The sequence below is a fragment of the Aethina tumida genome, chromosome 1 (assembly GCF_024364675.1).
Source record: "Aethina tumida isolate Nest 87 chromosome 1, icAetTumi1.1, whole genome shotgun sequence".
NCBI lineage: Eukaryota > Metazoa > Arthropoda > Insecta > Coleoptera > Nitidulidae > Aethina > Aethina tumida.
In genome coordinates this window covers 61,886,180-61,958,268 of record NC_065435.1, presented here as the reverse complement: position 1 = coordinate 61,958,268, position 72,089 = coordinate 61,886,180, and the positions used below count along the sequence as shown (strand labels likewise).

The window sequence follows — 72,089 nt, the reverse complement described above, 5'->3', positions numbered from 1 at the left end:
GATGACACTATTATTCTATGCAAATTTGTTTTTACACTTACATTGTCGTTCAGCCATCATTAATAACATTTCATTTAAGTATCAAAAATTATTTATTTAAGCAAGGTTATCTTTTAAGGATGTTTTTATTTTTACATTCATTGTTTTAATTACCATACCATAGGCATAAACAAATAAATGCCATTAAAAATATTGTCTGGAGAATAATTAATTAATAAATGAAAATTATATTTTCATATAAACGAATAAATTGATCAAATTTTGTTACTATCTCTAGTCCTTATATCCACTATGACAATGATACATTTTTAAAGGATTTCCTGCAGCGCAATATGAATACTTCGCCGTTCTGAAAGGACAAATTAAAATTGTAGAGTTATTGTGTGTGATTTATCTTTGTACTAATATCCATTTATAAAGTAAAATAAAATACAATTGTGAGGTCTGTAACTGACTTAAATGCAATGTACATAATGATATACCATAATAAACTAATCGTCTTTCAAGCCAACGTTTCGAAGTGGCTATTAAATTCACAGCACAAATGCACAAATACAGCGAAGGATATTGGATTAAATTTATTCAACAATGGCACAGACCTTTATTAGGATTTCAGATATGTCTGAAGAGGTTTTGTTAGAATAAAATGTCTGCAAGTGAGACGCGATACTGTTTCACTCTATCTATTTTATCTTGTAATATTTTATACAAAATTACGCTCACATTCATGTTCAAAGTTTTCTTTGTCCTAAAGATTACTCTTATTCTTGAAAGAGGCGATATGGGATTCTTGAAGCATTTTGTAGAATATTTGTGAAAGAAAGTGAAAGTGAAACTTCTAATAATTCAATAATATTCGATGAATTTGAATGAAAGTAATGTAACAAATTTTTTTAATACCTTTTTTGCATACCTTTTAATTACGTAAATACGCGGTTTGCGAAACATTTCAAATTTTGAAAAATGGCTCGGACTATCAAGGAGCTTGGCCACCCCTGGTATATTGTAATTTAAAAATGGTGGATGCGCGTTCTTAACCTTCTGGCTGATGTTTTTAATTAGATGAGCATCCACCATTTTTTAATGTAATTTTAATAATTCTTAAAATCAATTAATATTGACCGAATCAAAAATGAAAAATTAAATAGAATAGTAAATGACACCAAAAATGTAAACTTTATTAAATGTCAAATGTAAATTTTCATATACAGAGTATATACCGCAAGATGGTCACTTTAATAAACATCTGGGCATATCAGAATTGACTTTCATTGTATATAAATATTTAGAAACTTTATAATTAATTTTTCTTCTACTATATTTAGTACCAAAATCTATACAAAGTGTAGAAATTTATCAATCCTGAATACATTTTTTTCAATAATCCTTTTTCTTCTTATAATATCGTTTAAATGGTCTATAAATTTACTTTGCCTTTGTAGAAACAAACAGTTGAGATGGCCCACGGATATAATACTTTAACAAATATTAAAGTTCGTACGACTCAGCTTTATAAAATTGGTGTAAAACAAATTGATATCGATGGCAAGTCATCTGTTTCAAAATCTGTTCTGTCAAGAACCATTCAGGTGTTTTCAATTCGTGGCACAGTTGTAAATGTCAAATAAGGTAAGCCGTATAGAAAAACGTCAGACACAATCGATAAAAAATAATTTCCACCTGTAAATCTAATCCATTTTTAGTTCTTCTCCGATTCAACTTGAAATTCTCGAGGCGAATGTTTCAACAATGACCCTTCGTCGACGGGACTGAAGCAGGTTTACCTTCACGTTACCAAACATTAACATTCATAAAAAATTGTACGTAAGTATTTTTGCCTACAAACACCTTTATTGGGCACCCAAAAATTTAAATATTTATATATTATAGTATAGTCAACTAATAGACCTTGATTAATAAATAATTACAATAATTCATAAAATATATTTATTTCGAAATGAAATCTGAAACAAAAATTTATTGGGTTTCAAAATGTTGACTTCAAGCTCTTGTACGTATATTGAAAATAAAATACTGGAGTAAAACAAATACTCGATATACTACACTGATAAAAATAATCAAACTACTGACACCATGCGTCTAGATTTCAATCACTGTTTGATATAAGTTAACTGTGTGAAAACATTAACAGTAAAAAGTATTATTTTATTTTGAAGATACAATACAACAAGCAAATATCAAGAAATTTTTAACACTATTAACGATCCTTGCAAAGTGCGCATTCACCATTTTTGTTGCACCTTTAAGAACACGCACATATATAAAAATAAGATCAACACTCGCATTCCCCTTTTTCAAATTATTTGTTCACTAAATATCTCTTTGATACTATTGATTTATTAAATATAGAGACTACAGATTATTAGAATTAAATAGCAAACAAATTTGACACCAATTAAAAAAGTTAATATTATAATTAATATTATACAAAAAAAAAATAATAGAAATTCATTTACGTATTCATGTTATATCAATTTTATTTATATTTTAAACGTATCTAATTTTAGATTGTTGTTCAATTTCTCTTAAAGGACGACGATTTAATTAGTTACACAGAACAAACTACGTAATACTTAATACCCTACCAAATGCAAAACACGAGAATTTATAATTTACTTTTGATAAGAATGAATACTTTCTCGATCTGAACACATTACTCACGATTAAGTAGATAGCTTAACAAAAGTTTGAAAGAAACACCCCAGTAGTCCACATCTGACAAAGTTTGCAGTAGTTGATTATGAAAGTCCATGTCAAAGGCCTTTACTAAATTCAGAAAGACACAAAGCGGTCTGTGTATCTCTGATGTCATCATCTTCTCCGAATCTGTATTGATTGTCTAGCAGTCGAACACCAGGTTTTAACGAAAATTTGCGAGTCACTCACAAATATAGTCGAAAATTAAGCAGCACCCAAAAGTTATAATAATATTATTACATCAGTTAATTGTAATCTTAAATTTATGTACGCATACATCAAACCTTATCCCGCAAAAATAATATTTGCGTTGACGTGTTCCATTACTCTTCCAACCGAATACCTTATGCTAATTTTAATTAACGTCCTGTGGTCTTTGTATTAAACCCTGTTTTCCCAACACAGATTCCAATCCCTTTACAAGCACACAGATAAACCAAAAGTGAGATGTCAGATAGTTTATACAAAAAAATAAATCCCGCAAATGAGTTAAATTTAGAAAAGTAAAAATGTTTTTTACATAAAAAAATTGCCTCGCATAGTGTTGTTCACACAGTTTCCGTACGGAGTTGAATAATCGATAAAGTATTTATATCACTTTCTTAAAACATTTTGGCAGTTTTTAAGAAAGAAACAGCAGTTCCTTTGAACAATTTATTAGACAAAATATAAATATAGTTCAATAATAATATTAATCAATATTTAATTTACTAGATTTTAACGCAACGTTTCTATAATATATAGATATATTTTTCAAATATCCAAATTATATTCATACAAAATATAATAGTTGTTTAAATACTTAAACAAACATAACCTAGTATATAAATTTGTAAATTCCTGATTCCGCTGTCGAAATAAACCATGTAACCTGCAATAAACTAACATTAAATCTATGCGATTAATTTTCAATGGACTAATAACTGAATTAAAACAGGCTGTTTGTGTCGCAATATAGTTTGAGTAAATATGGGCTCGGTTGTAGCTCTATTATATAGCACGTTCATTAATTTTCCTGTGTTTCAATTAATCATCCATCCTGTTATTAATCTACAAAAATTAATTACGCTCTTCTCTTTTTAAGAATGGAAATATTCATTGAAAATGTGATAAATGAAAATGAAGGATATTAATGTTGCAGGTTAAAACGGACTGATTTAAAATTTTAATGTTACACCGGAATTATTCCATTGTAAACGATGTATTGAGATGCCCATCATTATTTTATGTGTTTTCTAGAGGATCACTTCAGCGAGATAATTCACTAATAATAGCTATGACAAAATATTTTAACAAATAAAGGATATTAGGGTGTAATAGATTATAATCATTATATTATAATTATAATATTACGTATTGATATACATATTTGATGTGACAAAAACTTTTTCTTGTAATATAGTTTAACATCATTAAAAATTTATTTTTCTTTATAAAACCAAACTGTTAAGATATCGCTCACAGGTTATGTTTTTCAAAATTTGATGTGTCAAGAACCATTCCACTGTTTCCAATTTGTGGCAGAGATGTGAATCTCAATTAAGTGAATCTAATCCATTTTTGAGTGTTTTTATGATTCTATTATACATTTTTTAATGTATACCTACAGAAAATGCGAGAAAAAAACAATTTTAAAACAGTTTTCAGTCATTAGAATAATAAATAAGAAATAAAAAATAAGTCATATATCCATCTTAAATGGGCCACACCGTATTCAGTACAGTTAAAATTTATTTAGGTACGTAAATGTTCAGTCACAATAGTAACTTTCGTTTTACTGAACTGATATGATCACTTCAGTACGCCTCTTGCTTTTACAACTGCTGCAATATTAAACTGAATTATTTCACTTCAAGTTATGTGACTCGACAACATCAGTTGAATTTCAAAAATCGCTTCGTTGGAAGCGTAATTTTCATGAGGTAAAATTTCGACGGCAAAATTACAGTTCATTACGTAATTGAACCAATTAAATAAAGATTAGTACTCAAACATGTTAATTTGGAATTTTGGTTTGTCACAACGTTATTTGTTTTATTCGGAGTTCGCTTTATCAGTTCAAAATCAGTTCAGAAGTAAAGTAATTTCGGAACGAAAACGGCTAATATTCTTACACAAGAAAATTTGTTAAATATTAACTAAAATTTACAAAAAATACACCAATTAATTTCTCGATCCAATATGTTCTTTTAATTCGAGTATTAATTGGGACTGATGAAAAAAATATAATGGTACCATAAACTTGGTGAGAGACAAAAACATTTCATCATAATATTTTGAGATTTTATAAATAATTAAATATAATATAATATAATATAATATAATATAATATAATATAATATAATATAATATAATATAATATAATAAATTTTCTCTTTTCTTTATTTATAATGTTTAAATATTATGTATAAAATAGACTTATTAATTTACATCTGGAACAAGTTTAATTAAATATTGGCCCGCTTTGTGATGCATATTATGTTTGATTTTAAATGTTATTTCGAAATTTAATTATGCCTGAATATTTCATGAATATTAGAGTGGTATTGTGAAAGAACATATAAATATGTATTTACCTAAATTTGTTTTATTGCATAATTTAAATATGGAACTCCGCATATGTATGCGAATACATTAAATGTTGTTACAGTTAATTTAAACAATTATAATAATTTAATTAAATATATAAAATTAATGGAACAATTCTAATAATTTCTTAAAAAATATTGATATCAATGTTATGTTTATGACAATACCATTAATATTTTTTGCTTTCTTACAATTAATTTTATTATTTGATTGAAATTTTTCATACATTTGTAAATAAAAGTCAAGTCGAAATGAATTTAAATTTTAATACCTTTTATATAAACAATTATTCCTCTCTAATATTATATTTGTTTAATTATTTTTTTTTTTTTTAATTTAATTTGCTTTGCAATATTAAAAGAAAGTGCAATTAATTATTTTTTTTATTTTACAAATAATCAAATATTGTTCAAAGACAATTATTAAATATTTATTTATTTATTGTGGAAATAACTGGCCGTTTCCAATAAATTCATTAAAAAATATTGATCTCTATGATTATTATCACTTACCATTACTATGAAACGTTTTTGTTATTGTTCTTATCATTCCTTTTAATTATTTTATTGACATATTCATTTAAAAGAGAAATCATTGGATTATTAAAATATTTATTTTAAAAAAATTTGCAAATTTTTACATTCGTGTGTAAATAAAAATTAAATAAAATTGAAATTAAACATTTGGAATATTTGGATATGGATTTAATATCTAAATATATTAAATAAATACCATTTTCTAATATAATGTTTATTTAATTATTTTAAATTTTGTTCTATTAAACTTATTTTACCTTACAGAATATAATTTTATTTAAGAACTAGTCAAATATTTTACAAAAGCACAATTATTAAATTTTTATTTATGCCAGTAAAATTAATCAGTGCTTCTTAAATAATTACTAGTCATTTTTATAAGCAGATACGTCAGTGAATTAAGTGGCCATTTATAATAAATTCATAAAATAATACTGTTGTGTTAAAGTTTATTATGATATTATGATTAATATCAAATACTTTCGTTAGTCATTAATTTTAATTATTTCATAGATTTACCCAATTAAGAAAGAAATTATTACATTATTAACATTTTTATTGTAAAAAATTTGGACATTTTTACATTAAAAATCATTTGTAAAAAAAATTGAAATTTATCATTTGAAATATGTATTTAATATATATTAAATAAACACCATTTACTTATGTTTATTTAATTATTTTAAATTTTGTTCTGTTATAATTATTTTAACTTAGAAAATATTATTTTATTTAAGATATAGTGAAATATATTTCGACGACACATTTATTAAATATTTATTAATGCCAAATAAAATTAATTATTGCATCTTAAATAAGAGCCATTCTTGTAAGCAGATTCGTTCGTGAATTAAGTGATCATAATAATATATGATATTATGAATAAAATCGAATATTTTCGTTACTATTTTTATTATTAATTTTAATTATTTTATTTATATACCCAATTAAAAAGGAAATTATTACTTTTTTAAAATATTTGCTGAAAAAAATTTGGAAATCTTTGAAAATAAAATTGAAATAAAAAATTTGAAATATGTATTTAATATCCAAATATATTAAATAAACACCATTCTCTAACATTATGTTTATTTAATTATTTTAAATGTTGTTAAAATTATTTAAATTTAAATTAAAAAATAATAGAATATTTTTCAAAGGCACAATTATTGAATATTTATTTATGTCCGTAAAACTATTTATTACTTCTTAAATTAAAATTTATATTTGTAAGCAAATACGTTCGTTAATTAAATGACCATTTATAAAAAATTTACAAAAATATACTGATATCAATTTTTGTTGTTATTATTAATATCAAATATTTTCGTTACGATTTTTGTCATTAATTTTGATTATTTTATTGATATATCCAATTAAGAAAGAAATTATTGCATTATTAAAATGTTTATTGTAAAAATTTGAAAATTTAAATAAAATTGAAATTTGGAATATATATTTAATATCTGAATCTATTGAATAAACATTGAATATTCTCTAATGTTATATTTATTTAATTATTTTATATTTTATTAAGTTTAATTTACTTTACAACATTTAAATAAAGCGCAACTACTTTGTCTAAAGTTATTTTATTCAAAAAATAGTGAAATACTTTTCAAAGGCTATTAAATATTTATGCACACCGACAAAATTAAATATTGCCTCTTAAATAAATACAAGTCACATTTGTAAACAGATACGTTCGCAACACAAATACTAATTTATTTATTAAATTAACAGAAAATAAAAATATTTTTTTTTTCGACGCATACGAAAAGCCGTTGATAAAACTTACCCGCAGACCTGAAATTGGGCGGCCAAAAAAATTGTTTTCACAGACAAACCATTCAGGATCTCATGGAACTCGGGTCACATGCACAATGTGGCTCCGGTCGCGTTGCGCTCGTGAACGCCGGCAACGCACTAACGGTCGTTCTTCAGTCGACGACGATCCATCGGGAAACTCGACGCAGTGCGAACCGCGAAAACGCCAACGTTTCCGACGAAAATTCGGACGAAAGACTGAGATGGAGCGCGTGTACGGTGTTCGTGATGCATTCGGGCCCAGGGGTGCCCGGGAAATTGCATTTTCGTCGTCGCGCGAAAACCGAAAATCTCGACGGAACGAGGCCACGAACGTACAAACGACAATCTGTTGCGTCCGTTTGTAAAACGCGTACTTACGCCGTCCGACGCTGCTGCTGGATCGTCGCAATTATTTTGTATGTCGTGTTTACATGCCGAAATAATGAAATGAACTTTTGATGACCATGTGACCAGTGGAAATTCTTCTCTTCTCCGTTGTCAGTAAGATTAACATTACCATGTTAACTTCCAAGATTAGACTACAGTAAAAGTAGAAGTCTATCAAATATGTTTTATAGTAAGTAATATCCATTTAATGAGTACTGAAAATTTTACAGAATTTAAAACAAAAATATGTATAATACGTTTCGACATATAAAATTCATCATGATATGACTTAACCGGTACAAGTGTATCACTAATTTAATTAGGTTAATTTTGGCCGTTTCGAGTATTTCCAGACCAGACGAAAAAAAACTCTATTAAGTTACAGACCTCAATTTTTTAATATTCAAAACATTCTATAGGCACTTTTTTACATACTCCCTCGAGATGATATATGCAATATTTTTAAATCAAATGGAAACAACAATTGAATTTGTTTTTAAAATATGGGAAAAATCAAACTTTCAAAAAATATTTATATAATTTTTGATATATTAAATTAAATATTATAAATATGATATAACGGCATTTCTGAAACATTTCAGGACATGGATAACGAATATAAAATTTGATTTTTAAAAACATAATTACAGTTAATTATCAGTTACTCCAACATTGTTTTATAGACAACAATATTAATTATCTATATGTAAGATATATTGTAATAATATATACATGGTGATCCGTTTAAATTCAGTTATGTTAAAAGCAGTAAATTTTCAGAATAAAAAATCAAATAAAAATTACTGCACGTTGTGGGTGAAAATAACAGTAACATTTTTTTTACTTTCAAGTCTTTTAATTAGGTTAATTTTATTTCAAGGTTATCTTTGATTTTTTATAAACAAAAATATATTTTTATTTCAAATTCTCATTCTTTGGTAAAAAGCAAATAATTTTTATGCGATTGCAATTTAGATAAGAAATAAAATAATTATTCTTTTTCCAAATTTTGTAATAACTAAAAGCACAAGCAAGCAACAAATTGTTCTCCTTAGAAAATAGTCAGTGGTAATCAAATCGAATTAAACTAAAATTCTTTTCTCTAATATGTTGTTTACCGACGAATTTGATTTTACAAACTACGAGCAGGTGATCTTCAGAATTCATAATATTTACCAGTTGTACTTGAAGATATAACACTATAAAAAAGAGATATATGATTGACACAATGATTGTCTTCTTATTATATCAGAATATTCGGTGAAGTACTAACACATCGATCAATAAGTCCCGAGACTAAAAACGAAAACAACATTTTTTTTTCAAAAATCATTTTTATTCATCAACATCAACGTTTTTATACCATGTTTATAAAAGGATTTATCCTATGCTTCAAAATAGGATTCAGTTTCGGCAATGACCTCCTCATTCGAGCCAAATTTTTTTCCCTGGAGAATTTTTTTGAGATCAGCAAATAGCCAGTAGTCGCTGGGGGCTAAATCTGGCCAATACGGGGGGTGGGGATGCAAATCAAAGCCCAACTCGTTCAATTTTGCCTTAGTTTTCATGGACTTGTGGCTTGCTGTTTTGTTTCACTGAAAGCAGTCGCGGCACCCACTTGGAAAAAACCTTTTTCATGCTCAATTTTTCATGAAGGATTGTAAATACGCTTCCAGATGATATCTGTGTCATTTCTGCAGTCTCACGGACCTTCATTTTGCGATTTTTCATTAAGATTTTTAACATTTCACTCACATTTTCCGTTGTAACAGCTTCCAATGGCCTACCCGAACGTTCCGCATTGTTTGTGTCCGTACGACCACGTTTAAACTCAGCATACCACCGACAAATCGTTGGTTTGGATGGAAAGTAGTCCGGGTAATGTTTTTCAAGCCATTGCTGGGATTCTACGGTGTTTTTACCCATTAAAAAACAATGTTTTATCAACGCGCAAAACTCACTTTTCTCCATTTTTCAAACAAATTACAAAGTGACTTTACTCTAATCTCGATAATTCTGCTGTTTGTGGTCCGATCGACGTGAAGTTTTTACACGTTTCATGTAAAGGTTCGTACTTTAGGGAAATGTGATCAGTTTGGTACTACTAGTACCACTTCTGGGTTAGTCTCGGGACATATTGATCGATGTGTTAGATCAGAAACACAGTAACGTTGAATCAAAAAAAGTGGTTTCGTTGCTTGATCTCCTAGGGCACCTGATTTAACACCTCTCGATTTCTTTTTATGGGGTAATATTAATTACATTAGAAAATAAGACGGAACGCATGAGAAATGCTTATATAGAGCTATCAAGAGAGAAACTCTTAGTCAGTGTCACGAAAACTTAAATAAATAAAGCAAATTGAAAGGTGTTGGATGTAAACATTTTGAATATTTACTTTGATAATCTTTTTGTAATAACAAAAACTTGTTAAACCTTTTAGTTATTGAAAAATTTAGAAAAATAATTAATATTTTTTTTATCTAAAAAGTATTTTATTACTTTTTTTTCACGACAGATTCATAAATAAAATAAAATAAAATAAATACATTACTATTTAAAAACGAAAATGAATCCTGGAAATCCTTAGAATGGGTTCAAAATCAAAATGAATGTCACTAGTTTCTTTCTTTCACAGCATCCGGCCGTCTTAAGCTAAATGGACCACCTTTTTTATTTCTAATATTTATAAGAAATATTGACGTATCATAATTACAATGACATTTAAAGGCATATTAGATTACATATAAGTTTTTTATATGTAGTCTAAACATAGTCCAAATAGCCAAAATCAACCAATTTGGATCATACTGTATATGTCATATAGTCTTATATCTTTACAACATTTTATTTTATCAATGCACGTTAATATTAATTAATTATATGAATGTGATAAGAACCATTAGTCATTATACACACAGTATTTATCTATTTATATCGACTACTTATCCACAGTGAGTACGTGGTAAAAATTTCACGAATAAGTTGCGAAACACCCTGTATAAAAGGTTAAAAAGAATGGGAACAACTTCGAACAGCTTTCTTAGATTTAATGGACTTTATGTCACAGTGAGTATGTGGTTAACATTTTTCGGATATGTTGTGAAACACATTGTATATATAAATAATATAAATATATATATAAAAAATTCGTGTTTCAAAATACCATACTAGTCTATAAAAGAATTATAAGTCACTTTTTGTATAATTTATTTATATCTTCTGACCAACATATCATAGTATAACACATGGGTTGAAATGTCCCGGGCCTAACAAAGAAAACATGGGTTTTTTTGTTCAAAATTAGCTTTATCCATCAACGTAATTTCCATCAAGTGCATCGCAATCACACAACTTCACTTTTCGATCATTCAAAACGAATTTGTGCATTTTTTTATGTTTTTTGGTGTTACCGCCTCAATTGGACGTTCATCAGTGTCTCTACGACCACGTTTGAAGACAGCAAACCAATTTTTTATTGTTGTTTCTGATGGAGCAGAGTTCCCATAACACATTTAAAGTCTTTGCTTCGCTTGAACGGTATTTTTCCCCCCTGTTCCTTGATTGTTCTAAAAGTTATATTTGTCAAAAAATATATAAAAAATGAATATAGCGCAATTTGAAAAATTAATTTTATCATATCAATAAATAACAAAAATTGTAATTTGTATTTTTTGTAAAGTAAATAAATAATATCCTGTCAATCAATTACTGAAAAATTTTTATATAACTTAAATGTTATTATTAAGAAAAAATGGTTAAAAGACTCATTTCAAAAGATATATTTGATAAAATACAACAAAAGTTAAAAGTGACGTTATTTAAAAAATATAAAATATTTTTTTTTTCAAAAATCACAAAAATTATTTTTTATCTTTTTTTGTAAATAAATAAGTTTTTAATAACCTGTACTCAACTACTGAAAAAAGTTTATATAACGTAAATATTATGTAAATATTATTAAAACATAATACATTTTTATCTGATATAGCATAATTACAAACATATCATCTAAAATACTCACTAACAATAACAAAAAAAAGAAACATTTTCATTCTCTGCGTGATATATTTCGAATATTCAAATAGTTTCTAGTAGACAAGTTATTCTCACTGCCATTAATTAAATAGTTTAATTATGTACTTACATACATCCCACCCACCCAGCCATTTTCCGATTCCAGTGAATTATCCGTTCTCCTCCGGCTTTTTGCACCGGTAATTCAAACTGATTAATATAAAATAATAATTGCGTCGGCGTGTCAGAATGAGCGATGATAACAGAAAATTTAATTAAAGCAGAAGCGTCGGGAGCCAGTGTAATTGATCGGGGCCAAAACAATAACGGTGTGCTTATCTTCCGTTTGATAGGGCAAATAAACATAATCAAACCCAGTATTGCGGACAGATTATTAATGGGAATTTAAAAACATCATATCAATAATTCTAACCATTCTATGGCTCAAATTTATTGTTGTCAGTGTGTTACAATTACAATAAACATAATTATCGATTTCGTCATTATCATTTTTGACATACAGAAATATTTAGTTGTTTCGAAGTAATAACTCGTCAATATGCAACTGCCATAAAAATAATCCGTTTAATAAGAGTTTTTCATTGCATTAATTATAAAAAATATGCAAGGATTTTGACGAATAACAAATAAGAAAAAGAATGTTCATTTCAATATATTTATGATAAATAAGGAACATCATGTCACACTTTTTATGTTTTTTCTGTATAAACTGTCAAGGTTCGAATATGAAATGGTAATTTATATAGGATTATAGGGGATACGTTCCTAGGTGACAAAATAAACAACAAATATATAATTTAATTGAGGTTTTTAACCATACTGATTAATTATTATCTTCAGGCTTAGGCAATGGCTTAAAGAATTTTGTAATTTTTTCTTGCTTGGTAGTTTTTAGAAGCTCTTTCAATTCAGACTGATATTCGGATCAATTTTCATTTCATTTTTTGGTTGCAGTCTTCTATCCATAATGATAACGCCACTTCCATTTTTTCTATTGCTAGATTACGAACAATTTTAGCTGAGAGTGAAGTTGAATCTACAGACAACCTTATTTTATCTTTGGATTTTTTTATTGATCAATTACTCGATCACAATTTTTGTAACGAATGGAAAGATGAAACTATAACTGCACATGCAATGCGGCTCTTACCAAAGGATGGAACTGTTTGTTTGAATTCTCATAAACAACCGAACGTGGCGAAGGCGGCTTATATCAAAGGCCGAAAAAGTACAGCATCGATATTATTTAAAAACATACTTTTGGCATAGTTGTAATAAGGTATATTTTACTTTTTTATTAGTCCTTTTGACGGCGTCTTTACAAAGGATATTGTACCGATGTTCAAATTTAGATCGGCGAATAAAGAAATCTTTAGTCGCGAATACAGAAATTGGGTCACATTTTTTTAATCCGCGAATAGTGAAACCGTAAGTGTAGGAAGCGCAAATAAGGAGCTTTTACTGTACAGAAGTCTTATTTAGAAACAGAGAACCGTGCATTTTCTCAAAAAGTATTAGATAATAAAAATTAAAATATATTTGTAACAGGAGTAGCTCGTTTTTTCAAATCCATCTTTTATATGTCAGTGTCATTAAGTTTTACTTAGTTAAAATTATAAAGCAGTACCAATGGATAAATCGCCTCTGGCAACATCTTACATTTACAATAATTGTAATTTTATAAATTACATACGTATGAAACGTGAAAAATGAATTACAGAATCAGGTTTTATTCGTTTTCCGACTCTGTCAGTAGAGCAATCGTCCGGGACTACTGCGATGTGAACGGAAATATCCGGAAAGTTTCGATTTGGCCGTGGTCTAAATATCGCGAGAAAACCTGCGTAGCTCAGTCTGGCAACAGGTAGTAGTAACCAAGTAAACCCTCAAAGCATAACAGGTGGCCCCAACACCATTTACTTAGTCCCTTAACGCAGGATTCCTACTCCATTCATATATGATAATATATACAATATATACTATACATGCGCCACTGTCTCTTTTTAAAATTACCTTCTTCAATTTATTAAATGGAGTTTCCATACTAAAAAATCCAGATTTATCCGCAAGTAAATTTGCAATACTAAATACGTGAAAATAGTTTTTTTTTTATATTAACGTAACCGTATCTGCTTAAAACGACTCAATGTACCCCCATATATTACATGTTTAAATCAAAAATTATGTAGCGAACTGAAGTTCTCCTCAGTGTTTCGAATAAAAGCTGACTGTCGCATATTCAGTGAGTGAATCGGATGGATAGCACACTCTGACAATTATATTTCAACTAGAATTTACTTAAGCCACCCCGGTTGTACATTGAAATTAACTCTCTGCACTGGGGATTTTACCCAAAAGCAATCAGAACTGTTCCCCGTCTGGGATACTAGGCATGTATTAAATTAAACTTCATCTCCTTCCAAATAATCAATGTTTTTGAACGTTTCTTTTATCGTTTTATGACAAGAAAATGTGAAACAGAAACATTTTGTGAGCAATAGAATTTATTCTGTTTACAGTACCGTACACAATTAAAGAAAAAATACAAAATATTTCAAATATTATCTCCTTTATAGTTTTTAACTGTTTAGTAATTTTATTATTATTATTTTTAGACGCAATACGCTTTAATATAAAATTTATGTTATTTTAAGAAACACTCCATATTTAAGAAAAAACATCTAACAAGCAAAATTCGACGAGCAAAAATAGAGCAACATAAAAGTTTTCTCAATATACGTTATTTTTATTCACATATATTTGATCTGAATCCCTGGTGGTGTTCATTTAAGGGTACAGTAAGCAGTTTAAAACATCAAAGTATAAAGCTGTTCGTCGTCTAAGGGAAAATAACTTGCATGCTCGAAAAGCTGCGTAGAAACCTATGATTTCCACACGTAAACTGAGCCATTTTCAAGTGGAATACAGTATTGTTTTCTAATGAAAGCAATTTTAACTTGCGCAATTCACATGGTTTTTAGTTAGTTGAAACGTTCAGAGAACAAGGGGTTGAATATAAAGTAGAGAGTGGGTACAATTAAATATGCTACTGGAACTGTGATGGTTTGGATGTGATTTTCTGATATTAAAGTGTGTCCTTTCAGAAAAATTAATAAAATAATAGATAGGTATCAGTATATGGCCATCCTAGGCAATACAATGCTACGGTATGTAGAAGAAAATTTGCCAATTATAGAGCTCTTTCATCATAATAATAGTTCAAAGCCAATAATGTGACAGTTAAGTCCAGAGCTTAATCCCATTGAGAATTTGTGGGAGGCGGTGGATGAGGAAATTCGATCAACCCATATAGAAAAATTTAAAAATTTTGAAGGATTGTATGTAAAGCCGAATAAATCCATTCAAAAAGTTACAGCTATAGAAACAGGCTAATACTGGTGTAATAGAAAGAACAAGGAGATGGTATATAAATATATTGCTAAATATAAATTTATTGCTAAATCTCGATATTTTTCGTCTATATAAAGTGCGTAAACCAATGCAATATGGTTAATTGAAATTCCCTGTAATTTCAGCTATATAGGCAATATGTTTAAACAGTATCTGCTTCCTGGAAAACATATTTCTATTACCAAAAAGTTCAATTGAAGTGGATATTTCAAAATAATTTTCAATTAACTATATTTTACAACGACAATATATTTAATGAATGAATAAAATAATAGGTACAATCCAGAGAGATGTTAACAAGTTTTTGGAACCACACAAATTCTCCAATTACTTCAAAAATTCAATGCATTGATACAAAAGAAGAAAGTATGTACGAGTAGCAATGTTTCAATTAATACTCGTTTATTCATATCAAAATACTCATTTTTCGATATTCAATAAATAAGACAATTAAGATTCATGTTTTCTTCAGTCAATCAGTTTTCTTTCCAGAAAATTTAAGTGGTCAAAGCGATTAACAAGGTAGAAGTTTCCACCAACATATGACTGAAATAGGAAGAAATACTATGGTTTCAATCTAAGCTCTTTACACAGTCCAAATGATTAAAAGATACTTAATTTTGTTTTTCATCTGATTTTGGTCTTCCAGGGCTTGACTAAGGATTAAACATGCGAAACTTAGGATAGAATTATATGTTGTTTCAAATGACGAACGTGATTGTAAATAGTTTCTATAGCTGAATTTCAATTATTTTTCCTTTGATCGAAATGAATTAAGTGCCATTGAATGTATAATTTACTCAGTTTTCTAACGAAATATTATTTATTCATCCCGAACGTGATATCCGTTTATTCACGACGGCGTTAAATAAAATGATAACCTGAAAAACACAATTTTGCCATTATCCAGGTGAGTATCCCAAAGTATAGGTGGTTTATTAACACTATTTTACTGAACAAAAAACTGCCTATACACAAATTAAAACCATAATAATAAGTGAGTCTAATTACAGTATTTCTTTGACTGAGTTGGACAGTTCTTAAATTATTTTGTGCAATTAAAATAATATAACCGAACTATGATTTGCCAGAAAAAAATCACTTATCAAGACTTGGAGTTATCAAGTAAAAATTACACATAATTTTCAATTTGCTTTGATTTATTTTACATTTCAAAATATTATTTTATTTACGAAATAGTTAAAGGCACAGTTATTAAATAGTTATTTATGCAAGTAAAAGTAATTATTGCTTCTTAAATAATTACAAGACATATTTTTAAGCAATTAAGTTCATGAATTATAATAAATTCATAAAATAATACTGATGTCAATGTTTATTATGATTAATATCAGATATTTTCATTACTATTTTTGTTATTAATTTTAATTATTTTATTGATACACTCAATTTAAAAAATATTTCATTGTTAAAATTTTTGTTGAAAAAAATTTAGAAATTTTTACATTCATTTGTAAATAAAATTCAATACCTTCTGATGTTTCTAAAAGAGGTGGGAGATCATGGGAACATGTAGAACACTTGGAATAATGAAAAAAATAGAATTAAGTGTTTCTTAAAGAAAATACAGACCCTCAAACTTAAATTTCAAAAATTGTTCTCTTTTCGTCATACTGCCTACGCCACTGAACATTTTTCAAAACTGTTAAGCTTTTCATATTCTTTGCACAATTTAGAAAAAAGGATACTTTTGATTATTATTGATTACAACTGCCGTTTTTGAGATATTTCAACATAAATTTCATTGTTCTTTGAAAATCAAAATTAATCAATTCTAAATTGTGCAAATAATATGAAAAACATAACAATTTAAAAAAATATTCATTGACGTAGACAATAGTGAAAAAAATAGGACACCCCCCAGATTTTACTACTCTGCTCATTATGGAAAAAATTTATTAAATTGGGTATGTACTTTTGGATAACTGATACCAAACTTAAACACAATTAAACCAAAAGCTATTTTTTATTAGAAATTAAAAAAAAAAATTATTTAAATTTTCTTTATTTTCACACGTGCTCTATCTACTCCTGAATATTAACCACCTATTTTAGAAATATGTTGTAGATTTAACACATCGTCTGAATTTACAATTGTAAGTAACATCCGTCTAAAAATATTCAATAATACATGATCTCTAGAAGTAGTACAAAAGAAATAATTAACGGTAAATTCCAACAACTAACTACGGAGAAGGAAGCAAATGATAGGCTGATATAAAGAATCTCAACTCGTACACATTCGAAGTATACATGTTCCAAGTTAAACAGGTTGCCTTCAGTAGTTTAATGGACAAAAAAAGTGACTGATGTTATTGGCATTCAGAGCCCATGCTGGTGCTTATCAGGACCTTCTAATGAGCCGGTTTTCTCGCAATTTTGCCAAACCTCAACCACCGAGTGGTTGGTAAGTTTGCTAAACTATTATCTTAAGAATAATGTTTTTTAATAAAGTATATTAATATTTCATAACAATATCAGAACACATCTGATTGATTAAATGTTTGCCGTTATATTCGATGAATTCGAATTGCACGTATAGGGTAAAAAAATTTGTTAAATTACTGATTAGATATTTTATAGGGCACATTAAGTTTCGGTTTTAGGTTGTCGTAAAACAAGTTATTAAAGCCATTAAGTTGTATATGGCTATAACTTATTAAACTGTCCGTCGAATTTCAGTACTAATACTTTAGGGATTGTAATTAAAACAAAATTGATGTCACAATTTATTAATTAATCTTATTAATACTATTATTAGAAATTCTTTAATTTCCAAACCATTTTTAACAAAATTAAATATTAAAGCAATTTATATTTTATTTATTAAAATGTTTTCGCTTAGGTTCTCGTAAAATAAGTTATTAAAGCCAGTAAGTTGTATTTTTTATAGCATATGAAACTGCCCGTAGAATTTCAGTGCTAATATTTGAGGGATTGAAATTAAAACAAAGTTAATATCACAATTTATTAGTAATACTTTTAAATGTTAAAAAACAATATTTATATAAAATCAGTCGTAGGTGAAATATTTTGATAATAGAAAGAAAAAACAGAGTTTAAGTAACAATTCATATTTTATTAAGTTATTTTTCTTATAAAAGGAGTTCTTAGAGAACTAAACAAAAATCACACAATTAATGTAACAATATTTAGATCTTAGATTACTTATATTTAATGTCATTCAAAAAATCTTAAACAATATTATTTATAGGTACGCTAAAGTCGACTAACGATTTCATCTAAGAATAGCTGAAATTTCATGAAACAATAGTTTTTATAACTATATGACTATTTAATAACAATCTATAAATATTTCTATATAGAAATTTTCAATTACTATGCTTTATAGTCATTTTGACTAATCAATCATCACTAATATAAATTATAGAACTATCAGAACTTAAATTATTGCACTTTACCTAAGAATTTTGAGCTTAAAATTGTAACTACTAAAAAATAAGAGTTGCGCAATTCAACTTTAACGCTAAACGTGACTATTCGTTGTAAAGGAATTATAAAAAATTGCAACACGAATATATCGCGCTTTACTAAATTAAATCACATAATAATAAGCTACTAAGCGAGGTTATCGCATACAGAGTGTTCCAAAATGTTAAAATAACTTTTTGAAAATTTCCATTGCGAATTTCGTATTTATAATAAAAAATCCTTTAATAAAAAATTAAAGGGATGCATGTAAAACTAATAAGTCTAATAAATTTATGAGTATTAAACTCGAAATATCATAATGGAACACCATGTATAGTTATAATCACATATGATGCGACTGTTTTACTGGAAGACAAGTCTAATTTTGTTGTTTTCGAATGAACACACTTTCAGTGCGTTGGTGAAGAGCATGTCTTTTTCAACTAAAATTATAAAATTAATCGATTAAAACGTACAATAAAATCGATAGTAAGTAAAAAAATTGCACTTTCTGTAGAGGAAATTTGAAAAGCAGTCTACTATTTAAAACATACCTACTTAGTTTAAACAATATAGGTAATTAAATTAATCTGATCTTGATTTAACAATTAAAATCATAATAATTTATGTTAACAAAAAAATATATTATAATCTGCAATATATTAATTTAAATAGTAACTATATATTCATCTATACACTATAGACAACTGATATGTGCGGTTTTTAGTTAGTAATTGCGTAAAGAATCTCAGATACATCATACAAATGATAACTGGTCTTTTTTAAGTTAGCTGTTACGTTTCCTTAACATCTTTCGATAATTACAAAAATCAACTAATAAAATATCTATTCGCTTTATATTTGAATGAAAATTACGTGTTTTGCACCTAATTATGAACGACCATCGCATTGTCTCATCTAATTTAGATGATGATTTCGACGTACTGATTCGGGGCAAAATTCTGCCTCGCCTTGTCGTCTTGCCTTGGAATTCCATCACCCATCAACCTAGCATCAATAGCGGGCATCGGCGCCAACGGCGGCAACGCAACACATTCTGGTGGTATCTGGAAATTAATAAAAAACATTAATCCATCAGTAAGGATCATCCATCATCGCATTACCATTTGTTGTTGTGGTTGTTGGGGCGGTAGGGCGCCGGGAGGCGGTGGCATCGTGGGGTAGTAGTTGGTGGGCGAGACGGGTGGACTCGGGTAGGGCCAGTAGAAGATCTGGGGTATGGGCGGCGGTAGAAACTGCCTGGGGCCCATTGGCGCCGCCGCTATTTGCACTGGTGCGTAACCGGGGAAATTGGGACCGGGATGAAATGGCGTTGGAATTATGTTGCCACCTAAACACAAACGCAACACTCGTATTTAATTGTGATTGTCGGATCATGCTGATGCGTCTAACAATAATATTGCTGTGTTTATTAACTGAATCAGAGAATTTGTAACGATCATTATAATAACCTTAAAAATCAACTAAATAAATTAATATTTATATAGGACATTTTAACTTTTTTGCTCAGTAAATGCTCTATCACGAGCACGCACAAAATAGAAATTGATGTTTATATTATTTTTAAAAAATAATTTTTTTTTTTAAATATATTATAATAAATAATATATAAATATAAATGTTTTAAAAAATTATTTTATAATGTAAATGTAAATGGAATATTACCATTTGTCCACAGCTTCATCAAATTATTGTATATTTGAAATACATATAATAGCAGCTTGGCTTGATTATTATAATCAGTCACTAGAAGCAGCAACAATAATTTGACAATCAATGAATGAAATCACACATTTGAATGAACATGAAAATAATTCGATTAACAGTGCAAATAATTTTAAAGTCACAAATTAATTATAAACAAACGTTGATGAATAATATTTACTAACAAGTAAAAAATGCTGATCCTCTGATATGTGGCCATTAATATTTAAAACACACTCCACTTAATCAAATATAAATTAAGCCCAATGAATCATAATCCATCAATTCGTTTAATTACTTCAGTTAATAACGTAAATACTTACCTTTATTAAAAAACTTATATTCAATACATACTATTGTTAGTTTGCCAAGCAATTGACATTAACAAAAAATTTCAAGTAACCGCACTCCTCTAAAATATTTACAAATTGTCTGATTCCGCTAACAGTGACAAACTTCTAATCACGTAACTAAATGATTCAATTACCATTGCACATGTTTTAAAGGGAAAGTAATATTAGAAATTTCAATGATAATTTTATCATTTAGCTTATATGGATATAAACAGGATTGATCCCAAATAAAATGTGTTTTTGGAAGTGTACCATGATGATTCTACCTCTATCATCCTTGAGACCAATAACTCGTTGCAGCTCTCCTTTGTAATACTATAATTATAATCGAAACAAATAACAACTTAACTTTATTCCCTCGTTTATCTTTATTTTAAAATGGTTAAAAATGATTTTAAAAAATGAGGATTTATTATGTAGAATAGTTTAAATGAAGTTTTCTTTAAAACCTTAGCAATATTTCATGTATATGCTTGTATATTATAATTCCCAATTCCCAATGTATTTAAAATACTTACCGGCCATTATGCAAAAACATCCTCCACCAAAGAAGTTATTGATCTCAAGAACAACATCTGTTAAAGTAATGGCTCATGCTGATGATGTGAAATGACACTTATTATTCCTTTCACCAATCTAGGGCACGTACAGGGCCCAAACCACAAATAGAAAAAAAGCTTCACTTTTATTACATTTGTTTTTAATTTCTTTGATGTAAAAAAATGTTACTACTGGTGTCGGACAAAGAAGTGTGTTATTCTAAAAGGGAGGTGTGGATCGGGGGCTCGTAAAATAAGTAAAATAGACTCACCACAGTGTAGCAGAATTTTTACCTTTCCACCGTACACGGCGGCAGCAGACACCACGTACGACTCCATTCCCGGGGATAAAAACCAATAAAACTAGCCCACATTTCTACATTGCTCATTTTTATCAAAAAACCAAAATCAGCGTTACCATTGTCACAAGAATTTTAACCGACGTGACATAGAATTTCACAATTAACATTTACATACAACCTAACCTGTCTGCAGATGATACAATAATTAATATAATAACAAAATCGGTTACCATACAAAATGCGCAATTTATGTTTGGTCTCTTGTGAATCCCCGACTGAGCCTTCAAACATTTTATACACGTGACTCCGAGTGGGTTTCTCAGGAGAATCAAAAACACCAATATGTTTATGCTGTTTGTGCAGTAATCGAAATTGTTATTAATTCTTTGACAACATCCACAGATTAGTAGAAGGGTTAGTTGCAAGCAAATGTTAATTGGGAACACAAAATAAGAAAATACCAACACCAAAATTGTATGTGATCATTAAAACATCAATATTGTTCTTAACACATCTGTTACCATAAAAATGAGCAATGCGTATTAGCAAAGGAAACTAACAACAAACCCAAAGCATTATTGTGACAAACATTTATTAATAAAGTGTAATTAGAACATATTGTAATGAAGTAAAAAGAGCTGCATACAGTACAAGAGAATATAAGTGATTCAAGAGCTATATTATTCACTTCCAATATAAAAATTAAATAAACTTTCGCTAGATAAATGAATAGCCCTGGGGTGAAAAGTAACAGCATGCTTATTGACTGAAAGTTATGTAGTTTTGTCGTTAGTAAATCTGAAAGCATGTCGTACACGGAAACAAGCGCGTCAAATCAAGATAAACATCAGATCGTGCAATTAAACGAAATATACAAAGGTGAAAAGAACAACGATCTGAAATTCCCTTTGACTCGCGCCGCCGATATTTTTTAGAAAAAATCACGTGATTAGCGATCCCACTCAGACATTCCTACAATTTGCTTTGACGGTCGTACATTTTATGCTTTGACCCACCTACAAATCTCATTAATGGTGATAATGAAATGAGAGTTCTAGGCAATGTCAGGGGATATATCAAAAAATCTAAAAAATTTCACCGCAGAAAATTTTATATTAAGTCACAATCGAATCCACAAAATCCATTTGAAATATGTGATTGTTGTACTCATTGCGACCCAGGTTCCACATCCCAAAATTCGTTTCATGTACACCATTCACCACCAATTTCATCCAAATTCTAAAGTGACGTGCAATATCTACAGACACTTAATGTTTAACATAAACGTTCACTGATATCAATGGATATGTGTTATAAAAATGTAAACAACAACTCATCAAATCAAAATTTGGATGCGTATCCTTCATTGTCTTCATCAGATATATAGAAGTCAAAGCAAATATGCATTCTTTAAGACACTCACTCATCTAGCGAAAGCTCAGAAAAAAATGCAGGAGGCTTAATCTAGAACCTACTCCTAGCTGCGGACCCTTCACTTTCTTTAAACAGAAAATCATACGAAATTGTACCACGTTGTTTTTAAAACAAAGTAGATAGGTCCACGCCAAGAAAACATATCTATTAAACTAAATAAACTAAAAAACCCATTAAATTAAAAAAGTAAATGATTATTTTGATGTGAATTTGTACAATGTTCTTATACAAGTACTACTCTTTCAAAAAAAAAAATGCCTAAATAAAAGTTTCACCCATCTCCCTCTATCAACAATGACGTACAAAAGAACCAAGGACAACATGGCAAAATGTTAATAACATTTAATTTGAGTTGTCGTTGGCCCGCCCTAACATAGTCCAGTACCATTTCAACAACAAATACCCACGTCCGAGTCTATATTAGTTGCAAACACTTTTTATTGTTACGACAAAAGCTTTAATAGAAATGGATAAAAATATCCATAAAAAATATCAACTGGATATGTCTCACAATCGTGGAATGTTTCGAATCACATGTTAATTCTATGCAGTACCCGTGACGCTTCGAGTACTTTTAATAAATGTATTCTGAACGTATGTTAATTCTGTGCAGTACTCACTCCGCCTCGAATACTTTCATTTGTTTTAAAGTATTAACGCCGCTCTCTCAAAATTAGGTCATTGCGATTTGGTCGGGGAGTTCAATCCTCTTTTTCAATTAATGTAAGTACATATATTACTATAAACTCTAAATTTATAAAAAATATTGTATATAACTATATATAAACTACATATTGTCATCAAAGGCACTAACCATAGTTGTAGGAATGTTACTTTTCATTAATACTACTATTTACAAAATAAAAAATTAAAGCCACGTAAAGTAGATGCCATAGTAGCAGAATTCAACAAAACAAATATATACAATAACATAAATTCTTAACGAAGTAAACAATATTAAAAAATAGAAATCGACCTGTAGGTTTTTCTAAAATTTGAGACAAATTAACTTTATCACAGATTATTAATTTTGTCTTTTGAAAGATTGGTTCAACAACAAGTCATACATTTTTATTGTCATGTTGAGTATAATATAAAACGAGTCAAGTATTATGATTGTCTCAGAGTATTGCGGAATGTTTAGAATTAGTCTTTTGGATTTAGAAAAACACAGAGATTATATAGTTCATCAAATTATAGAAATCAATAGGTTATCAACAAAAATATTCATAGAATATATCAGTGTCAATTCACACACATTTTTAAAAGAGAATGACAATTCTTGCATACCGTTTAAATTATTACTCATAAACACTTAATTTAAGTGTACTGTAAGCAGATTAAAGGTTTTACATTTAATGGCTGAATGAAATAAATAAATAAATAAATTTAAATTGCACTAACTATAAATGATTCCAAAGAAGAATTTATTGTGTTATTTTTAAATAATTTGTGTTAAATTAATAAGTACTTATGTGACAATTATTTTGATTTCTATTAAAAATTTATAAAATAGATTATTTTTATAAAATTTTTAATTTTTTCAAATTAATCACCAATTATACATAAGATTTAGTTATAAACACTTTCATTTTAATATTAAAAATTAATAAAATATTTTTTTATAAAATTTTTAATTTCTTCCAAAATATTCATGAATTTTTATACAGGTGTTCTGTTTGTATAAGTACAAAACTGCTTCCAATACATTTTGTGCCCATTTTAAAATATTTATGTTCAAAATTTACAAAAAACAAATCATGTTTTTGAAATTTGCCATTTATTCCACTTAGTGTTATTCGGGCATGAATTCGACTTCATTGCTCTGTTGTATAGGATAAAATAGGCTTTTCCAATTATCTTTCAATTGCTATTCAATAACCTATTGATTGTTGTTTCAAGCTAAGAAGCGGTCTTTTTACATGTTTGGGTAAAAAGACTGATGATATACAGGCACGGAACCTTGAGCATGGAACGCCCTCTTTGCCGGAGATGCTTGTTCATTAAAGGCATCTCCATAGCTGCGTTTTACGGCCACATGTGGCATAACAGGAATAACTCCTTGAGTAGTACCAGGCAACAAATGCGGCGGATAAGCCATGGACGGAGGCCTGGGCAATGTCATTGGCATTCTAGGCGGCAAAACGAACAGAGGGTTCTGTATTAAATGAGGCACCATAGGCATGCCCGGTGAGGGCTTTAACATTGAATTCTGCAACGAATTGTGGGAGTTATTCGGTGAGATCGGTCCCACGTTTTGATTCAACAATGCCAAATTGTGCTGGGCAATTTGATTCATTAAGATAATTTCGTTTTGGGCCTGCGCCGCCTGAGCCTGACTCTGTCTGGCCAGTAGGTTTTGCTGCGCGATTATTTGGGCCTGTTGCTGCGCGAACAATGGATTCTCCCACGAAATCGCCGACTGCGCTTGCACCAAATTCTGAGAGAGCTGCGTAACCGCCGAAGCGGTATGGGGTGGCGGTGGGGGCGGTATATTAGTGGGCGGTAGGTTCGCTAGCGGGGGTGGTAACATACCGGGGCTGAGAAGGGCGGGCGCCGCCTTCGCAGGCGACACTGAGGCCGGGATGCCGCCGGTCAGCACGAGATTCATGTCCTCGCCGGAACACTGGAATACCTCGATGTAGCGCTGCTTCTTTCCGAAGATCATGTAGCGGTGGTGCTTCTGTTGAGCAGTTACGTACGCCGACTGTTCGGAGTCCATTTGGATGAACGCCTCGCCGCTAGGCTGACCCTAAAATAACCGAAGTACTTCTTAGTCCATTCAATATTTTAATGAATTTTGATGAGGTAATAGAATTCTACGTGTATATGTAAGGAATTAACTTAATTAAATAAAGCTTACCTGTGCGTTGTAAACCATGTGAACACCTTGGAATACAATATTTTTGGCATAGTCCCCTAGGAAATCTAATATGTGTTCTACCTGAGCTTCGTACGGCAAACCCCTTAACCTAATACAGTCTTTTCTCGTACCAGAAGTAATGATATGCTGTGGCAATAAAGGCACCTGCGGCAATTGAGCTATTAACGGTGATGGTGTCTCGTAAGTTTTCGGGTCCATCGACCGATTCAGAACCTGAGAAATAATAGATAAATCAGTGATCAGTAAAAATGGAGTGATCATGAATAATTCCACATTTTATAAAGCAAATTATGTAAGTACCGAAAGAGTAAATAGAAATTACCTGCTGCACTTCGGCGGTAGTGGATCTGAACAATTCAATGTAACGGGACCCTATACATTCTCTGTGTTTGGAGAGAGCTTTAGGAGAGTCCAACTCACTGGCGAACAAAACGAAGGCGTCGCCAGTTGCTCTTCCGTCCGGTTTCCTTACGAACAATACTCCGTCTACTCCATCCACCACTGTACAGGAGTTTTCACCAGACGCAAAAAAGTCGAGCTAAAAATAACAAATTTACACCATTAGTCATCCAAATATTCAGATTTAATAAACGGAATATTAAAACTAAACCTTAGATAGTAATTTTAAAACTTACAACTTGTTTGGCGGTACAGTCGTAGGGCAATCCGCGCATGCGCACAATCACTGCCGCCCCGCGACTAAGGAAGGCTTGCGCCTCGCAGCTGGATCCACCAGCCACCGAGAGGAAATCATCGCCAGACGCCCTGTAGACCTCAATGTAGCGAGAGCCGATGTGATGCTTATGCCGTTTGAGGGCCATGTCTCTGTGCTCCTGACTGACGAATCTCACTAGTGCTTCGCCGTTTCGTCTGCCCTGCGCCGACAGGCACAATGCTACACCACCCCTAGAAAAATGAGCAATCACAATCAATTGTGCAAACTGTTTTGTTTGTGTGATAGCTGCGTTCATTCCATGAGTGCATGTCACCACTACTTCTATTACACTGACGTCACAACAAGTTGAAGAATTCTTATGTTTATTATTTATATTAATGTCAAATTGTCGAAAGCGAATCGTAAATAATATGAACAAATTACATTTTCGAGAATATAAACATGGATGTGTCAACATTTTCTTACCACTTATCAATAAAGAGAACTTGATATCCAAATAAACCTGTCAATATCACAAACTGATTTCTCTTCAGGAATCCAACACTGCTGCGATAACAACTTAACTTAACCCAGACCTTATCGATAAGAACATATTTCTAACAATTAACCAGCACCTGAGTTAGCAAGGTCAAACCATGGATTATGGAGTTTATTTAAAAATATTATTACACCGTTTGAGTAACCCAGTGAATTTGAGGTCATCGAGCAAACCACTGATATAATTAACCAAAACAAAGTCGCTATCGCATCTGTGTGTACATATGACACGCGAAGACAAAGTTCACAATTTGATCGGTTGTTAGTTGAATTTACCAGTGTCACCCCAAGTGGTTAAAAAGAAAAAAGAAACGTATGTACGTACTTTGCGACATTAAGTCCTCGGAAAAATTTCGCTATGTCTTGGTCGCTGCTCTGCCACGGAAGTCCTCTAGCTCTTACAACACAGTTGCTGTCAATTTCATCGTCTTTGGAACTGAAAAATAAATATGCATATAAGTTAAATGTTTGCTCGCAGTAAGCAAATAGTAACGTGATCCTCCAAAGATCAATTAAGTTTGTTAAATTTCAAAGAAAATCTTATGACCATGGGGAAAATACATTACTGATGTGACCTTTATATATCAATCTAAAATAAAATAACCCAAAGGAGTATTGAATAATATGATGTAAATGTTTATTATTTGATCACCAGTGCCATCTAACAAACTTTAGGAACGCGTATTTAATTTCTTTCAGTGTAAGGTAATTATTTGTTATGTAGGCTCACTAATCGCTTAAGAATCTGAGCAATTAGTCAGTGATAAACTTGTTTAACTGACAACTGGTAACGATAACCATATTAATCACATTCAAACAATGTTGAAAATGTTTGATCGGTTCTAAATACTAATGGTATTGAATTTCCAGTACATTGTATTGTTTAAAATAACAATAAAGAACCTAAGTTTGACTGTGTACTATGTGTCAGAGGAATGTGCACATTTAACTGTTTTTATTGTAATGGAGAAGACATTTTGTTGGTCCGCAAGATTTGGCGTCTTTTATATTTTTTAAACTATAAATTTTTGCTTTGTGTTTTTAAATGACACATCCGTGACAACTTCTCAAAAATAGCATCTAAGTTTTAAAATTTATATTCGCACTTATTATAATACTTTTCATACACATTTGAAATTAATATATTAAAACATTTCTGTGGGAGTTTTTTGTTTACAATAAATTGCACAGTAGAACAAATTATCGGTAAGCTTAAATTTAATTTAAATAAGGTAGTTTAGAAAATTATAATTATATAAATATAATTTTATGCCAATATGAAAAAATATTTTAAGAATTCACTAAATGAATTCTACTAAAGTAAACTAGCCTCATGAATAATATATTTCAACTCCAAAATGCAATAATGTTAAAATATATCAAAATTAACATCTATTTTTGATCCATTTAACTCTGTGTTACCTACGTAATTATATATTTTGAAACAGTTACAAATTTACCGTATATTTTTCAAATTAAAATTTCAAAAAATTAGTCATTTTAACTCTTAAAAGCCATTAATTAATGTAGAACAAACTGCATGATCGCTACAGGCGTCGTTTAATTATAAAAAGTAATTTGTAATTTACATAATGAGGTACTTTTAAAAATTAGTAATTTTAATTTATTCACTGTCGTTATTTACCCAGACACTTTTAAATACAAACTTATTCAAAAAAATGTAACAAAATATTTCACGAAAATCGTTCTTTTAGCAGACATAAAAAAAACCAAGAAGTTTTTGTAAAAATATAATTTTAATCATCCCAAGTGGATATATATTCAATAATAAAAAAACACCTAAAATATACATTTAAAACCACTTCTAAATAAACTCAGATAAATCTCCACATTACACAATCTCTCTAAAAACGACGATAAGAAAATTTGGTCACCAGAGGATCGCACCGACTAAAATAAAAATCACCAAATCGATACACATGACCGGATCACGATCGGAACGCACCATATTTCAGAAAATGGAAACGGAACACGTGTTACAAAACTCACCCAAAAATATGCTCAAAATAAAACCGAAAAACACCACCGCCGTATTTAACCTCCAACGAAACGCTATCGGGACCACGTTGCGCACGATATTTTCGATGAAAAAAATAAATAAATAATAATCTCCTGAGTGTGCCTGCCCCGTCCGCAACGAAATACACAAGATAAAAATGGTGCGAGTCGACATACACTATGCCCAGCACCGTTTTCTTTATCGGAAGAACCGGTCAAAGTGGGGTGAAGAAATGTAGAAACACTATTGGTTCAGTTCAATAACTGATACCGAGCGTCTATGCGATAAGGAAATCAATTGGTGTGTGTGTACATGAGCTCGTTCTACGTGCAATAGCCGATGTTTGTTTTGGTGTTTTGGTTGAAAGGGACACGAATTATGCCAACATCATGTTTTGGTGTTTAACTTGCTAATAGCTCGGAAAGCGCAGATGAATTGATTTACAAGTTAAAATAGGTAATTACCACCGTGTTCGCAATGGAACATAATGTGTGCGGAGTACATGATCATAAATAAAAAGTGAACTAGAAAATTTATAGGTAAACGGTCTAGAGTTAGATGAAAGACCGCATGAAATTGCGATTACACTCAAATGAATCAATGTATTTTAAAGGTAATTGATGCAAATGTATCTATGCAGAATGATGGCCAATGCGCCTGGTTTTAACTCGAGCTACGTGTCTCCTATTAGTTATGTCTATTTAATGCAGCAAAGATGAAAATCAATGTAACTACCCAATTCCAATGACAAGTTTGTTTTAAAAAAATGATTATTATTATACCATTGTCATGAATGAATGTTACATAAAGAAATTATATCAAATGTATCAGATAAAATAATATTCCATCAGCATAAATAACAAATAACATGTACTTACCAAATTCCGGGTTCTAGTGTCAGATTTACAGTTTCCGGTATGTCGAACCTGTGTCCTGCAAAACAAAACGCACCGACATTAAAAACTACATTCTCCTCTTTCTTCCCTGTATCATGGCATGGTATTTGTGTTTTTCTTTTTGCTACGTCTCTTGTAACAACGTCACGACTAGAACAATTGCAGCGAAACAAAAATAGTGTCTATGCAAGTACATCCAAGTTCATTAAACTTGCTGATTCGGAGATTTTGTACGTAAACCGGACGCGTCGATTTTATTTTTAATGTCTCCGAAAGAATCTGGTGACAATCAATGGACGTCAAGTTACTGAAAGTATTTATTTTCTTGTATTTGTTTGAAAAGATTTCTTAAACTGTTTCAAAATCTCAAAGGCTCTCTCCATAGACACGTTAAGATCTATTTGAGGATTAGATCAATTAGTTTACAGGGTCTGAGACTTAATAATGCAAAAATGTTAAACTTATTTTATTTATTACTGCCAATGGATATACATCATTAAGATTCACTTAGGACATCATTGAGACCTTTTATTTTGTTTATTTTTATGATAAAAATAAAAAAAATCAGTCAAATTAATTTGGTTACATCATTTTTTAACATTAAAATGGGTAAAACATCTTGATATAATTGTTAAAAATAAGTAAAAATTGTGTAATATATTTTTATTATATATTAATGGTAAAATTGGGAAAATATTTTAATTAATTGAAAACCTGCTTAATATCATTAAAATAATGACCCTATATAATTTAATATTATGAAGGTAATTACCTGAATAACTCATTTCAAATTCAATATAGATGAATTTCTTATTTCTTTGAAAACTTTTTTACTTTAGTAAATTAACAAAAAAGGATTTAGTTTATCGCAAAGGTAAAACTTATTTGTCCTTAATTCGAAAGTGACATCTTAATAGCAAAACAGTTGTTTTATGTTTTTTTAATAATCTGTAGTTTCATTCACAATCAGTTAAAAAAATAAACAAATATAAAAATGTTTATTTAATTAATATAAAATCGATAAGATCGAATTGCAATATATCACATTCAAAAAACCAAAACAATGACTAAAACATTGTTTGAAATATTGATTCCACATAATCACATGAGAAACATCATTCAAAGAGCAGACAACAGCCAACGCAGCATAAAAATGTTTATTAAGTTATTTAATGTATTTTGAATAATATTTTGAAACAAAAAACAATAGGATACGTTTTCTACAAATTAATTGTAACTATATATCCAACTAGGATATAATTAAAAAAATAAATAGTTATTTTAAAGAGTTGATAAAAAACTTACCGTCCATTATCAGCCTTTGCACTATATTTACCATGTCTTTTGCTTCTTTTTTATAAAATTCATTCTCCACCTCTGGTTTTAACTCTAAGCCTGTGGAATAGTTAAGAAAAAACAACGAACTTACCAATGTTGAGGTTAAGAAATGCCGGTTTCTATAAAATCGTCCTGCTTACACTGAATCACAACAAAAATTGTTCCCCGTTCGAAATTCCGACAGTGTCTAAACTGCTGTTCTTACTTGATTTTACAGAAAAAAAGTTAATACGTTTGATAAAAAACATGAACCTGCCGTTCCCCATTTATGGACGACGAAACGTTGATTGCAGTAAAATTTCTCGTGGAAAATCTTTTCGTACCTTAAGAATACAACGGAGACGTCATTTGTGTCTTTAAATGTTTATAAATGATTTTATTTTTTATTATAAAATTCGCACTAATAATTTCAAAACGTAAACAGGTGTCAGAGAAGGTGGTGTCATCTGTTAAAGTATTTGAACAACCGTATTCGCCACTCCTGCTTATTCTCGATTCCTGCTAAGATTGCGCATGACACAGTATTTGTCAACAAACTTTCGTTAGTTTGGAACAACAAGGACAGATGGAACCGCATGTTAACAAGCTTGATAGAAGTCTAATAATTACGAATGGTTATTTCATAATAATCATAAACTGTGATTATTGGTAAACATTAGACTTAAACTGTAGACAACAAATTAATCTAAAATCAAAATTTTCCATTTCATTTGAACATCAATATCTTGTATATAAAATAATTAATAGAACATGTAACCATAAAATTTAAACGAAACCTGACCATTCGATTAATAATATGCCCTTACACATAATTACCACATAAGAGAATTTACAATTACCGTAATTATTTAAGCACCATTGACAACATAACTTGCTTGATTATCATATAATGGACGCGCAGGAAATCAACATAGAATTTTTATTTGAGTGTTACAATAAAATGTTGGATTCAGAGAACAGTCCGATAATATCACCGACTAGTAAGATAATTTTCTTTTCAATAAATAAAGCAAAAAGGATACATTCAACCATTTCGGCTACACTTTGGGGCACGTCATCGGTTTTGCCGCAAAACCTAGCCACTTCTTTTCGCAGGTCATGGAACATACTATAATAGGGGGACAATTCTAGTTCCTTTCGGCACGCCTCTGGATGGAGACATTGTCGCAGGGGTAATTGACCGTCAGTAATTAATCTAAAAAATACAAAAATGGTCAATTTTGGTAACAATAAATGGGTATAATAAGTAACACATCACAAATTTGCCTTCCAAAAAAGCCAAAAGATATATAAATAATTTTGAATATTGTTGGAAGTTAGTTCCTAATTCTTGACAAAAAAGAATAACACCAATTTTACAGAATACCTAAATTATATGAAATAACAAATTCCATCTCGAAGTTATAACGTACACTTTTGGTTTATTTTACGTTACATACTTCAGAGCTGTGAAGTTTTAAAGTAATTTGAATAAATTAAGATGTTTCCTTACCTAAAACCAGCATTATGCGGATCTATGTGTAAACTATTGCAATAAGCATCGAATTCCGTCAGGGCGCTATCCAACTGCCTTCCAGCACTTTTGATCAGTTCATCGGTCAACACGGATTCGGACGTTAGCTGTTCGGACAAAATGTTTTCGTTGATGTCCGCAGTTTGTGGCCTAATTGGGTACTGTTGCACACCCACAATCTGAAACGACACAAAACAACAACGTTAATTTTGCAATTGCAGCAACATGTCAATGGTTACGAAGGGGCAATTAAAAAAAAAGGAAATTGGAAAGGCAGAAAAAATAATACAGAAATGTATTATAGATGTGCAAATATTGTCGATAAATTATATGATGGTTTTTAATTGCGAGAAACACGCACTTATAACTATACACCAAGTTTCTCGATAACTGCTACTGTAAAATTTGCAGTCGGGGTTTATTAAATCAATGAAGACGTGGATGTGTGTTATTAGCGGTGCGGATGACTGAGAATTGAAAGAGGTTTATGTTCAACGCTTGCAAATGAAATTCAGTATAATTTAATGTGTCGGTTTAATAAACCAGGTTTTATGCGTTTGATATCAGATGAATAAGAAGGTGTGAAAGAATTATGTCTGGATCTTTTAAATTTCAAATATACGAAGACTTTTAGCATTTCAAATCAATCATATATCTAATATTGACATATCGTCGTTATCAATTAGATTTTGGTCTATTTATACATCTACAGATGATAAATATCTTTTTTAATCTTCGAATTTATTATTAAATTAGTTGCCATACTTGGCGTAGTATAAATATAAATAGGAAAGATAATTTTTAAAACATCACTTAATTCAATGTTTATTGTTTTTGAACACTCTTTACATTCAGTGAAACTAAACAGCTCACAATCATTCTACTTATTAGTAAAAATCGAGGTTAGGTTATGTTAGGACAATAACTAACAAACGGTGAATACAGAAGAAGCAAAGGCCAAATAATTCAGGGAAAAAGTAAATGAACAATTTTGAAGATTGTAAAGTATTTTGGAAGAAAGAGGAAGTAGTCATCCCTACAATTTACTTAAAATAATGTATATTATTTTTGAACACCTCTAAAAATTATCAATTAAATTGGATTGCTTAAAATCTTCCAGTTTTTAGATTAAGCAAAGCGAAGCTCACAGTATAACTGAAACAATTTTAATTAAAAGATATTTTATGATTATCTAGATAAATTACTTAAATTTTCTTGTTGCATTATCTTTTTAACCTTTTTGATCTTCTTATTATGAAATTATTATGTATATAAACCCTGCCACATATATTAAACGTTTATTACATCAACATTGTGTTTAACGATGGAAGGACGTCATTTAATTTTGGAAGAAATAAATCAAGCAGAAAGACAGCTTCAAGGTAGCTTGAAGCAAATTAAGGTAACTGTGAAGTTTAGTATTTCCCAAAGTATCATTAGTCGATTAAGGAGGCGCTTTAGAGAAATTGGTAGTCCGGTTGTACAGCATCCATGTTGTGGACGCTGTACTACAGCAATTTAAGATCAATATTTATTATTAACAACTCGAAGACAATCCTTTCCTAGAGCAGCTGACGAAGTTACAGTAAGCACATAATGCAGTCGTTAGTAGAGATACTGTAAGAAACAGATTACATAAAGGCAATCTACATTCTTGAAGACTAATCAGATGTCCATCTCTTTCTAGAAGTAATTGCGGGGCAAGATTGGAATGGTGTAAAGATTTTCAAGACTGGGTTGAAAATAATTGGGCTGCAGTATTATGCACCTACGAGTCTATCTGATTTTTATCCAAATTCTCGTCCACCGAAAATTTAGAAAGATTTTAGGCACGTTCAAGAAGATTTTACATTTAGAGTTGACACAATAATGGTTTGAGGTGACGCGATTATTAACGGAATAAATGATCTCGTTCATCCAATTGGGGTTTTAAGGATACAGTAACGTTTAAACAACCTTTTGCAACCAATAGTTCTTCAATTTGCTGAGGCTATTGGTGAAAACTTCTACCTTATGCACGACAATGCTTGCCCACATGTGACACGTGTTATGATAAATGGGATAACCAACAAAGGAATTGAAATTTTCCATAACATGTACAATCATAGAAGAATTTCTCCAGAAATGAACAAAATGCTTTTAGATTTAAAGACCTCCTGCATACGCAATGAACTCAAAAACCTCAAAATGATATTAACCACCTTACTTTGTCTATACCAATAGATGTATAGCAATAGTGAAGGATGTTATGTTAAAAACGAATTAAAGGTTTACAAAAATATCCTTAGACTTGTCTTGTTTGTGTATTTTATTCCTCTTTTACCTCCTCATTTCTTATGTGCCTAAATTGTAATCCAAACATTAACGTATTCAAAACGCTTTGCTGTTGTTTTATTGAAAATAAAACTGAGAGAATTAACGTCAGTTCAAATTTTCAGACCCAAAATGGCAACATTGTTTTTATTAATATCCTGCGTTTGGTATCAAGGCCGGACAATTTCGTAGTCGTAATTAAAGCGTGAAAAAAATTCTACAATATAAAAAAGAAGAAGTCGAAAACAAGTCGTCATAGAAGAGCCTTGAACTAATGCAGAAAGCGTATTTAATATTTATTAATTACATTAATTGTGTGCTCGATAAAAAGTAATTAGCAGCACAACAACAAATTCAGTCGGCAACCAACCGACTTTTTAGCATAATATGCAGACGTACCGTGTGTGTGTGTACAAATTTAACGCATATAACGTATCGAAACGATATTACCGTTCAAGGCCTCGCATTCCAAAAACTGATTAATAATTAAAATCAACAATTTATCTGCATAAAATTGACACCGACTCAATGATCTGTAACCGAATCGAAAAATATCGAGTGCAATTCTGTTGCCGGACTGGAAACCGGGGCGACACATTGAATATTTAATGGTGAATAATAAATTATATTTTTAGAATAACACGAAATGGACATCCTTGGGCCACTGTATGTTAAACAGGTTCAAAAGTTCAGCATAAATGTTTTTTTAAATCGCCACGAACACGCTGTAATAATAACAATCATGTGTCCTGCCACAGAGTCGGACTGGGGCAAAAATTATTGGTCGGCTCGGGGAGAAAAAATACGATCCTATCGGATTTATTAAAAGTTGCAGGACCTTCGAGTCAGAGTAATTGCAGTTATTTCATGAGGACTTCTAAGAAATTGTTAATTTTATGAATTACGATGGTTAAGTGACGGATATCCTCACGGTAAATTTAGTAGTCGATCCTATTGACAGTAATACAACCAATAAGCGACAAATAATTGCATGCCTCACATGATTTATATCATAAAGGCTCACATTAGTTATCCTTGGCCATAAGATTGCATGTGGCAAAACCTTATATTATTGAAAATTGAAGATTATGAATTGTTGGTTCTGTTATATGGCTACGAGATTTGTAAACAACTTTGTTTTTACTTAATTAATTTAATAATTCATTCTTAAAATCGGAAAGGATAATGGTAAATTTTAAATAGATTTCACTGAATATGTCAAATCAATGAATACACGATGTAATTAATTTATTATAGTAAATTTTATTCTCTGTTTTCTACACCTAGATATTTGCCATAAGAAAACTTAAGTATGACCTATAAATGGCTGTATGTTGTAAATTGTTGTTAATTAATTTCCAAAATACATTTTCCAAAAATAGAATATTTATGTTAAAATTACTGATTGTATTAAAACAATAATTAATTAATCATGCCGTAATAATTCCTTTTGTGAATTTGTCGTATTTTAAACCATGCACAAACAATATGATTTTCTAATAAAAACAGTTTATATCTAAATTTACAGCAATTTTTATTTTTATGTGTAAATTCTCCCTTAATTTAATTCCATTAATATTATTAATTTAGTTTCTCTATATAATTTATTGCAGATAGAAAAATGATATCAAATAAGTCTTTTATATTCACATTATTTAAAAATAAAATACAATTTTATAAAAGTGATTTTCTGTAACATTCAATTAAATAACTTTTTTAAACATTTGTGACAGATAATTTCAGATATCATACTATTCGAGAAATAAATAGACAAAATAATTCACCACTTTTAATCTGTTTTAGCTATTGTTACATTTTAAATTGTTACTGACTGTGAAAAAATTATATTTTCCAAAATATATAAGTACAGCTAAATTATTCATAATAAGTAAATGATTTATTATTAACTTGCCATATGTTTCTAAGAATTTTGCGGTGGAACCGCATTATTAGGTCGTAAACAATTTCTACAACTTCTATGTTATTATTATTTAAATTTAATAATTTAATTATTTTATTACAGTTCTTGGAATTAAAACGTATACAAAAACAAAAGTTTATTTTATTATATTAATTGTATTATATTATCACTTTTCATTAAAAAAAAAATTATTATATTATAAATATGTTTAATAAAATACCAAGTTTATCGATTATTTGATATTATATAATATTCACATTATAATATTTTTTCCTAATTTAATATATCATGAAAAACATTTAAAAAATATTTGTTAATATGAACTTTTATGCATATCTTGATAGTGTGATAAGATTTATCAAAATTTTTAAGTGTAGATATCTGAACTATTAATTACTTTCTTTATATCTCATCTAGTTTTTTAATTCCATTTTAATTATCTCTCTATACAAATCTGTTTATAATTTAATCTGCTACGGACAGCCTGATAAAAAAATGATCTTGCCGAGAATGCCGACCATGTAATTAATCTTCAAGAACTATACAATGTCTAACTGGTTTTCCAGTCTAGACGAGGGTTTCAACCCTCTTATTTAAAGTTTATAACATATCTTATACCGCTTTAATACGCTTCTTTATCTCTTTTGTATAAGGTACTGGTCCACAAAGAAATATCAAGACAAGCTGCAACTACAAGTCTGTATCGCTTCAGTTCAAAATAATGTTTTCCTTCAATAGTATATAGAACGAAAATTATTAACGGCCACGGTAGCGAACGGTTCCACGTTCCGACAAGTCGAAATATTTATCATCTCCTTTTCCGCACTATAAATTACGAAATCACACGATCGGATCGGACGCCGAGAGAGAAGTTTCCCAACATTTCGATTGACGAGTCGATCGGATAAATTGTCACCTCGACTTCTCGGCAATAATGTACGTACACACGTACCACACATGAGATAGTAAACTTTTGATATATGACAATGACAATTAAAGGAATGGTATTCACACCGTGAGAAATCGTACCCATTATTAACCATTGAGGGTTCATTAATTTTGTCACAATTCGTTTTGCAAGTATTTTACGAGGCCTCACAGGTGCCCCCATTGTGTCGCAAGACATGACACACGCATTCGCAATCGGCACGCTCGTACGAAGATATATGTATAATGGTTCCATCTGCCTCTCTTTTTCGAAGCGAAAGCCCCGGCAATTTATTCAGCAACGTTATCTGCCGATATAAACGATTCTATAATTACGTATTTATTGTTTTCCGCGGCCATGTGGGAAGTTCAACGATGGATGAGTGAACGAACTCTCGATTTGCATTCAACGGTCGATACGGAACGGTCCCTCCCGGTCCCGAAGCAGGTGGACACCACGCTGAAATTCTTCGTGTCCGTGTTTCCATGGCGGTGCCCAATTTTAATTTGTTTCACATTTTAGGTCGTCCTGCAGTCTTATCAAAAGTTACCGTTACCGTATTAATTACATTTTTTTAGTTATAAATGGAGTTAGCTAACAATTATAAATTTAAAATTATCAGTTATATAATTATATCACAAATTATAATAAGACTAGTCAAAATTTAATTAATATTTCCTCCAAAAATGGGTCTAAAGAACTAATAACTAACCTAATATTAGCAGTTGTCTAAAAAAATCCAAATCAAATAATGTTATATACAAATTAAAGAGAATTTTGTTATTTTATTATTAATTTATTTATTTCTTATTTTAATTCATTCCACATTTTTAAAAGTTGATCTTTGAACAAGGTTTTTGCTAAGGTTCATTTGGTTTGAATTACACTTTTTACTTCTAAATGAGCTTCGCTAATAATTATAAGTGATTTAATAATTATGTCAAGATTAATTAAGAAGTTTTTAATATTTTCTGATAATTGATCCAGAAAACTCCCGGAAATAGTAGTTTATTCAAAAAAAAACAAATCAAATAACTTTGATAACGTTTATTGAAAAAATACACAAATTAACATAAAAATACAAAATACATTTCGTAATATAACATAAAAATAGAACTTTATCAAGGAAAATTATTTATTATTTTAATTTATCCCAGAATATTAATTAATATTAAGTTGTAATTACATTTTTTTTAATTCTAAATGGGGTGAACTAATAATTATCAAATAATAAATAAATATAATGTGATAATTAGTAGTCAAGACTTTTTTAATATTTTCCCACAAATTGCTCCAAAAGAACCCTTCAAAAACAGCAGTTTGTCCAAAATAATCTAAATCAAATAAGTTTGATAACGTTTATTAAAAAAAAAAATACATAAATTAACATAAAAATAAAAAAATAGAATATGTGATAGATCGTTAAAAAAAATCGTATTTTTGTCTCACAATCTTAAAAATTAATCTTTGATCAAGGTCTTTGTTATGGTTCATTTGGTATTAATTGCATTTTTAGTACTTAACAGGGTTCTAATAATTACCATTAAAAAAGTCTTTTTACTCAGGAAAATTTGTTTCTTATTTTAATTCATCCTACAATCTAAAAATTGATAAGATCAAGACAAAAAATTTTTTAGTTTTAAATGGGGTACGATTTATATAAACTGATAATCATATTAAGATTAATTAAGATTTTTTTAAGTATTTCCCATAAAATTTAAAAAAATATATATGTTTACAATAATTAATTCTTTATTAATGAGACTGTATCGTCTTTAACTAAATAAAGTATCTTTGAAATAAATTAAATAGTGAATATTGATTATTATCTGATATTTATTATAAACATCCCCATTTTTAGAAACTTGGTTCCAGCTAATTACTATTTTATTCTTTTTGTAAGTTTTTAAATTTCTTGTGTAATTATGAATAATTTTATTTAATTCCGAATTAACTGTACCCGCCCAAAAAATATAATTTATGGCTACACCTACTCTATTCTTAAAATGAATACGTTATAAATATTTTGATCGCCGCCGATTTGTGCTGTAGTTGGCCAATTATTTTGTCATTACGCCCACAAAAAAACTGTACCTAAATTGAATTCACTTCGACATTGAATAAAACTCTTGGGTCTCTGTAGAAAGTTTATTTGAAAACTTGCAATTAGTTTTCTATCGTGGTCATTTGCGTGAGAGTTAAAAAATGCAATGGTTGATATACGATGAAATGAGTCACATAGTGGCTATCATTAACTTTCTGATGTTTAAATATGTAAACATTTGTTTGGCACTACGTAATATCAAAAATTTATTCAAATATTAAAAACTTATTCAAATATAGAATGTATAGAACGCATCCAAAGTCTGAAGAAGCAGAATCTTGCTTGAAACCATTAACTTTCAGATGTTTTAGTATGTAAACTAATGAGTTTAGCCATACTTAAAACAATATTAAAAATTGTATTTTTGTAAAATTATTCAAATTTAAAATAATTTAAGACAAATTGCATGTAACAAAAATTAAATAAATAATAATAAATTTAATTTAAATATTAACACAGATGGTGAAATTGATTTTATAAAATTCAATATCGAATAACATTAATGTTCATTGACAGCGAATTGCCGGTCATTCAAATAAATAGTAAACTTTTATCCACTCATGCACCGTCGAAATTCAACATTCGAAGCCATTCAATAAATCTGATTCGTTTATGACCGAAACCTTGAATTTAACATTACACAAAATACCAATTCACCCAACAGATGATCATCGAAATGATCAAAATTATTTCTTCTGCCACGCCATCCACAATGGATTCTATATCGGGATGGAAGCTTTTATCTGTGCGGTCTAAAAATAGAAATCGCTTTTTTATGCACCGTCATCTCGTTTGTAATGGCGTGTTTTTTTCTATATATCTCGTCCGATTCAATTCGGACGAACGAATAATTTCAAAGCCGACCACGAAACGTTTATTATCAGAAAACGTTGAAATGGAATCGGACACGGTTATGTAATTTAATGTAATTCCTATGTGAAATTATTGTGTTGATTGTGTTTATGTAAACATAACAACGGTTTAAAGTTGTTTGAAATTTTTACAATGCGTTTGGCAAGAAGTTGAAATGTTAATATCATAATTCGGGACTACATTAAAGTTTTCACAACTGTCTTGTACAGTTGTACATAACGATGGTGGGGTAACGAGAAATTTTGGACCTACAACGTCAGGTAAAAGTCTGGGCGATGAGAAAATTTACAGTTTCTACGTGAACTAATTAAAGCCGAATCCCATTGTCAGTGTAAACAGCAAGACGAGCAAGTCCTTGACTCCAGCCAGTGTTCTTTCGTTAAAATTACATAATTGGACACGTTTGTGACCAAATAAAAATCCAAACTTGAACACGAAATTGTAATTTTGCTGAAACGATTATTTTTATGAAATATATATGTCGCCCTCATGTTGCTGGTATATTTTTATGAAGCTCTCTCTACGTTGTTACCTTCTTATTTTGCTACGGATGAATTGCACTAGATTAGATTAAGTTTTTTATCTTATCTTCACTTACATATTTTTATCACACAGCACTTTGTACCCGCAGTATTTGAAAAAAAAAACTTATGAAACCTAAAGTAAAACAAATAACATAAAATGAAAATAAAATTCATACATATAGTATTGTAGTTTATTTTTATATTTAACATTCGATTTAAATAAAACAAGCTTACTGAATAATGGGATAATGTATAGAAATATTCATTTTAATATTTATCAAGATATCTATCTAATGTATAATTCAATGGTACCATTAGTAAATATAATGTAAGAGACCAAATTCAACTTTTGGTCTTGTTTGTACTTAGAATTAAATGAACTATTTATATGAACTAATATGTTAAGTTACTATTTAATATTCTCAGATACTTTTGTCACTTTATTCCATGATTTAGTTAAACAGAATAAATAATATTGTTAGAAAAATATCCCAACTCAGACCATCTTATAACTATTTAAACTCAGGCTCAGACTTATTATTATTAGATGTCCTCAAATTTGTTAAATATTTCATTAGTTTATCAGAAGAAACTAATTCGTAAAAAAATGTTTCAACTCAAATCATGACATAACTATTTAAACTTTTCTAGTCGTACAAATGATCTAATCATGAAAGAAAATGTGAGCTTGTTAAAAGTAAAAAATTAATTCGTTTTAAAAATGTTTCAACTCAGACCATGACATAAGTACTTAAACTCAGACTCAGATATTTTCAAATACAATATTTTTTTATGAAATTTGAAATACCAAATTTATTAGAAAACTTGCTAAATCTTGGTACAGACTGTGAAATATATCTAGAATTAAGTTTAGAGCTTGTTAAAATATCTTTAAAGAGTATAACTAAAGAGTGTCAATAGAAATTATAATGTAAGAGACCTTTTGGCCTCTAAGAAGTAATTAAATTATTTGCATTCCATGGTTTGGCTGATCAGAAGATTTGAATTCGTTTGCAAAATGTTTCAATTCTGACCATGTCATAAGTACTTAACTCAAACGTAGACATTTTTTGAATACAATATTTTTATGAAATTTAATAGAAAACTTATAGAACAAAATGTGAAATATGTAAGTTTAGAACTTGTTACAATATCTTTAAAGAGTATAACTGAAGCGTGTCATTAGTGAATATAATGTAAGAGAGCAAATTGGACTTTTAAACCTGTTAGCATTAAGAATTAAATAAATTATTTGTGAGAATTAATATTTACTTAGATTCAGACTGTTTGATAAAAAAACAATATTTTTCATGAAATATGGAGGAGGGCATATTTAATAGACCATTATCAATTCTTTTTATTTTTTGACTATTAAAAATGATACGTTATTCGATGGGATGATGTAGACAATATACATTATGAAAACATTAAATGGCTATAAATGTACACGTAGTTAAATGCATGTGGTCAATTAGAAAATGACAAGCAATTTCAAAGTTCAAATAACAACTTACGAGTCTAAAATTATGTCATTCAGGCCAAAGGACAAACATCACACATATATATTATTATTGAACTTGTTCGACAGCTTTGAAAAAGTTTCAATTATGAATAGTTTTTATCAATACAATTGACAATGATGTATGGAAGGTATTCCATAAGTTGGTAACTTAAAAAGTTTCCTCCCTTGTGAATTTGCACATGTTAATGTTAACAGCGCCCATTTAATCCCATAATTTATTCCTACGTAGAATGGATATGAGGGAAATGTAGAAACTTTTTATGGCATTACGGGAACCGCCTTCGAACAACCAAAAGGATTGTGAGCCAGTTCGTTACTTCACACAGTCACATTCGCAGGTGGAACGAAACCCATTAAATAAATACTAGATAATAAACATAATTTAATACAAACTTTTACGGTTACAACACTTCATTGTTGTTCTGTCCAACGCGAATGAAAAAAAATGAGTCAACTCCAAGTTTCAAATAATAATAAAAAAATACAAGGCTGAACAAATATGTGGGTCAACCTAGAGCCGTTTACTACAGTTTCGCGTTCCATTGCAAAAAGGCAACCGAGTATAGGAAATCGTTCTTTCTGTCTGGTCGGTAATTTAACTCTTATTAATAATCGATTGCGCAAGTTTTACACAACCATGCGAACGGAACGTGCCACATAGAAGATCAAATTTTGAGTTTTAAAACATTTTTTCAATTATTTGGGTCGTCAATTTAAATTTAAATTTCGTTAAACAACTGTTAGAAATTGCACTGCAACATTATAAAATTACGTACAAATGATTTAGAGGTAAACAATGGCGAAGAGTTCATTACACTTTTCAATGACACTATAAATTAGCACTCTAAAGATGCGGAGTGCCAATTGCCGAATTTCATATGACGATAGAAGTCACGCCTTCTCTCACGGATTGCGTGGATGGCATTCTAATGGTTCACTGTGGTTGAATTGAAAGTTGTTCTGTTCTTCGATGTCTATTCGTAAATGTTTGTAAATAATAATTAATCTATTTCTGACGTTTGCAAATACTTTTTATGTGTAAGGTTGAGTCTTGCACTCAACACTTCTGAAATTTGTTGTTTTTTATTATTTACATGAGATACTGAACAATCAATATCTACAGTGCTACTAGAAATTTTCTAAAATTTAATTTACTTATTGAAAATTTTAAATAAAGTAGTTAAAAATTTATGTAAATGAAGTATTATTATTTATATAAAAAAACTTTTTTATCTATAAACTATGATCTTTAAGCTAATTAAATTAAATAGTTTTTGATTCAACAAAAAAAAGTATTTTGAACTTTAAACAATATAAATGTAATTATTCCAACAACAAAGAAAAATTAATTAATCAACGTTAATTACCACGAAATATAAACATTATAATTTTATAAATTTATATAAAAAAAGTAATCTAATAAGAGTATTCTTTATAACAAAGTCTCTTTTGTCTATAAACCATGTTTTTTACCTAGAAATATCAAATTTAGTTAAATTAAAAATTTGAATTTAATGGAATTTAAACAGTATAAATGTAATAGTTCAAAAAAAATTTCAACGTTAATTATCAAGCAAAAAATATGTATAAACTTATACGATGAAATCTAAATATTTAAAAATTTATTCATAAAAAGTAATCTAAAATCCTTATAAAAAGTATTAAGTAATTAAATTAAAAGATTATTGTATTAAAAAAATATTTTAAAAATTAAACAATATAAATATGATAATTTCAAACAAAAATTAAATTTCAACGTGAATTATCTCGAAATATAAACAAAAAATTGTAAATTACATATGAAACTGTACAATTTAATATACAATAATTAAAAATGTATACAAAAGAAATAATCTAAAAAAGTATTCTTTATAAAAAAATTTTTTGTTTTTTTTTTTGTATAGAAACCATGTTATTTACTTAATGATATCAAATTTAATTTAATCAAATTAACGAAAGTATTTTGAAATTTAAACAATATAAATATGATAATTTCAAACAAAAAAATGAAAAATACATATGACCTATATACTTTAATTTAAATATAATAGTTTAAAATTTATACAAAAGAAGTAACCTAAAAAAATTCAATTCAATTATTTCGAAATATAAACAATAAATTATATGCAAAAGAAGCAATCCAATCCAAAAATAGCATTCTTTCTATTTATCTAGTGGTATCATGATAAGTAAACAAGATAAATAAAATAATTACCAAAAAAAAATAAATTTCAACTTTATTTGTCAAATTTACCAATTTTAATCCTACATTAGATTGACTAAATTTATTTTACGAAAATATTCCGTAGGTATTAAATCAAGATTTACACTAAAAGTAGTTTGTACAATTTAAGTTATTATTAACGAAAGCATAAACAACAATAAAATACGTAAATTACAAATTTCAACAAATACAAGATATTATTATATTTTAGTATTTGTTAAAAAATCTGACGATTCATTTATCAAATTTTGCGTCGATTTGGCTGATGGTTAAATTCTAATTTTACATTTTAATTTTCCCAAAAACCTTTGTACGCAATTATCATTATAAATTTAAACAAATACAAAAATATTTGTTTTCAATAGAATTCGAATAACAAAAGTAATATAAATTTATTATTAACTCGATGAGATCATTAATTTTATTATTATTATTTAATTCTAATTATTAATTGTATGATGTAAATAGTTTATATCGGAATTTAACCAAGGAATATTTTCAGATTGAAAAATTAACAATAACAACCCAATAAAACGATTGGTAGAGCTACTCGTATATTTTGCGCCCACACTTCCCATAAGCGACCTTAACTCACTACCAAAAAAGAACAATTTGAAAAGTGATCGAAATAAGATCCAAACTGATGAATTTGTAGAGGCGGTGTCCGATCACTATTTATATTTGTATTCAAATAATAAAATTTATTGTTGGATATCTCACGGTCCGTTCGACGCAGTTCCTTCATGCATTTCTAGTTTGGAAGCGCTTTTTTTCTTTGACCGGGCAACCGGACAAGGTACGGGTACACGACAGGTTGACGATTGCGAAAAACGCATTAAAAACTTGATACAGAGACATGTCCTGTAATTATGGCTTTTACGTAATTCAGTCCGGCCGACACGTTAAAACCAAGCGGAGGCCCGATCCCATGTCGCATTTTTCCATTCGGACGAAACAGCAAATGCCGCCATTGTTTTTTTTTCTTTTTGTTTGTGAAAATGTTCCCTTGCAACACTGCGACAATGCAAATTGGTTTCGAACACATTCACAAATGCCATAATATACTGTTATTCCAATACGAATTTGTTTTAATAAGATTCTTATGCTAATCGACTGGCGGCCATTACGGTTGTGCCTTCGTCTCGGATCGGCCAAACTGGATAAACAAATTAAGCAAAACTTGTTATATCCGGTATGTGGCCAGGTATAATCGTCATTTTATTGGGATTTTTTGTCACAAATATTGAACTATTTAACTAGTTGTCTAAATCCGTTATTGCACCATTCATTGCCTGAATGTTTCAAGAAAAGGTCAATTAATGAATCAGTCTTGAGTTTGTATACAAATTTTAATCCTAATTGTTTTAGTATTATTATTTTACAAGAAGATTATTTAATAACTTAAGCCGTGGCGAATTTTTTTTGGTTTTATTTCAGTTGCATTTATACCGTTATTAGTAAAATGTAGTAAAAAGTCCCCCTTATTAATTTTTACTATTTTTTAATTTAATTTTTTCATCTTACAATTAAATTTAAAATTTTTTTATTTTATTTTTCAATAGATTGAAAACCCCATTTCCAAGTTAAATATAGACATAAATATGTTTAAAACATAGTAAGTAATAAAATTTTCAAAAATGATAAAGTTGAGTAGAAATTTGTAAATGAAAAAGTTAAATTGTATTAAAATCCATTAATTTTTATTAGTTTTCACTGTTTTCTATTGTTTTTAAGGAATGATTTAATATTTTTTCATTATATACTAAAAGATTTAAAAATCAGTAATCCCAATTTCTAATAAATTTGAAAATTAAGATGCTACAAAAAATATGAAATTATTTTTCCTTAGAACTTCATTCTACAATAAAAGTTTAAAAAAAATATATTTGATCTTAATGTTACGAATCACATTTGATTTTGAAGAGAAAATAATAATATTTTAAAAAAATATGTAGTCAAGGAAAATTGTGTAAATAAAAAGGTTAAATTGTAATAAAATCCATTTTTTTATACAATTTTATTTTTAGTAGTTTTCCTTGTTTTCTGTTGTTTTTAAGGAATGATTTAATTTTCACTTTTTACCAAGAAATTAAAAATCAGTAGTATCATTCTGCTGTTTTATTTTTCAAGAGGGATAACAGAATATAAAATTATTCTTCCATACAATTTCATTCTACAAGTTTCAAAACAAACATTTGATTTGGGAAAAACAAATAAGATTTTCAAGCTATGTTAAATATATGTACATTAAAAGGTCTAATTTGCAGTAAAATCTATTAATTTATATTTTTACAATTCTTTCTTTATTAATTTTCACTATTTTCTTTTGTTCATAAGGAATGTTTTCTTAATGACAAAAAATATGTAGTTTTTTATTCTTCAAAAAGAATGAAGGCAAACTCTAATTTCAAATTATTTTGAGAATTAAGATCCTATCATAAAATAAAAATAATTCCTCACAAGAAATATTGTTGTAAATTTAATGACTGATCTAAAAAAGAAAAAATCTCTCAAAAGTCATACAACTACGTAAATGTGAAAAGGTGAAATTGAACTAAAATCAATTAACTTTTATTAATTTTCACCACTCAGATTACAAAAATCACTAATCCTGCTTCTGCAACTGTTGTTTTCTACATCAAGTGAAGGTAAATCTTACTGTTAAATTAATTTAAGAATATAAGAGAGTATGAAATTATTCACTCGAACAGCTTCATAGTGCGTGTTTTCAAAAGAAACATTAGGTGTTAATTTTAAGATCCGCGTATCATTAGAAAAATATAATCATGAAACATTTCAAAAACCATATAGGCTATGTAAATGTGTGTAAACGAAAAGGTCAAATTACGAAAATGATTATCGGGATAATGAACACGACCTATTCATTTTTGAAATCTATTATGAACAGTTTCTTCTCTCGTAAATTGGTAGTTTGATCTTTGACTATAAACCACGCAACGTACCGGACCGTGATACGAAGGAAGCTATGTTACCACACACACTCTTCAGCGGCAATGGAATTAAAATTGATATTATAATAATAAAAATTGTCACCAATCAGTCGGTTGTGTTAATTGACTGCCCTCCAGGTTCGAAATCATGCTCGACTAAAGCGGAGAATCTGGTTTTTTATTAAAAATGGAATGGAACGAGAGAAGTTCTTGTGTAACTGTACGCACGATGGAATTAGAATTTTCGTTCGGAGAAACCATGTAACGGTGCTCTCCAACCGCCTTTGCCATTTTATTGATGTTCGACTTTTTTTCTTATCCACCGACCAGATAAAAAAACTATATCATTTCCTTGAACGTTCATCGTCGTTGTGTCAGTTTTTAGTATTGCATATCAAACACCGTTTAACGGGAACTGATGTTTTTGCTAATCGATTCTGGACCTGGTGTAATTTTTCTTTAGTAAGTTAATTTTAATTTTTTAAATTTTACAAATTTTAATTACTAGTTTCATTTTTTATTAATAAAATTAATAAATTATATAAATAAATTACTAATTTTATTTATTTTTTTAATTTAACTGATTAATTTGTTTTTATAAATTTAAATTACTAATTTTATTTTATTTTATTTAAATTGTTAATTTTAGTTTTTTAAATTATACATTTAATTTTGATATTTTAAATTTTATAAAAATTTTTTTTTTTAAATTTGTGGTGGTTCATTTAAATTTTATGAATTTATTTAATTTTATTTTTTACGTTATTTGATAAATTAAAAATTCTAATTTTTTTAATTGTTTTTGTTAATTTTAATATTTTAAATTTTATAAATTAATATTTTTTTAATTTTAATATTTTAAATTTTATAAATCCTTTTTTTTATTTAATTAGTTAATTTAAATTTTATGAACTTAATAAATTTTGTTGATTTAAATTATTAATTTTATTTTTTTATATTATAGGGTAAATTGTAATTTTTAAATTTTATTTATATATTTAAATTACTGGTTTTATTTATTTATTTATTTATTTAATGGTTAATTTTATTTTTGTTTAATTTAATAGTTTAGTTTTTACTTTTTTTAAATATACAGTGATGTGAAAATGTGAGGACCTTGTCGATATACAGAAAAACTACAAATTAAACAAATGAAAGGAGTATTTAAGTACTCTTATGTTCCTAGTGTACAAAAAGTAAAAAAAAATATTGCAAATTCCTTTAAAAAAAATTTGATTTATAAAGTTCTTTAAATTTTCATGGGGAAATAAATCAGGAACAATTTCAGAAATGCCTAAAATGTATATATTTGATTGGATTTCTTTAATGTATTTACCATAGTACTTAGTTGCTAAGCCTCTATTTTTAATAACTGCCAAACATGGACAGGTTAGTTTAAAAGCTGAACTTTATTGTCAGAAAACCACTTTTTTGCCACCTTCGATGTATGTTTCGATCGTTGTCTTGTTGAAACATCCATCGCAGTCGCATATTGTCATCAGAATATAACAACATACTATAGTCCTACTTAACACATTACAGTAAGACACTGTTGTCATCATTTCGATAACACGGTATGTTGGACCGACACCTTGATAGGAAAAGCATCCCTTTACCATAATAGATCCACCTCCGTGTTTTGACTGTTTTAATCGTAAACTGCGACTTGAACGTATTGTTGTGCAGCCTACGGACATGTTAAGTTCCACAATCGGGATGAAACAAATTACATTTGGCCTCATCTAAACAAAAAATATTGTGCTATTTCTCTACAGACCACTGTGCACGACCTTTATCAAATTGTAACCGTTTTTTAACGTTTGGCTTCAATAGGAATCGGCCTTTTCACTTTTTGAACTATTCTTGTAAAAGCTCAAAGTAAATTCAATTTTAATGTGTTTTGACGATGAAAAATTTTTATTTACAAATCTCGTAATGATTCGTTCAATATTCGTCATTATTTTGGCCTTTCGTCTTCACCTTTTCGTTTGAGGCTTATATTTTACTGTATTTCCGACTACTGTCTTCGAACAATTTACGTTTTCGGCTATTTTTCGGTAGGAAAAATTTTTTATGCAGTTGTTTTGTTTATTTAATTTAATTGATTAATTTAAATTACTAGTTTTATTTAAATTGAATTGGTCAAGACTAGAATGACGTATTAATAAATAAAATTAATTAATCAAATTGACTAATTTTCATATCAATTTCGTATTTGTCCAATTGTATCGCAATATAATTGATGAATTTGACTGTGACCGGGTCAAACGTCAAAACAAAACCGGCAGTTTCTTTCGGTTTTCATCATCCATAATGCATACTGCAGTTTCACAACAATTATTAATTATTCATACCAGAATTACATTTCAGAAACCGGCAGACGTTATTTTGTAACAACAGTGTAATCGATCACGGATTACGAAAAATACATCCGTCGAAACTCCAATTAAAATTGTGTTCGACGCGACGCGTTTTTTTTTGCATTTTATACGAGAATATGAAGCGCGGTCGACCGTTTGAATGGACTATGGAAATTTGCATTTGTGATAAGCGCGTATGAAAGCGATGTTTATAAATTTTAATAGGTTGCAGTCGATAAAATTGGCCTGTAAAATGCTAACGAGAAAAAAAAAACGAAACCGCTTAACACTTTCAATTCGTTTTAAACAAAAATCGTCAAGAAAACCACGTTATCTGTTTGAATAAGTATGCGGTTTAAAAACCGTCAGTTTCGCCCCGTTTTAATTAACAAATGATATAATGTCAATTAATATTCGAAGAAATAAAAAAGGAACGGTGGTTAATTATGTGGGGCAGTTATGTCACATATTTAGTTAATGCGTAATAATTCATGTCCCAAACAAATATTAAAAAACGTGTGTAGATACGTATACATAGAAGTAATCTTATATAAACTTTGTACCTGGTCGTTCGACGTAAGATATTCAAAAATTACTCTTACATTATTACACACATAACTCGTATTAAAGTTATATGATGTGCAGCAAATTAAAATCCACGATGTCATAAACTTTAAGTTCTTTTTAAGAAAATGAATATTCGTATAAATTGTTTTTCTTTACCAACACTTTTTACAATACGTTCGAAAGGTCATACATTAATGGCTGATAAGAATTAAGTTAAAAATATGCAAAAGGTAGGTTTTACCAATAAACAATAAAAATGATTTGTGGAGATATTCACGACATACATAATTTGAAAAAAAAATTTTTATTAAATTTCATTAGTTTAATGTTGTATAAATTAAACTTCTCTTGAATTTTAATGACGGCTTATCGCATAAATTGTAGGTTTTTAATGGTACAATTCAGGCATAACATTTTAAAAACCATCAAAAAAATCTTTAACAATTTAATCACAACAAAAAAAGTACCATGTACCATGTCAAAAATTTTAGACATATTAAATTTCAATTAAAAAATTCAAAATGATTTTTTTGATTTATAAATATTTAAACGATATTCTGTTATGAAAAAAACACAAAACTTGCACAAAAAATTGTTTTGATAACAACTAAATAGGAAGGTTATAAAAAAATTAGTGTACCTCAAACCAGTTCATTAATTACTAGGTATATAGAACGTGAGGCATGACAAATAAAAATTTATTAATATTCGTACATACCATTTAAATAACTTATTCATTTTATAGGTTTTTTTGAAGATGCACTGAATTAATTATGCATTACAATAAACATTTTTACCTTAAATATATTCACTTACGTCGTTTAAAAAATGCATGAATAAATTCGATAGAATTTAAATAATATTAACAGTGTCGAACGTGTTAAAAACGCATAATTTAAAAAACTCGTATCGAGTAAGTTATGTCAAAAATTTACGCATTTTAATGCGTGTAACAATTATTAACTAAATGTGCGTTATAATGGAAAATGCATAATTTCTATAAATAAATCATACTATAAATACGGTTTTATCGATACATTCACATTGTTTGAAATGTAAACATTTTTAAAAATAATAATTCTAGTGTAAATGTGCTTTAAATACTTAATAAAAACCTAGACATGTTGTTATATGTCATGTAAATAGTGTTAAAACCCTGACGCATGAAATATTGTTATAATTTTTATCAGATTGGATTGTATAAAAAAATAATAAAATTATAATTTGAAGATTTTTATATTTTTCTAAAATATTATTAAATTCTCGTATAGATTCTTAGAAAATGTTAATATAAAATATTAATTAAAAACTAATTTTTTATAATTTACACAAATTACAAAATTCTTGTATTAATCCTTGGGAAGTACAAATATTATTTAATATTTAATATTAATTTTATAAAAATATGGTTAAAAGACTCTTTGATTTTTGATAAAAAAATTTGAATCATTTCAAATATTTAAAAGCTCTAATAGAGTTATATGAAATATTCTAAATATAAAACAAATAAAAAACTCATGGAAAAATATTGTTCAAAAATATCGATTTTATAAAAATATGGTTAAAACATTTTTTTCATTTTTGTTAATAAGTTCAATAAATCATTTCAAATATTAATATTATAATATTTTTTAAAAATACTAATTTTATGAAATATGATTTAAAGACTTAACTTAAATCATTTAAAATATTTAAATCTGTAATAAAAATATTAATTTTATAAGTATATGGTTTAAACACTTTTTGTTTTTTGTTAAAAAGCTCAATAAGAAAAGTTATTTCAAATATGAATGTTATTTTAAAACTTCTATATTAATCTTTAGAAAATATAAAAATATTTTTTTTAAAATACTAATTTTATGAAAATATGGTTTAAAGACTTTTTGATTTTCATTAAAAAGATCAATAAAAAAACTTAAATCATATAAAATATTTAAAAATTAATATTTTTCTTTAAAAGTGTAATTTGAAAATTTAATATATTTCAAATATGAATCTTATTTTAAAATTATCGTATTAACTCAAGGAAAACATAAGAATTATATTTAAAAATATTAATTGGATAATTATTATGGTTTAATTATTATGGTTTAAATACTTGATATTTGTTAAAAAACTAAATGAGAAAACTTAAAAAAATTTAATGTTATTTTAAAACTTTAAACTGAATTAATCTTTAAAAATTAAAGTTTTTAAAAATACTAATTTTATGAAAATACGGTTTAAAGTCTAATTTTTGTTATAAAACTGAACAAGAAAACTTAAAGCGCTTCAAATATTTAAACACTCCAATATTTTTCTTTTAACGTGAAATATTTCGATATATTTAATATTTAAGATATTTCAAACGTGAATTTTATTTTAAAAATCACGTATTAATTTTTGTAAAATATACAAATATTTTTAAAAAATACTAATTTAATGAAATTATGATTTAAAAACTTTAATTTTCATAAAAATTTGAAGATTTAAGTTACTTGACATCCACCTGTGTTATTTTAAAATTCTCGTATTAACCTTAACAAATAATTAGATGCATCTGCCAATAAAATAGACAAATTTATTATGCAAGTTTCCTAAAATTTACCGCAGTGCATGTTTATACATAAATCACATTAAACGGCCCGTGAAAGTTCCATCCATAGGGAACCATCAACAATTACTTTTATGTCAAAAACGTGTGCAGAAACCTCAAAATCGGTTACTTCACAAACCAGTTATTAGTTATTTATAAATTGTGGACAAACAATTAACCAAAGATGATAAATAACGAAAATTATGATGCGCAGCAATTTTGAAGTGTCTCACGTCACATAGATAAAAGATTTTCACAGTTTCGAAATGTGAATCTCGATCTCGTAACAAGTGAATTAGAAAACAGGTTTAGTGCGGGAATGGTTTTTGATTGATTGCGCCTGGGACCGGCCCCGGCGCGGATGCTGGAGTTAAATGACACCGAGTGTCCTAACGTAAACTGGGCACAGCTCTTGAACAGTTACTCAAACACCGGCCATGCTGAAGAATGAAAGATGGAATGTCCTGCACACTTCTTGATGGAGCAACAATAATAAAATGAACGAAGGAATTGCTAATAATTACAAGATGGCTGATTGAAACATACAAATTTTAATTTAATGCGCAAAAATTATACATTGAATGTTAAAGGCAAACTGAAAATTCTTAATGTTTTAAAGAAGCTTTTATTATTAAATAAATATAATCACATATAAACAATTTAAACTATCAGCTGAAAGAAAGAATGGCTGATAATTACAAGATAATAAATTGAAACATTCAAATTTCAATTTCAAAATGTTTAATTTTACATTAAATATTAAAGGCAAACTGATAATTCTGAATTAAATAACTCTTCAGTATTAAATATAAGATATGAAAACACGACATTTCTCCAAATTGACTGTCGAAACTAATAAAGGGGGTTATCAAAACAAAATCTCTCTTGAAAATTGAGTATTCATTGTATAATTCATAGAGGCACCCCTCCGTATTAAATCAGTGAATGAAAATTATACACGGCTTCGAAATGTTATCGGAGACGTGAAACGGCCAAACTTCCGGTGACCTGTTGCTCCTCATGCATGTAATCAAAAAATATATATATACTCGCCTCTAATTAACATAAAAGCCCCGGTCATTATAAAACTGACCCATGTACCAACTAAATTTATTTTTAATTAAGGCCATCAATATTTAACAAAAATCGCATATTTTTTTTTTGTTCGCATAAAACGATCGTTATTTTCCCTTCATTTGGTTATTCATTTATGTAAATGGCCATTGTTTTTGGGGTAGGTAGGAATCGTGAGAATTCCGGTACAGTCACATCCGGCGTTAAATCGTGTAAGGGGTTGTTCGATTCGTTTTGGAGGTCGACTTCTATAATTCTATTTATTGAATGTTTTATATTAATGTAATTAAGGTTTTGATATACGATAAAAGGTTTTACTGTTTTTAATATAATACATGGAACACTAGACAGTTATTCGTTAACCAAATTTGGCTACGAGAAACTTGAACTTGTGTATAAGTAATGTCAAATTTTGGACTCCGGTTTTATAACATTTTAATCAATCGCAGGTTTTCATTACAGAGAAACGGCTTTAAAATTTAATTATATTATTTTACAAGAAATTATCAACAGGATATAAAATCATTTTACAAAATTGAAATATTGAAAATAAATAAAATTAATTAATGACGAATAATTGCATACGTGAAAGTTGGCAAACTGAAATGACAAACAAACAAAATTGGAAATTTATTAATTTATTAATACCTGAATAACTACAGAAATAAATATTTTAAAACATTTTAATTTATGTTTACATTCGTAGATTTGAAATCTTATTGCACCTTTACCACTCAGAGGAATGCTAATTACTGGCTAATTGAAAATAAATAATGAAAAATAATTGAAAAAGTGTAATTCTAATTAAAAATGAAGTATATTACTGATGATGATGATGGCAACAATCAATAATTTTAAAAATATATTTTTTGTAATTTCTAATTATTGAATAGTAACAGAAGATTTTACGTGTTTCAATTGTTCTTACCATATATCTAGAGATTTCACACTTGCAATATTAGCTGATAAATGATAAATAAATAAGTGATAAAATTAGTAAATTCTACAATAATTATATAGTCATAGTACAAATAACAGATAACTACTGACAGAAGTGGTGATATGGGATAAAAAAAGTAAATATGAATATTAGAGAATCATCACAATTAGACAAAAATATACATTTTTGACCGGTATTTTGAAAAAGATATTTAAATCATTACAAGGTTTTCATTTAGTACTTGATTTCAATGATTAATAACAAAAAAGTCTACGCATGCCATAAAAGGCACCCTACTGAGATGTTCCCATATTAAATTGCCCTTGCTGTATTTAAAATATTCTTAAATAATTAAAAAAGACAATTAAATAATAAAATTGACACTACATCCTAAATAATAATAATCTTCAACAATTATATTATGATATTATCAACAGAAATTGTTTTTACTTTAATAATTAAATAAAAGATAAAGAAACTCTAGCCAGACGTTAAAAATATAATTTTAGAAAGTTATTTGCGACGACCAAGCAAATTAAATATACTATTCTGAATATTTCCTGATAAATATTTCCTCGGACGAAGTTTTATTGTGAAAAATATTACAAAAACAGAAGATTTATCTTGGTGGAAGCGGAACCAAAACGCGATTGCAAATCCGTTCAAAACTAATTATTTTAATTAATGATAAATAATTAAAAATGCATTAATTATTTACATAGAGATCTTTTTCTAAATTAATTATAGCGGAATTCCTGCGGCCAGAATATTCCGGATACAGAAATCCTCATAATTTCTTAAAAAATGTTTATTTGAATTATTTCTAGTCATTATAACATTTGGTAAATTGTTGACCGAAGCTAATCATTTCCAAGTAATCGTCCACTTGTTCCATATACGGTCTTCGTATAATTAGGTGTACAAGTGTAGAGAACAGGTAGACAATCAAAGTAATCACCAATTCTTGGTAATTATAATCCACCGGAATGAATTTGACGTTTGTTGAAAATTTCTCGCGGTGTCGTTCGCCATTAAAATAGTTATTATTCCAACAATTTCCAGGCGATGATCTACTGTTACCGCATTTACATCATTACAGTTAGACCAATTCATTATACACAAAGAATTTTTTAACTGTCTTTTGTGCGAGTCTTCGGCCTCGCCTTCAATATGTTATCCACACATTTCAAGTACATTGTTCTTGAAGAACTTTTTTTTATTTTCATAAATATACCGACATATGTTGGAGATGGCACGGCGGAACACCTATAATAGATCGTGATCCATTATGATTGACCGTAGGAGCGTGAATGAAGAGATGAGCTTTATTTTATGCTTTACTTGTAACGACTTCCCATTTTGATTTCGTTTTTTTTTCTATACATTCGATACAATAAACAGTCGTGACTTGTGCAATACAAAAATGAATTTGAATTCGTGTTTGCCGTGTTAACAACGGCAATAAAATGTGTGAGATGTACAGTAGCTAAATGTCGTAATTACCAGTCAGAAAAAAAGCTCTTATCTTAAAATTTGTCGATGATAAAATATTATCTTCGGACTCGAGTAATAAATAGATAATTATGTTAAATAAATTATGATCCACTTACTGGCCAACAAAAAAATTACAAGTACTACAGAATTTCAAAGAAAACCCAACACTGATATGCAAATAGTATTACTTATGCACCAAATATGTAATAAAATGGAAATTTTGCATATATAAAAACCGTTTTTAAAATCGATTTTCCAAGAACTTTCCGATAATTACTCAGTGACTACTTCATAATTTTATTATAAATATTAAACAGGTATAACCATAGAGTTTAATCTGTTATATGAGTCTAGACTTCAAATAGTTAAAGCAGGATAATGCACCAATATTTAATTGTTATTTAATGTTTCAAATTTTCTTGATAAACTGTAATGTTCATGTGCACATTTTTGATAACTTACCACCAAATTCTGTAATTGTTTATTAATAAATAAATTAAAAATATATATAAAATATATTTATCAGTTACTTAAATAATAAATCATCAATAAATACTAATTTATACTAGTTATTTTAGTGACAATCATGTTTTATTTATATTTTTGGAAAAAAGTGCTTGTGTATTTTATTAAAGAGGTCCCCAACTGTGCCGAAAATACTGAATAACAAATATCAAATATATTAGAACTAAAATTTTCCATATTCACAAAGAAATTTAATAAAAGTTGTCTATGTATATGTATTTACATTTAATAATTTTCGAAATCTGATTTAAATCATCTTTCTAAACAACTTTAAACAACTTATATGCAAATAATTAATATTTTTCAAAAATCTGAAGAATCTGAATTAATTTGAAGTATATGTGCAATTATTTTAAGAAATAATAAACAAATATTATAAACATTAATTGTGAAACTTCAATTATTATTTGACAAACTTTATCTTTTGCCTTTAATATTTGTTTCAAAAATTGAATTAATTTTTTTTCTGCATAGTTTATGTGCAAATAATTTAAGAAATAATAAACAAATATTATAAATATTTATCTTTTACCTTTAATATTGTTAAAGAAATTGGAAACTATTAAATAATTTTTCTAAATAGTTTATGTACCAATAATTTAAAAAGTAATATAAAAATATATGTAAACATGTACTATAAAAATTACTACTAAATTTCAATCATTATTTGAAAGACAAAATGTTTATTGTTAATATTTTTCAAAAAATGAAGAAACTTAATTAAATATATTTTCTAAATAGTTTATGTACAAATAATTTAAAAAATAATATAAAAATTTTTTAATATTTACCTTTAATATTTAAAACTGAAGAAACTGAATTAAATAATTTTTCTGAATTTTCTAAAATAGTTTATGTGCAAATAATTTAAGAAATAATAAAGTACATATCATAAAATTTCAATTATCATTATTTGAAAGACATACAAAATGTTTATCTTGAACTCAATTAAATATTTTTCCACGTAGTTTATATGCCAATAATTTAAGAAATAATAAAATATACATTACAAAAATTAATTAAAAAAATTCTATTACTATTATTCGATAGTCAAAAAATCTATTTTTTATCTTTCATATCATAAGTAACTAAATTAGATCAATTGTCAAGATAGTTTTTGTGAAAATAATTTATAAAAATATATAATATAAATATTAAACATTTTAATTATTACTGTTTAAAGTATATAAAACTTAATTAATTAATGTTCTACTTTTTATATAAACCATAAAATATCAAATATATATTAAATAATTTAAAAAAAAAATGAAATTTTCCATATAAAGCGATGTGGGATTTTTAATGTAATTTTAGATGTATAATATATTGAACATTAAAAATTGTAGAAAGATAATTAAGGCGCTGAAGTAAAATGTGAAGGAAAAAATGTGGTGTGAGACAGTGGTAGTGAAAATTTGTTGTGCATCGGACTGTACCCAAATTACTGAAAGAATTCTTACGTCCTGCCAACCATTAACAACACAAAATTTGATACAATAAGAAAATGATTAATACCTAAGACAGGTCCAAGATTCTAGTACAAAACAATACATCAGTTCTTGACTATTGAAAAAAACGCGCTTATAATCTACGCCATTGAAGAGCATTACATTTAACAGCGTTAGCGTCAGACAGAAAGCGAAATAGCCATTGTGGCGATGCGAAGGAAGATAGAAAACAAGACCGAGGCGGAGCCTCCAATTTTGTTATTTTAGCATGGTTGGATGCTAATATGACCCGTAGGGAGTTCACCGCGAACGGAGATCCGTCCTTTTTTGACTAAATGACTCGCTTTTCTCGATTGGAGACCTCACGAAACGACTAATTAAGGGGAAAATGGTGGTGTGATCAGGCCGTGGTGATTTCACCGGAAAACAATGCGCATTCCGAATGGGTAAATGGAAGATGCAGATGTGCGATGATGGTGTTTGTTATAAATGCACTTACCTTATTTTGTATAACGTCGACTATCACGTAAATTAGAAGCACGATTTCTTGTTCGTCGGAGCCCATGAGTGGGCCCTGGAGACCGGCAGTGGCCACGTACAAAACGCATATGTGATGTGGTCCGATCATGTTTAGGCCCTTGATGCTCATTTGTGTTAATCCGTGTCTGTTTCTGTTAATTTTTTTTTTCTTATCCGAATAAATTATAAACAATCCGACATGTTTGCCACGTGACACCTGTTCGATGGGGCCCAGTAAAAGCTCGGAAAATGCGTGTTTTGGGTTGCGTTTGCCGTGACTTGTACGGCGATATCTTATCGTTGAAGATTTAGGTTTAAATCACAGATTTAATATTAGCTTAACTTATTAAGTAAAATATCACAACAGTTAGAGTAATGACTATGAAGAGTTTGAGTTTTGGAAATTTGTTCGACAGCTGTTTTTCCAGCAGGGAAAAAAATGTAAAAAATTGTGGGGAACAACACACAGCGGGCCCCGGCGAGAAATCACACAACTAAAATTTATAATAAAACTGCCTTGCACTGTCACTGCACACAATAAAATACGTTTGTTCGTTCACATTCAACAGGTATGTAATTCGCGACCGAATAATCCACGTTACGATCGTTCAGAGTTTGTGTTCACAGCCTTCCAACGTTTGACAAGTAACTGTCGGTGAAGTTTTCGAGTAATTTTGTTGTACAGGTATCTCGTAGCCTCAATTTCCCAGTGCTCGTTATGAAGGGGCACCGAAGACTGGTTCTACCTGAGCGGTGAACCAATCGCAGCGCGTTTTGTGTACAGTCTATAGCAAGGTAACTAACTGTATTCCAGCCGCATATTCTATCGTTATATAATTAGACAACTCTGTACGGTCGCCGCATGTTGCTTCTTTTTACCCATTTCAATTCAAGAGTCATTCACAACCAAACTCGTTGCTCCCTTCGTCTCGCACGCTATTCTATTTGACAGGACTAGACTGCAATGAATATCATTGCTCTTGATTCCTAAAAAACAGATTTGATTCAAAAGCAATTTTAAATTACATCATCGACAGATGAGCACCATATGCGGTACACGCTGATATTACTTCGAGTCTGTCGAAGGTACTGTGTGTGTGAGATAACGTTTCCTTATCTCCTTATCAACGGTCTTTTTGATATGGGGACATCTACATAGATCCACGCCGTACACTTACGCCGTCTTTTAATTAAATTACTCCACTAACGTAACGTTTTCCAAAATGTTTCCTTTCCACTTTCTTGGTGATCATTGTAAATAGTTTTTGGAACCAAATTAGGACCTTATTAAATGAAATATAAAGACCTTAAACAATATCTTTTTAAGTGGAAGTATTTTTATCTGCATAGAAACACCAAGTCTTTCCTATGTTTCCAAATTAACATCTTTTTTTTGAAGTAACTTTAAAGTCATTAAAAAAGGTCGATTTCACAGTCGCCCCGATAAGAGTATTTATAAGATAAAACTGGCACGTGCCATTCCTTTGGGTAGGAAAAGAATAGCAAATAAATGTAGGTATTCTATTTTTATCCTCATAATATTTTTACTACGTTCATATGACTGTACATATATTACCTAAGTAAGTAAGTGCTTAATGTTTTTTAAGTATATCTGGATGCTCAGTACAAGAATTGTTCTATTATCTTTAGAAATTAAAGCAAAAATGAAGCAAAAGTAAAAACAAAAAAAAGTAAAATTTGTGTCACATATACATTTAAGTTTGTTTAAAACAACTTTGGAAGCACTGGGAAAGGTCAGTATCAAACATCAAGTTAAATCAACATGACGCATCTTTGTGAGATAAACGTAGCACGTGCTGTTGATACTAAATAAATTTCGTTAGTCTTTGTAGGCTTTTTTGAAGAAGAGATGCAAAAAAAGCCGAGTGCAATGTAAAGGTATAAAAGAGTTGATATTTTACGTAAATGTGCCCATATCCACAAATGTAATCCAGAATGTAACTTGTAACTGAATCTATGTACGTAGCCCTTAAATTATTCTGAAGAAGTTGTTAAATAAAATGAGAAAATGCACAATGGTATTTACATCTTTATATTCGTCTGTTAAATGACTTTTTCAAATAGACGGCTAATTGTGTTAAACGAAAATGAATTATTTGATGATGCTGACCGAATGAGCAAGACGAAGACAAGAACAGAATGCTGTGTTGTCAGTCCTCGCTTCAAGTTATTGTGTCACTTCAACAGGCAACAACTAGTCTTCCCTACTTCTTTGTTTTTGTTTCTTAGTTTGGCAAAATAATGGCCATCAAATATTAACAAACAATTTGCCAATAATATTGGACGTCATATGTTAAGAATGGAAACTGCCTGTATAGTTCTGAATAAAAAACAGAATGTATAAATTAAGAATCAAAAAAATAAAATAAATTTTTACCACGTAATGCTGAATCATTTTTCTTTAAATCGTCGTGACAAATTTGACAACAAATTATGTACAATTATTCAAAATTTTAGGATATGTAAAATTTAATACAGAAGTAGTATAAATCTGAGAGAGGTAAACTGACTGGATTAATGAAGGTATGATGGTCATTTAGTATAATTACATCAAGACCAAAACCATTCTAATTGTAAGATATTGTCGTGACTGCTTTGAAGAAAGTCATGTGCTTGTGGGTATCGCGACGAAGCTGTTTTAATATTACAAGAGAAAATCAATGGCTTATACAGCGTGGAACATCAATTGGAATACTGAACTTCCAATTTCCAACATAATATAAGAGAAAAATAAAATGGAGTTGCTTTTAGAATCTCACCATTATCATTATTATTATCATTATTATTATTTTCTACATAATACTGATCATTTTGATATTGATTGACGGTTATGTTTTGACTGTAAAATAATTCAAAATTGCTTGATTCTAAAAATGTTCTCCAATTGTGAATGATTTTGGAAAGAAACTCAAAGGACAAGATCAGTAATCACAAATTTGGGCCTTCAAAGACTGCCACATGTTCAAAGATATTGTGGCAGCTTCAGTGCAACCATCAATTATTTATTACCCCATCAATCCAACGTGGTCACTGTTTTGTCTGCGCAATTATCATCAACATTTTATTCACTGTCCACTTGATTGATTTGATTTAATGTATAATTAATAATTTCTTTAACTGGCTATGAATATATTAATAATGATGAACTCACGACATTTCAAACACGTCTACAATTGCCACTAACAAATCCATCATATTTTCAATATACAATTTCCTTTTAACTGTAAGCTTTTAAGAAAAGGAAACCATCATCATTCATGTGAAAAGATGGACGTTCCTTTATCCTTTTATTTCTTCATGATTATATCCAATGAATTAAAATATATGTTACCTACCTAACTGCTATCTGTTTGTGTGAACGTCAAAATTTACAATATTATTGAAACATTTTATTAAAATCAACCCCACTTGATGTACTCGAAGTAGGATTTCCTCTTGTTAGAAATCCATGGCAACTACTAATTTAATTTTACGATTATGATTCTGTTAGGTAACTGGGGAAGTATTGATGAAGAAGCAAAAAGCAAATCTTGCTTGACCATGATAATCTCAGTGTACCATAATTATTGCTGGAGTTTTGCAAATTTTCACTTCAATGTTGATTTAAAATATTAAATTTATCTTAATCAATAATTTTTACCAGGGACGGATGTAATAAAAAAAGGTGTATCAATATTTGCAGTGTGAGACTAACGACTCATGATTACATTACTAGAGATAACATTCCCTTATCAACTAATCAAATGACTGACACCAGGTTGTATCAATCAACAAACACGCATCTTAAGCACTAAAACACTTCAGTATGTTGTTTATCCCATAAAATTCTCGCAACTGTAAAACACACCAGTAACTCGACAACCGTATAATTGAATTGATTTTCAGCATCAGAACATAACTTAATACTCCGGCATGCAAACACACGCATAACGGTGATACGTGCATCATAATAATTATAAATAATATCAATAAACAACAGCATTTATCCCATGCTCGGCGGGTTAGTCCGCTTCATCTTATGCACTTTTAGTTACGTAATTGCAGGAAGGATCATTTTGTCGTCCATCAAATGCAAATCTGCATGCATCAACACAAGAAGGCCATTGAACCAATGTTCAAGAAGATGAGCTCTTCGAGAGGAGTTCATATATAAGTAACATTTGTAACTCTGCTGGGGAATTTGAATGACTCTTATGCTACCAACATATAAGCATCAATTTATTTTTGAAAAATTTAAGAAATTATTATTGGAGGTACCAGTTTGTTTCAGGGTTCATTCAGAACCGGGCACCCACACATACTCCCGTTTCAGTTAGTGTTGTAGAACCGCAGATGATATTATTTACAATATTTATAATTAAAAATCAGCTTAAATTAAGAAATCTAACAAAATAAGTGGATATGCTTGATTTAATCTGAACCTAAATTATATTATTTATTATACTATTATAAAAATAATGTAAGTTTAATGTAAAAACTAATTTTTGCCAATAAATTACACATTGCTTACAATATTTTTATTAAAGACTCAAAATAAAAAATCTGTCACAACATAACTTATTTACACTCCGATTCGGATTTATTTACTTTTACTTTATCATCTTCCTCTCCGAGTTGGATAATGTTAACAAAAAAGGTTCATTATAGAACATTAATTCAGGAAGTTATTATGTATTCGTAGAGGTTGCTGCTACCAATACTAATATCCAAAATTTTAGATGAGGAAGACCGGATATCCTAACACTACATGCCCTTTGTAATTATTTATTGTATCGGCCAAGATCAATCCAAGATCAATTGATAATGTGACATAGAAAGGTGCTGTTTTGTTCTATTTTTCGTAGATGCAGTATCTAAATATGACCGGATATGTCTTTAAATGACTTAAAGCAACTCTGATGGAGGGCAGTGATATAATTCAGTGAAAATATTCACAATTATGAAAAAGTGGAGATCTCTGAATTACCATTCCTTATTATTGTTTGGGTAATGCTGCTCATTACAAAACTATTAACATTCTTCAGCAAATGAATTAATATAAATTTCGATATAAAAAAAATATTCCAATATCACATAATTTATATATTTAATTTCAACTACTGACTGCTCAAAGAAATCCATGAGGTCCAACAGACAACCCATTTTGCGGCTGGTAATCCAATTTGATGATGAAATTTGTACAACTAGCACTAGTACCATATTAAGAGCATTTTTTATTTACTAAAATAAATTTGTATTATTATAGATTTTTATTTTCAAGAATTAAAATTTTTCCATGTAAATTCCCCATTTCAATAATTGAAATTTTAGTGACTTTTCTCTCATTAAAAGATAATTTGTGTTTGCCATTACTCTTTGCCAGAACGCACAAGAGTAAATCGTCGAAGAACGCGTGTTGAAAGTAGAAATTAATAAATATTTTGCACTTGTTGGAACTAAAAGCCATTAATATGTAAAATTTTGAATCCAAATTTATTGTTCCATTGTTGGCCCCGTTTACCATTTTCGGTGTCAATGTATTGGAATGTAAATTGCCTTAAAATAACCGCATGCCCTTTGCAACCGAATTTAACAAACATTTGCATATTTTCTGGAGGTCACCAATAACAAACACAAAACCTATCTTCACAGTTTGAAAAATGGGTACACTTATCCAAAGAGTGGAAGTAGAAAAACACATTTTACAATGATAAATATTAAACGAGTAATTTTAAATACGCCTTGAACTATGTAACCCATTATAGCGTGCGAACATGTATTTTTTTATTTAAAGGAGGATATTTTATCGAAACGTCGAAGTAGTACTTAACAGGTTACAGAGGGTAATCAGGTGAGGTTATACATACGTGCACTAACATTGAACAGCATTGTGTGCTAAAACAATTAAAACTATATTTAGTTGGTGCAATTATCGTGGTTATGCACAAACATTCCAGGAGCATATACTTTGGTATTTTCCTTCGACGCTTTAAATTTCAATTAGGAATCCAATTGGCGTCCGATTGTTGAATTAGACCTAGAACTGAATCGATTCAGAAACTTTTATTCAAATTATTTACCACCGGAAATATGTATTTTAGCCGTTTACAGAAAGGCAGTATAATTAAGTAGATAACCGAATAATATTTTTTAGTAAATGGTCGAGACATCCGGTTTCAACGGTGTCATCGCCAGGGCACCCGGTGCACCGACATATTAAACACCGTCCAGATTTCAATGTTAAGTCGAGAAAGGCCTTTCGGTATCACAAGGTGTGGGATTGTTCGTGCAATAAAAGGAGGAAGACGATACCATTCGCGATGGTCTGGCTTGATTGACGCCTTTCAATCGGGATATTAATAAGAAACGTTAATGCAACGTGGCCTACGATTATTGAATTGTCGTGGTGATCCCACAGTGAGAAACGGTTCCGATGGGGGTCTTGTTTTCTGCTAAATGGTAATGGGTTTTCTTAGGTAATCGATCTTGTCGGCTTTATCAAGTCGATCGAGTTGTAGTTTTTGGGCTTGACCCCCCGAGTTTGGCAACGCAATTAAAAAAATTTACATGTGTGTGTTCACTTACGCTTCATATTTCCATAAAACTGCTCCTGTTTAAGTGTAACAGGTTTAAATAGCAATTAATGTAGTAGCTTTCACTTGTGACTTAATTCGTGTTATTAATGACGAACGTTCTGTTAAATTGGTTGAAACTACTTAAAAATTTTACCAACATGAATAAACGTTTGCGGATATACCAGATTTTCCCTATTTACGCGTTTTACGTAATGATAGATGTTATTTTGTGTGGTGTAATGCGACGACCGAAAATGGACAAAGTGAATTGAAAATAACTTTACCTCCCTCACGCACACGACTTTCGGAATTCGTACCTATGCCACTTCTGTATTCCATCCGTTTAATGTCAACTCTACAATTTTATTATTACACATTTTATTGCCAAATGAATAGATGCATTTTCGTGTTGCTTGTATGGTCATTGGCATGTCTGGGTCGTCGAAACGATTCCACGACGACCTTTTAAAATACTCGACTAAAGATTCGTGGTTCTCGCATTGGCGGTTAATTAATATTTACAGTTAGAACAACCAGGTACGATTAAAAATAAAACATAATTTATACAGTCGGTTGCTCGAAGCAGTACTAATAATACGAGCGCGATCGCGGTGCGCCCAAGAATGCTGCGGGCCTTTCGAATCTTTCCTCTTGGTAACACCCATTCCATTTTGTTTCGTTATTTATTGCTCATTCGGACATGCCAAATTCGCTTTATCACTGTTTCGACTTTTGCATTGTAACTCCTAGATTTCTTGGTCCGAGTCCCACTATGTATTTTATGGCGATATTATGTGTTAAAATTTAAATTATTGTCCCATCTAAATTTTACTACAGTCGTGGCTTTCGTTTTATTCTTTTGAATATGTGAATGATAAAAAAGAATCACCTGCCGTTCGACTTTGATGGGTACTATTCTTTCCAAATTGTTTTACGTGAAAGTTCGCAATATAATATCGGTACCATATCTTATTTACAGTATTTTCTCTAAAAGTTATTACCGTAACCATATTATGTGAAGACGGAAATTATTGTTTCTTTCACATTTTCTTTTTTTGGATAAAACCTTATTTACAATAAACAATAGTGGAAATGATAAACAACAAAATAAAATATGAACATATATAAATAAATTTTTTATAGTTCGCTTCATATTCTCTTTGCAATAATTTTTTAACTGCATTTCTATATTATTTTTGTATCACAAACTTCTATAATTTCATCAATTAGAAGTTAATAAAACTTTTGCCGCAGATGAAAGATGAAGTTTTTCATTTGGATATTTCATTTTTCTTAAATTTTTCAACTAATATATCGAATATATTCTATATACAGAATATATTATACTACATTTTTATTTTGGAAAAACTAAACTGAAAATTTATCCTAAAAGCTACATAAAAAACTTGTATTATCATATTTTGGTTGATTTCTTATTAATTTCTTATACAAAATTTTAAAATTTCTATAATTTCATGAAAGAAATTAATCTAAACATTTTATCGGCCTAGTGAAAGACTTAATTATTAAAAAAAAATTAATTCAAATATTATTATTAAAAGCTTACATAAAAGTTTTTCATTTGTTTATTTAATTTATTTTAAATTTTTCAACAAATATATCGGATATATTATATATACAGAATGTACTATACTACATTAATTATCTTGAAAAAATTGAACTTTGTCATCATTTTTTAATTATATTTGTTTATTAATTACTAAAGAAAAATTTCTATAATTTTATTAAAGAAATTAATGAAAATTTCTTAATCTTAAAGATAGAGCATCGTATACTGTGAGTGGTATTTAAGATAAAGACACTCTCATATTATAGTTATTTGACGGAATACAGATTTGAATATTTGCACAGCCATAAAAGATGATGTTTCACATTTTTAAGATACTCAGCCAAAACCTGAACTTTAACTAATACAAATATGCAAACATGATCGTCGTCTTAGAGATATCGAAAAGATATTATTAGAAAAAGTTGATCTGTATATTATTACAAATTCAGATTCCAGTTGTATGTTTTTAAAATGTGACCGGTCAACCTGTATGATTGGGCAAATATTCAAATCTGTATTCTTTAAAATAGTGAAAATATGGAAATTTTTATAAAAAGAATTTTCATTTGATTATTTACTTCAATTTAAAATGTTCAAATAAACTCATACTTTTCTTTGAAAAATCTGAAAATATGTTAAATTTAACACCACTCGAATCTGGTTTGTTTTTATCATCATTTTTAACTATATTTCTCTATTAATTACTTATAAAAAACTTTAAAATTTCTATAATTTGAAGAAATAAAGTATTACAATTTTTTTACAGACTTTAGAGCAATGTCCGTCCATAAAATGACTCGTGTTAGAGATCGAAAAGATATTATTAGGAAAAGTTCCGATTATTATTATTATAAATTCAAATTTCAGTTGAGTATCATAAAAATGTGACCTGTCAATCTGTATAATTGGAAAAATTCACATATGTACTCTTTCAAACATTGACCGTATGAAAATTTTTATTAAAAAGTTTTTTATTTGGTTATTTATCTTAATCTTATCTTAATCTAAATACTCTAATCTTAAACAGATTTATTATTTTATTTTAATAATAATTTTAACATTTTTTTTTTTTGAAACAACGATATTTTAATTGATTTTTCATATGTTATAATCTGTTCATTTAATAACAAAATTCTTTTTACAGTCATTATGTATGAAAAAGTATTATTTAGGTATTTATTAAAAACCAAAAAGCAAAAACATAATTTCTTAAGCATGAAAACTTAAAAACTTTTAAAAATCTATATTTAAATAATTCGTTTATTTAGACTTAGTTTTTCGAGATTTTATTTTAATTTTTTTATCCTCATTCCACAATCTAATTTTGACCACCAATCACAAGTACCAACAATTCCAAACACGTTTTTTGAATGTAAAATATTTAGATAAATTTGTAAAACTCACTTCATGATACCAAGATACATTACTTCAATGGTAGACTCCATTGTTACTGACTTATTGGCTAATAACTAATAAATGAGTTTTATTGATTAGACTGATGGGTTTTTCCATATAATAATTCACAAAAGTCTGTCTTGGTCTCTTCGTATAAAATAGTGGCCTCCTGTCTCTTTGATCACTAATCAGATCAGTTACATGGATTTGATAAAGATCAATATATAAATAAAAAATAAACAAAAAGTGTCCCTTTCATTAAAAAGTAACACAATTATGTTTTTTTAATGTGCCTATTTTTATGTTATGTTAACTTTGTATTTACCACACCAATAAAATTTTTTCTTCGTGTTCAGACACTCTATACATTATCACTTCCTGAAGTGTGCAACGTTAATTATTTAATTAAATTCTTCACTATAATCATTAATTAATTATTATTATTGTTATTTGTTGTTCACCACACTAGTGAATTACAACGTAAATCAAGACTATGCTTATTAAAAATAAAATATTTTAATTTAGTTACTGTTTTAGATCAGTCACGTTTCATTATTGAGTTAGAGGCGTCTGACATTCCTGTTTGTGACTTTCGGATTGTACCGCGGAGGACCGCATTAAAATTCAAATTAGTGAAGAAAATCGTACGAAGGGTGAATTTAATGATATCATTAGCCGGTATATGGTACGACAATAATATCGGATCCAATGCTAGACACACCTGCAAGTCGCTTTACAATTTACTGCTATAAAATACAGGTACCTGCATAGTTTCGAAGGTCATGCATTCTTCGTACTAAAACACAGTAGTTAACCTGCATATTTTACGCGGCTCCGTTTTATTACAATGTGGGGTTGACCGGACCGTAATGCCCAATAATAATGATGATTACGAATTTTTGATAGATTAAAATTTAATGATCCGTTTGCTAGTTTAATTTTACGGGAAGACTTTAAAGTGCACATTAACCAAAGTTAATTAATGATATTCAGTGGGGGCTACTCGGATGAAACGGGTGAAAGAGTGCCTCACCTACGAATATTATTTTCTTGTCATAAGTTTAATATTAAAAATATATTTTTTATGTTTTTATTCTTTGAAGTAGAATATAATAATGTGTTGTAAAACGGACAATTAAACAAGCAATAACAGTTTTTATATTAAATTTCAATGAATATTTTGTGCGCGGGTTCTCTAAAGGCACTTTTAAATGTGCCTCTTCGCGCCAGTTCGTTTCATAAGTCAATCTTGAATATTTTTATTTGGTTTCAACATTCGCGCATGCGCTTTAAGGTCGGGCTATTATTTCAATGGTAGGGAAGCTGTGGTGTGCCTCTAGCCAATGAGATAACTCCAAATAACGAAGTTCCCGAACATTGCCGATTTTTCAGTTTCAAACTTGATCGTGTATGTGTCAGATGTGGAAAGATTTGTAATACTGCATCTCTTTTTTATTTTGGTATGGCGTATCAGTAGTAACACGACAGATTTATTAACTTAAGAAATATCGTTGACGTGATGTTTTTTATTAAATAAATGTGTATTTCCAGTTTAGATTACTATGACAAAATATTTGTTGTTAAAGAATTAAACCGCCCAATGACTAATCTGTATATTCTTACAAATACGGAACAAAAAAAAAGGCGGATTTGCTATATCTTGGTACCTTAATTTGACTGATTAACGTGAAGTACAGTAATGAATAAATGATTTTGCTGGTCGTGTCTTTTATTTTCAAAGCATAGTGAAGATATTTAGAATTAAAAGGGTATTTGTAATTTGAAAAATCATTCGAATTGCATGTTGTTAATTATGCGTAAACGAAAATAATTGTTTTTTTGTTGTTTTTTTTTTGTTCTTATATATAATGTGCCCCACAAGACTCACCTCACGAACCGCCACTGATGATATTATTGTAGGGAATGGGTATACTAATTATTTTTCTATGCGTTTATGTAAATCTGACGATTTCCACGGAAATTTGGAATCAAACGGACCGGCGAAAGTACCTTAAGGTGCAATAATTTAAAATTTAAATCGCCCGTAATTAGATAAACAATCCTCGAAAAGAACGATTAAAAAGTTCTGAAATATTTCACTTACAAACATTTCGATTTGTATCAGCGGTCGTAAAAGTACGGGGTTTTATGTGTTTTTCACGACACAGGAACCAGATCTGGTGGTGCCAAGAACCTGACCGAAGAGCTCTCTCGTATTATGATGTTTTCGGTAGTTTCGATCGTGGTACCACGGATCAAAACAAAACGGCCTTGGATTTTATTATTAAGACAGTGTTTGAGGAAAAAAACTCAAACAAACTTAACTGAAACAATCGGATTTCTTACATGCAGACTGAAATCCATTATTATATAAATTTTGGTGTAATTGGCGCACACCATAATCGAAGATTCAATTCCGTGCCTGGGGCAAAAGCATTTCGGCCCGTTCACATCACGTTCATGTATACAAAGTTCGGGAGAAGTTGTGTGAGAAATTCTTGTTGGCCGGTGTGTACGTGTCCTGAAATA

General features: G+C 29.0%; 1 protein-coding gene across 2 annotated transcripts; it reads right to left on the bottom strand.

Moving 5' to 3' along the window:
- Window positions 1-18,567: 18,567 nt before the first annotated feature.
- LOC109605746 (RNA-binding protein fusilli) lies at window positions 18,568-60,777 on the bottom strand. Of its 2 annotated transcripts, XM_049961701.1 has the most exons (12): window positions 60,001-60,762; window positions 33,138-33,337; window positions 32,668-32,840; window positions 31,613-31,702; window positions 30,290-30,344; window positions 27,717-27,827; window positions 26,814-27,084; window positions 26,501-26,716; window positions 26,158-26,391; window positions 25,830-26,046; window positions 20,066-20,292; window positions 18,568-20,008 (listed from the first exon to the last, which is right to left on the bottom strand). In XM_049961701.1, the coding sequence occupies exons 1-12, from the start codon at window positions 60,148-60,150 to the stop codon at window positions 19,865-19,867; spliced, it is 2,088 nt and encodes a 695-aa protein (XP_049817658.1). In that variant the 5' UTR covers window positions 60,151-60,762; the 3' UTR covers window positions 18,568-19,864. The 2 variants fall into 2 exon arrangements, with proteins under 2 accessions (XP_049817658.1, XP_049817657.1); XM_049961700.1 differs by lacking the exons at window positions 18,568-20,008; window positions 20,066-20,292 and having other exon boundaries at window positions 22,436-26,046; window positions 60,001-60,777.
- Between the last annotated feature and the right edge of the window lie 11,312 nt (window positions 60,778-72,089).

What these genes read in the sequence shown, in the direction of transcription:
- LOC109605746 (XM_049961700.1), bottom strand. Translation starts at nt 60,150, where the DNA reads ATGAGCATCAAGGGCCTAAACATGATCGGACCACATCACATATGCGTT. An exon ending in TCGACGTTATACAAAATAAG is followed by an intron (nt 33,338 to 60,000) that starts GTAAGTGCATTT and finishes GTGTCGTTTCAG; the next exon opens with ATTGTGGGTGTGCAACAGTA. An exon ending in CTACCGCCGAAGTGCAGCAG is followed by an intron (nt 26,392 to 26,500) that starts GTAATTTCTATT and finishes ATTATTTCTCAG; the next exon opens with GTTCTGAATCGGTCGATGGA.